Genomic DNA, 71434 nt, shown 5'->3' on the forward strand with positions numbered 1-71434 from the left:
GCTGAGGTCCAGTCTAGTGAGAAGTTGCCCAGCGAGTACGCCGTGATTCCCTTCGAAAGCTTCACCCTGCACAGGTCAGTCAAGTGACCTTTGACCTTATTTATTTAAAAGGCCTTAAAATTAGACCCCTGAGCTTTACACTGTCCACATTACCTGGCCATGAAAACCTCTTGACCCTACACATAACCATATTGAGGTACAGTATAAATGCAGTGCTACTCAGGATGGTTGTTTTCCAGGGTGTACCAGCTCGAGATGGGGCTGACCCGTCACCCAGAGGAGAGGCCTGTGAGGAAGGACCGGAGAGACGAGCTGACAGGCACGCTGGAGACAGCCCTGCAGGTCCTCAACGGACCCCAGAGACACGGGGAGCGCCACCGACGCTCCTATTCACCATTGGACTTCATAGAGGGTGAGCGTGTTGGGCCCAGTCAAGTGTACTTTGCCCTCCTATTGTCAAATTGTTTACAAGTATGAAATCCTCTCAGATCTCCAGAGGGTCATGAAGACAATTTGCGATTGGTTAAATTATTTGTACTTGCTGATGTCTGTCTGTCTGTCTGTCTGTCTGTCTGTCTGTCTGTCTGTCTGTCTGTCTGTCCGTCCGTCCGTCCCTCTCTCTCTCTCTCTCTCTCTCTCTCTCTGTCCGTCCGTCCGTCCGTCTGTCTGTGTATGTCTGTCTGTCCATCCATCCGTCCCTAACAGGGCTAACCCGTACAGAGCGTGACAAGGGGACAGTGTATGAGCTGATGTTTAAGGGCGAGGGGCCGCAGGACTTCCGACAGTTGGTGTTCTTCAGACCTTTCGGCCCGGTGGTCAGGGTGAAGAATGAGAGGGTGGACACACGCCACATGCTCATCAATATCATAGTTCCACTGTCCAGGAGGGCTGACACATTCAGACAGTTCATCAACAACTTCAGGTAGGAACAAAAAGAAACGATATGGCCCGCAATCTCAGGCGGTTTGGGAAGTAAAAATAACCCTTTAGGTTGTATGTACAGAGTTTTTTCTCCCAGCACCAACAATTGTAATGTCAGGTGTTTATGACCATTAGTAAACATATTTTTGCTCATGTTGAGCAGACCTAGGTATTACCAAACATATTTTATTTTCTGCTGGTGGCAGGACGATGTATAACAGCTAGTCTCAGGAATCCCAGACCTATGGCAACAGCACTAGTATGTATGTATGCTGGAACATTGGTAACATTGTAGGACACAGCCCATCTGTCTAGGGCAGGGGTGTCAAACTCATTCCACGGAGGGCCTAGTGTCTGCAGGTTTTAGTTTTTTCCTTTCAATTAAGACCTAGACAACCAGGTGAGGGGAGTTCCTTACTAATTAGTGACCTTAATTCATCAATCAAGTACCGGGGTGGAGCGAAAACCAACAGACACTCAGCTCTCTGTGGAATAAGTTTGACACCTTTGGTCTAGGGAGACTATAACCACCATCTTGCTGTTTCAGAAAGGTGTGCGTCCAGCAGGAAGGGAAGACCCACCTCACTGTGGTCTACTTTGGCAGGGACCAGATTGACGAGGTTAAAGCCATCATGGATCAGACATCCAGGTAATAAACTCTTCTCAGCTTTACAATGTTTGCAAGTAATAACAAGTTCATAACTATAGCAAGCCTACTCCATCAAATAGGGCTCAAAGGTATGAAAATATTCATCTCAAGTTTCAGCTCCACGGTGTACAGTAAGTACAACAGCATATTGCCTTCTATTGAATGCATTGTTCTTCCTCTGGAATTCCTAATTGGGGATGTGTCTGTGCTGCATTGCGGTCGTTGGTGGATAGCAGACAGTGTAGATATAACTCCAGTGTGATATACAGTAACTGTTAATGTTCTTTAATCAGCACATCATTTCAAGCGTTAGGAACCAGGGGAGTCCTGCAGAGCCTCTCTGTTGCTAGGAGACTGTAAGGAGAGAAATTAGAATAATCTCCTGATTGTAGCAGATCCATACAGATACAGGATAACCAACAGGAAGGGAATGAAAAGAGCAGCAGTTGTTTGACCACAGACAGGGCTTATTGTATGTGAATATGTGGAAGTGTATTTAAGTTAAACCACACATATTTAGATTTGATCACTCCAAATGTCCATATTTTCTTATGATCCACTCAAATGAGGAAACCATGTTTCTAGCCACAACTGTGTTTGTTTAGATTTGACCTTAGGGTTGATGACCTCCAGTTGGCATGATGACCGTTTCTCATTAAATACTGATTTAGATTACCTCAGCAAAACTTTCCCTCCCTCAGGGAGACCCAATTCCGGAACTTCACGCTGATCCAACTGAACGAGGAGTTCTCTCGTGGGCGGGGCTTAGAAGTGGGCGCACGGGCCTGGAGACGGAGCCACAACGTGCTGCTCTTCTTCTGCGACGTCGACATCCACTTCACCCTAGACTTTCTCACTTCCTGCAGACTCAATGCAGAGCCTGGTGAGGAGCGGGAGGTCCTAACTATCTATCAATATGTCGGTGTGTCAGTGTGTCTGTCTGCCAATGGAAGTGGAAGTTCTAATGGAAGATGCATGCCTTTGTTTTTCTGACTTTAGGTAAGAAAGTGTTCTACCCAGTGCTCTTCAGTCAGTACAATCCATCGCTTATCGACAATAACCAGAGTCCCTTCCCTTCTATTCAACAACAACTGGTGAGTCCCCCTTGCCGGCACACCTGTGTGTGGAAATAGGACAAATATATTATACATGACATTGTGTTTTTTTTATGATTCTTTTACTTTGTGTCTTTCTGCAACAGGTGATAAGGAAGGACACTGGATTCTGGAGAGATTTTGGGTTTGGCATGACATGCCAGTATAGGTCTGATTTCATCAACATAGGTAATGAAATTATATGTTTCTTCATTGATTGACTGACTGACTGATTGTTCATTTGATTGATTGATTGATTGATTGATTTTGTCAATTTATATCTCTGATCTGCACAGGTGGGTTTGACCGGAACACCAAAGGCTGGGGTTTGGAGGATGTTCACCTGTACAGAAAGTACCTGCACAGCAAGCTGATGGTGATTCGCTCTCCCTCCCGTAGCCTCTTCCACCTGTGGCATGAGAAGCAGTGTGCGGATGAGCTGCCGCCAGACAAGTATAAGATGTGTATGCAGACCAAGGCCATGAGCGAGGCCTCTCACGGCCACCTGGGGGAGCTGTTCTTCACACAGGAGATCCAGGAGCATCTGCAGAGGCAGAAACTACTGAATGACTCAAGTCGCTTGAGGTAGAGGTTGCCCCATAACCACAGTTCTAAGATCAGACTACCCTACCCCTTTTCATAGCCTTAACCATTAGGAGGTTGAACTATATCTGACCCTGGACCTGTGGTCATGGTTATGAAATCAGAACCTCTGGAGAGGAGAGACATCCTCTGGGTTTTTTTGAGAGAACAATGTCCTCATCATCCTACAGACTCAACTTAGGGACTGGGGAGGGCATGTAGAGGGATGAGACATTAACTTTTTAATACCAAGATTGGAACTTGATTTAATTGAAATATGGATGTGATGTTATGTACTCATTGTACATCATCTTTGCCATTTTGCTGTCTGACGATGGCCTAATGATCTGATGAGTCTGTCCTATGAGCATTTGGTTGAAAATACTTTGTAAAGATGTCTTTCAACTTCTTGTGCTCACTGGGTGAAACCAAGGAGGGCAGAATATCCTTACCCCCTTTGTTGTATTGAGACTGCCAACCTGCTATGGACTCAACTCAATGAAAATAATATTTTTGTATAAATGAAGGGAAGGATGTTTTTGTATAATACTGTATTTGAATATGTATTAGAATAATACAGGATCATAATTATTTAAAGGTTTTAGTTATATGAATTGATATATGAATTCAGAGAAGAGAAACAGACTGTTAGTGGTTAAGCATTTTCATATTAGGCCTACTCTACATTCCTTCATTTCAAGCTGTTGACCACATTTGGGTACCTAAGCACAGTGGGTTCCCAAACATGATGCATTATGACCCACCTAATAGATAAAACCATGTTTGTAGCCACAACCCAAGCTTTACAAACCAAGAGGAACTGTCCGGGACCTAACCAACCAACGGACTTGGAGCCCATGTCCTGGATAGAAGGATCAAGTAGCCTAATTAAAAGAATGCTGATTGCATGCACTATCATAGCGTTTTATATGATTTGGGAGTAGATTAGCAATTGCATGTATGTCAATATTTGTGGTATTTCTTGTCTTGCATTGCAACATTGGGAGAGTCAATATTTCGAAACCATCTCTCTCTCTCTTCCTTCCTCCTTCCCCTATATCTCTCTCTTTCTCTCTCTCTCTGTGTGTGTGTGTGTGTGTGTGTGTGTGTGTGTGTGTGTGTGTGTGTGTGTGTGTGTGTCTGTGTGTGTGAGAGAGAGAGCAGTCTATAGGTCTACAACTGGCACTATTTCATGGTCAGGCATGTTTTGGCACAGAACAGAAGAAAGACTTTGGTGGAACCTGTGGGAACCTCTATGAAAATGCAGGGGCGCAACTTTGGTTTTAGAAGTGGGGGGGGGGGGTATTTTAAAAAATTTGACACTCCAAACAGCCTACCCGGTCGCTCGGAGGCGTCCGCATGGTCCTAAAGCACACCGTACCTCAATTTGTATCACATTCCAGTGGCAATTTTAGCATATAAATCTTGGTGGGGCAAACAAGCAAAAAAATAAGTGGGATGCATGCCAGCAAAGCCACTACAAAACACAACACAACACTAAACAATACATGAATTGCACTATAAAAGTGACAAACAGTGCCCACAAACTGTTAGGGCCTACATCAAGCTGTCTCAACAGCAGAGTCCCAACAGCAGTCCACTGCTACTCCTGGCTATCAGCGGAGTCTCATTTACTGCCTTAAAAAAACAAAACATAGCTGATATCAAATCAAATCAAATCAAATTGTATTGGCCACATGCGCCGAATACAACAGGTGCAGACATTACAGTGAAATGCTTACTTACAGCCCTTAACCAACAGTGCATTTATTTTTAACAAAAAAGTTTAAAATATATTTATAAAAATTAAAAAAACAACTACAAAAGAAGTGTTGAGAAAAAAAGAGCAGAAGTAAAATAAAATAACAGTAGGGAGGCTATATATACAGGGGGGTACCGGTGCAGAGTCAATGTGCGGGGGCACCGGCTAGTTGAGGTAGTTGAGGTAATATGTACATGTGGGCAGAGTTAAAGTGACTATGCATAAATAATTAACAGAGTAGCAGCAGCATAAAAGGATGGGGTGGGAGGGCAGTGCAAATAGTCCGGGTAGCCATGATTAGCTGTTCAGGAGTCTTATGGCTTGGGGGTAGAAGCTGTTGAGAAGTCTTTTGGACCTAGACTTGGCACTCCGGTACCGCTTGCCGTGCGGTAGCAGAGAGAACAGTCTATGACTAGGGTGGCTGGAGTCTTTGACAATTTTGAGGGCTTTCCTCTGACACCGCCTGGTATAGAGGTCCTGGATGGCAGGAAGCTTGGCCCCAGTGATGTACTGGGCCGTACGCACTACCCTCTGTAGTGCCTTGCGGTCGGAGGCCAAGCAGTTGCCATACCAGGCGGTGATGCAACCAGTCAGGATGCTCTCGATGGTGCAGCTGTATAATTTTTTGAGGATCTGAGGACCCATGCCAAATCTTTTCAGTCTCCTGAGGGGGAATAGGCTTTGTCGTGCCCTCTTCACGACTGTCTTGGTGTGTTTGGACCATGATAGTTCGTTGGTGATGTGGACACCAAGGAACTTGAAGCTCTCAACCTGTTCCACTACAGCCCCGTCAATGAGAATGGGGGCGTGCTCAGTCCTCTTTTTTTTCCTGTAGTCCACAATCATCTCCTTTGTCTTGGTCACGTTGAGGGAGAGGTTGTTGTCCTGGCACCACACGGCCAGGTCTCTGACCTCCTCCCTATAGGCTGTCTCATCGTTGTCGGTGATCAGGCCTACCACTGTTGTGTCGTCGGCAAACTTAATGATGGTGTTGGAGTCGTGCCTGGCCATGCAGTCATGGGTGAACAGGGAGTATAGGAGGGGACTGAGCACGCACCCCTGAGGGGCCCCCGTGTTGAGGATCAGTGTGGCAGATGTGTTGTTACCTACCCTTACCACTTGGGGGCGGCCTGTCAGGAAGTCCAGGTTCCAGTTGCAGAGGGAGGTGTTTAGTCCCAGGATCCTTAGCTTAGTGATGAGCTTTGAGGGCACTATGGCGTTGAATGCTGAGCTGTAGTCAATGAATAGCATTCTCACGTAGGTGTTCCTCTTGTCCAGGTGGGAAAGGGCAGTGTGGAGTGCAATAGAGATTGCATCATCTGTGGATCTGTTGGGGCGGTATGCAAATTGGGGTGGGTCTAGGGTTTCTGGGATAATGCTGTTGATGTGAGCCATGACCAGCCTTTCAAAGCACTTCATGGCTACAGACGTCAGTGCTACGGGTCGGTAGTCATTTAGGCAGGTTATCTTAGAGTCCTTGGGCACGGGGACTATGGTGGTCTGCTTGAAACATGTTGGTATTACAGACTCAGTCAGGGACATGTTGAAAATGTCAGTGAAGACACTTGCCAGTTGGTCAGCACATGCTCGGAGTACACGTCCTGGTAATCCGTCTGGCCCTGCGGCCTTGTGAATATTGACCTGCTTAAAAGTCTTACTCACATCGGCTACGGAGAGCGCGATCACATAGTCATCCGGAACAGCTGGTGCTCTCATGCATGCTTCAGTGTTGCTTGCCTCGAAGCGAGCATAGAAGTGGTTTAGCTCGTCTGGAAGTCTTGTGTCACTGGGCAGCTCGCGGCTGTGCTTCCCTTTGTAGTCTGTAATAGTTTTCAAGCCCTGCCACATCCGACGAGTGTCAGAGCCAGTGTAGTACGATTCAATCTTAGTCCTGTATTGACTCTTTGATATGGCTGACTTGCTTAAACAAATGTGGTTTCTACTGAAAATTGAGATGCACAAACTATGGCATAAGGGGACGACGAGCGGATAAGAGGCAAACCATAATTTCGATTAAGACATTAATGAGCGAGCTAGGATGGACGTAGTCAATATAACTATTTGTTCAGCACTTTTGAAATGTACAGCGACAGAATTCAGAACATGGGCCGTTCTTACAGTATTCTCCCTGTACACCAAGTCAGAACCGTAGGATAAATAAAGGGGGCATATAAGCAGACAACGAAAGCTCTTACAATATTCGATGATTACGTTTCTCTAAAACAGGCTATAGGCTACATGTGCACCACCAAGTCAGAAGAGTAGGCGAAATTAAGAGGGGGAAAAGGGACCAAATTATTAGGGCTACTAACAGCTTATTACAAAACATACACTTAGTATTACTTTCTTAGCTACAGTATACATATCTCCCTGGCATATTACATCATTTATTCAGCAGCATACAAGACATTATTGGACTCACCTTGTTGTGCTGTGCTCACTTGAACAGGAAGGTGGCGCAGCGGTCCTTCGTGGGCAAATTTTGTCATCAAAGTCTGGCATTCTCTGGATTTATGGTACTTTCAAGAAACTGGGAACTCTGAAAAAAACAAGGTTGAATCATAATGACGTCAGTGATCTTCAGATCGGAGATCTAGAAAGAGGCCAGAGTTCCCGACTTGCAATTCCGAGTTGGATGACCGTTGAAAACGTATTTTCCCAGTCAGAGCTAGTTTCTTTCAGAGTTCCCAGTTGTCTTGAACTCACTGAAGTCAGATTTCCCAGTTCTGAGTTTACAGTTGTTTTGAGCACAGCAGAAGTCATGCTGGATTGACAACAATGTTGAAAGTTTATCCTTTTAAGCTTGGAAAAGAGACCCTTAAACCCAGACTTGGAACCACAAACCCACTCCACTGAATAGCAGGCTAGTGATCACTTTGCAATGCTTGCAGTTAGCCACTAATTCCTTCCAAACCACTCATTGTTGAATTTGCGATTTCCAACTTGTTGTGTAATGTTTATGTCCAATGGCCGATGAGCACCAATACGTTTTATATATGATTTCTCTTCATTATTTCTCTTCATATGACAAGGATTAAAAAGCATTTGCCAGTAGATTGTCGACTTGATTCATGATGATGACTGCTAGCTTGCTAGCTAAGATTTTGAAAGTATGATGTTGACATGATCAGTCCAATCAAAGCTACTGTAGATATAATGTGATTTCACGTCATTTTATCTGTGGCCAATGACCTTGAGCCTTCTTGGATGGGCACTTCTAATGTAACTCTATGGCATCACCCAAGGGGGTTGAATTTTTTTGCGCTACCCTTAGATTTGGCGGTGACATAGTGTCCCCATGAGTGACAGAACACTGAGCCAATGACGACACAACTAGAGAACATTACCCAATCATGGCGCAACTAGAGAACATTACCAACCCCTACGCTCCGTATTTTCCGCTGGCTGCCCCACCACCACAGAAAGCACTGAGCTAGGCTGAAACACCTGCATTTTGGAGCTGCCTTACTCAAGAAAGCAAAAAAGAGACCAAGTTTGTATGCAGCTTTATTAACTCAATGATAAACATTTTTAAATGACATTGTTTGCAAACTGATATGTGACACGTATTAATGTCAAAATAACACCCCCCACCAAAAAAAGAAGAATGAGGGGTCGCCACTGTCACATTCCAATTATAAAACTGGTGGGGACAAAAATGCAATTTCAATGAAAGTTGCGCCCCTGTAAAAAGGTATGGGAAAATGTACACCTCTGTTATCATCATCCTTCTAGTAAGAATTGGTCAACATAATCAGAGTAAATTAATTGATAATGTTGGGTGCTGTTCCATTTAACACTTTTCCCACATTCTAGCCGTGGAGTTTCCAATAATAGCAACAGTGACGTTACCTCAACTTTGCATAGCAAAAGGGGAGGGGATGGAGCGAGTCGAGCATCGGGCGACTGCTGTCGTTTTCCCCTTGCAAGCACACGATAGGCTCTTCACCTGAGCCCACCGCCCTACCATTATCACAACTGGAGGCCTGCCTGTGTTATTTCCGGAGCATCGTACCGGACGGGCCAGAAGATTATCAGCGTATTTCGCTGAAGAATCCGTTTATTATGAAGTTGGGCTGTGCCAATTTTAAAGGGTAAGGGATTGAAAACGTAAAGGTTTTAGGAATAGTTGATAAACTAGACAGCAGTGGCGGCTCCTGAAAAAATTCTCAGGAGGGGCAATTTTTCTGATGATTTAGGTGACCTACACACATTTAAAAAAAGATATGTCCAGCAACAACATGAAGACAGGGGCAGCATATAAGTCAATACCAGAAGCATTTATTGACTGATCTCAAAAGTGTTGGCTTACCAGGGTTGGTGGAGCCCTCAGTTTCATCTTTGCCTCGCAAAGCTAACTCAAACACTCCGCAAAACTTCACACACTGGATTAGCCGGCTGAGGATGTGGCGGTTCTTGCTAATGTCGTAGTAAATATATTTGTTATAGTGAATATGGAATATGATATGTTGAGTAAAATGTTGTGCTAAGATCTATTTAGGTCAGGAGCTGGTTATAAGTTCTGTTCCTATCCAATAACAATGGACAAAAGGGTCCTATCTTGTCAGCCTTGTCAGCAGGTGGCCAAGGACAACACCCACGCCATAGGCCTCTCAGTTCTTCCAACTCACGAGTTCTTGCTCTGAGGACACACACACACACAAACACACACACACACACATCATCACTGTTAAACACACACACACACACACACACATCATCACTGTTAAACACACACACACACACACACACACACAAAAATCCCCTCTCTTAGGCTGAACATTTGAAGACAGAGAACCCGACTCAGAGCCAATGCAACAGTGACAGTAGCCTGGAGGTGACCTCGCCCAACTCATCAGGACCAATCAGAAGATCAGAACTACTAGATTGAACCTACTTCATTTATTGCATAAAATGTCTGCACACAATGTTTCGGGGCTCTCTTCAGATAATAATAATAATAATAATAATAATATGCCATTTAGCAGACGCTTTTATCCAAAGCGACTTACAGTCATGCGTGCATACATTTTTGTGTATGGGTGGTCCCGGGGATCGAACCCACTACCTTGGCGTTACAAGCACCATGCTCTACCAGCTGAGCTACAGAAAGTGGATACTCATGGATGCGCATTGCAATTGTAAAATGTCAACACAATTGGAGACACCACGTCATTTTTGGAGACATGTTATTGACAGTAAACTATTGTAGATGCGACTGCTAACTAAATAAAACATTTTAGCTGGCTAGCTAATCATCTTAGCTAAATGTGGGGCAAACAATTCAGTTATTTACCGTTAATTTGAGGGATTGGGGTGAAAGAAATCGAGTTACATAGTGATACTTTACGATATACTGTATTGACAATATCGCAATATTTTAGCGCTAGTTGGCTGTACCTGCACCAAAACACCATTATTGTTCCTTCATAGCTTGTTCTCAATCTTTTCACATTGGGAGCCAATTTGTTTTCAGCACTTTTATTTCCATGACTGATCAAAACTCGTTCTCATGGCTTTCTGATCCCTCTGCAACAGACATATGGTGCGCAATAAAATCACAGTATCGAATCGCAATACGTATAGAATCATGAGACTCGCAATGCTGATGCATATATCTTATCGTGAGGTTCCTGGCAATTCCCAGCCCAAGTTCATTTGCCACAACAAATCTCTTCGCTAGCAAACGCGATGTCTTCTCCAAAACGGCAATGTGTCTCCAGCAATGTTTACTTTTTTGACGTTCTATGGCATCTCCACTTTCCAAGCATATATGACCACATGTAATATTTTGGTAAGTGATGCAAATAGTGAACTATGTAGGGCCAGGATGTAAAATATATGTAGCTGCAGCAATTTCTCTTATCTGATATGGTAAGTAATGGGGCTTAATTTATAGCTCCCTAAGAGTTTGACGAACGGGTCCGTGAACGCGATTCCAGATATATTTACCTCTGAATAAACTGCCTTTATTACACCATATCCACCCTGTCCAAAGTCTCTACTTGGTCTCAGTTGGTTCTCCAGTAAACTTGTGATTATCAACACTAACCTCATCGTTGTGGCGGCGGACAGCTAGCCTGTATCCCTCGTCATCCAGTTGAGTGAGTGGCAATGTCTTTTTTCGTTCGTACCAATTTTTGGAAAATCCTCGGGTGTAGGACTTTCCGCCTTTAGTAGAAACCTGTTGAATTATTAAATTTGGTCTGGGAGGTCCTAATTGTTTCGTTGCCAATTTATCTTCATTTGTTCGCCGACAAAAAGGAACTTCTTTCAAACAATCCACTCTTTTCTCAGTTACGTTCATGGTTACATAACGTATGACGAAAGCGCGTAAGTGCAAGCCCACAGACACCCATTGAGATTGTATTGAAGGCTCTGAAATTTGAAAAAAATAGATTTTACATGGGAGTCTATGACAGACTTCTGGGCGATTTTCAACCTGACTGAAATCGCCCCAAAAGGGGGGGGAGCCATTTGAAGCACGACTTTAGCCTGATTCGACATTTAGTGGCAGTGTGGCACTGTGGCAGATCAGACGTATAGATTACAACACTGATAACTACTGTTGCCGTGATATAATTGATTAGAAAAAAAATCCCTTCCTTTTCCCGTTTGGCAGTGCGTCGCCCATATCGCCCTATTGAACAGGCCGCCCCTGCTAGACAGTATACTGTTTCCCCTGGGTTCAAACAAACCGTTTTTTTTGGGTTTTAGGCTTAGTGTAGGCTAACACCTACAATATTAAAAACGATGTTTTTAATTGTTTTCTACAAATAGCCAGGCATGTTCGACCAATAGGCTGTCTCTCATCTCGCCGAAAGAAAGCCGACAGCAGCCGAACGCTCGGGAGTTTACGGATTTGTCAAAGACAGAATTCCTGAGACGCAACATGTTTAAGACTGGCAGAACCCCACTCGTCCTTCTCGACGTTACCTGCCTTATCCTCGGTATGTAGCCTACGTACCATACTGTTGTTGTTGGCAGTGTCAAGGCCTATAGTTCCCTTTTCTGTGAGAAGTTATTCTGCACTAGCCCACTGCAGCCTAAACACCAGTCCTACTGAGGTATCTCTTTATTACAGCTCTATTGCAAATATGCTTTGCTTAGGTGCATGGGTAACTAACAATCAGTGTCTATGTCTGTGAATGAATGGGTGTCCTATTCCGCTGCTGATCCATTCCAGTGATCATCCACTAGAGATAGGCTACACTGCTGTGGTCAATATCACTGTTATAATAGCATACAAGACAACACACAGTAAGACTGTATAATATAATAACCAGGAGTTTTTCCTTACCATGTCTTGACCAGGTAATAACTTTGTGCTCTAGTTTTAGCTAGGCTATAACTTAGCTTATAACCTTACATAGCATGCATAGGAAAACGCCTGAGCAGAGTCCCCACTTCCGTTTTTCAGGGGAAACAAAAGTTATGTTGAAAATACTGTATACCTGAAAAAAAAGAAACATCCACTTTCATAACCTATAGCCTATATTGTATGAGATCATTCAGACCCGCAAGGTTTATTTGAATATAGCCTTCTGGTTGTGTATTAAACAAGAGAGTCAGAGGGGTAGATCTTGGGTTCAGTTATTACATTTGACCAGAACATGATCATGCCATTATCAGTAGTTTTCCCCCCTGGGTTTATACACTGAGTGTACAAAACATTAGGAACAGCTATGTCATGCTCTTTTCATTGACATAGATTGACCAGGTGAATCCAGGTGAAAGATATGATCCCTTATTGATGTCACTGATTTGAGTGTGTCAAGAACTGCAACGCTGCTGGGTTTTTCACACTCAAAAGTTTCCAGTGTGTATCATAAATGGTCCACCATCCAAAGGACATCCAGCCAACTTGACACAACTGTTGGAAGTATTGGAGTCAACATGGGCCAGCATCCCTGTGGAATGCTTTCGACACCTTGTAGAGTCGATGCCCCGAGGAATTGAGCCTGTTCTAAGGTCAAAAGGCTGTGCAAAATAAAAATTGGGGGGAAGGTGTTCCTAATGTTTTGTACACTCAGTGTCTGTCTAAAGTGTATATGAGTGATTCTCAAATTGGGGTACATTTTTGTGTCCCTCGACTGCAAAGATGGAGTCTTCAGGGGTGGACTTAGTGATTTGGAGGCCTCAGGCAGAAGCCTACCTTTCATCAAGGATACTCATGTGTATCCTACCACGGAGGAGTTTCGAAATCTTCCACACCCCCTTTGAATCAGCTTTTGTTTTGTCAGAGGATAAAAACATGCACACATTTAAAAATAATATGCTACTTATTTTTGTAATCTATAAAATGTATTGTATTCCACCATGACATAGTTCCTGTGCATTGTTTCACATGATATGATTGCAAGTGTGACTTTCATTTAAATTAAACTGCAGCAATGAAGCGCTTTCAGAGCGGGACAGAGAAAATAAAAAAAAAGAAGATTTTAACAGAAAAATGACCTACAGTGGCTTCAGAAAGTATTCACACCCCTTGACTTTTTCCACATTTTGTTGTGTTACAACCTGAATTTGAAATTGATTAAATTGAGATGATGTGTCACTGGCCTACACACAACACCCCATAATGTCAAAGTGGAATTATGTTTATAGACATTTTTACAAATTAATTAAAAATGAAAAGCTGAAATGTCTTGAATCAATAAGTATTCAACCCCTTTGTTATGGGTTCAGGAGTAAAAATATGCTTAACAAGTCACATAATAAGTTGCATGGACTCACTCTGTGTGCAATAATAGTGTTTAACATGACTTTTGAATGACTACCTCATCTCTGTACCCCACACATACAATTATCTGTAAGGTCCCTCAGTCGAGCAGTGAATTTCAAACACAGATTCAACCACAAAGACCAAGGTTTTCCATCGCCTTGCAAAGAAGGCCACCGATTGGTAGATGGGTAAAAAAAAAGGAGAGATTGAATATCCCTTTGAGCAAGGTGAAGTTATTAATTACATTTTGGATTGTGTCAATACAACCAGTCACTACAAATATACAGGCGTCCTTCCTAACTCAGTTGCCAAAGAGGAAGGAAACCGCTCAGGGATTTCACCATGAGGCCAATGGTGACTTTAAAACAGTTACAGAGTTTAATGGCTGTGATAGGAGAAAACTGAAGATGGATCAACAACATTGTAGTTACTCCACAATACTAACCTAATTAACAGAGTGAAAAGAAGGAATCCTGTACAGAATACAAATATTCCAAAACATGCATCCTGTTTGCAATAAGGCACTAAAGTTAAACTGCTTAAAATGTGGCAAAGAAGTTAACTTTATGTTCTGAATACAAAGCGTTATGTTATGTTTTGGGGCAAATCCAACACAACACATCATTGAGTACCACTCTTCATATTTTCAAGCATGGTGGTGGCTGCATCATGTTATGGGTATGCTTGTCATCGGCAAGGACTAGGGAGTTTTTTAATGATAAAAATTAATGGAATAGAGCTAAGCACATGCAAAATCCTAAAGAAAATCTGGTTCAGTCTGCTTTCCAACAGACACTGGGAGAGAAATTCACCTTTCAGCAGAACAATAACCTAAAACACAAGGCCAAATATACACTGGAGTTGCTTACCAAGACGACATTGAATGTTCCTGAGTAGCCTAGTTACAGCTTTGACTTAAATCAGCTTGACAATCTATGGCAAGACTTGAAAATGTCTGTCTAGCAATGATCAACAACCAACTTGACAGAGCTTGAAGAATTCTAAAAATAACAATGTGCAAAATTGTACAATCCAGGTGTACTTACCTAATCAAGATATATTAGTGTTTTATTTTTCATTATGGTAATTTTTTCTCTCTCACTTTGACATGACAGACTATGTTGTGTAGATCATTGTCAAAAAATGACAATTAAATCCAGCGTAGCGTCTGTGGGCCTCAAGCGGGAAAATTATTAATTATTATTTGTAATTATGTCCAGCTCACGAAGCCCCTTAATGATGTGTGGCCTGAGGCAAATGGTAAGTCCGCAACTGGTCTTGATCTAAACTCGGTTTGGATATGGGTCTTGATACTCTGGGTAAGGGTCTTGGTCGCATTTAATGATTTTTCGACAAGACCATCGTTTTTGTAGTCTCTGTACTCATGTTGTCAACACTGAGTACTGTGTCTTGACAAGACTTGTCAGAGTTATGTGACTAAGTAGTTGTGAGACAACACAAACATTTCTTATTTTTATGATGTTTTAAGATAGTTGACCTGGGTCTGGTCTGGTCTTGTTCTTTTCACAGAGTTCTGGTTTTGATTCCATCTCTGCTCAATGACATAAACAAACGTATTTTTCTCATACTATAGTAGTGTTATACTGTCATTCATTACACAAAATCACAAAATCCTGCACCATCTTTAGTTACACAAAAAGAATGAGCAAAAACAAGAAACAACTCAAACCTCTAAAAAACAGTGTTTTGGTGATTACCCTTTGGCCAAATCCCTATATTTCAGATCATGATCCTAAGAATAAGGCTAAACTGATCCTAAATATGTGTCTACGTGCAACGTGGAGCACTTTTAAAACCCTTGGAGCAATGTTCTATGCTGGAATTATTCTGGAATTTTTTTCACCCTTTGTGATCAATTAGAAGCAGTCAGAATGTTTAACAAAGATGGCATATGGTGTCCATACTCCCCAACATAACAGGACAAGCTCTAATCAAAGACCTGTGACTGCTAGTTATCTCATTTTGGCTGGAATCTGCTGACGTAGTGGAATGTGCCTTACTGGCCAGAATCAGGACAGAGGGTGGAATGGATAGCTAATTAAAGCACTCCTATTCACGTACACTCTAATGCTTAGAACAATGAATGGTTGTGTAACCTGCTTGATTCAAACAGGAAATGAAGTGAAGTTACTGTATCTTTGAAGAGAGGAAGTGGGTTGAATAGAAGGATATATTAAGAAACAGCAAACCTACTTTGAACTTACAAAATACTTGAAGTTTAAATACTGTTAAACTTCGAAGCTGATGAACACTAACACTGTGAATTGGAAACAGTGGGCCGTACTAGTGTATGTAGCCTTCTGCGCTGTACAAATTAATGATACAAGAGAGACAGAAAGAGATATCAAGATATCAAGACATGGAATTCTACTGCCACTCTTTTGAACTTTTTTTTCAGCATTTGCTTTCACTGTCTGCATTCACTACTCCTGGGCCACAGCAGCACCCCCACAAACTATTCTATATTTTTCTGTTAGTGTGGTTGAGAATGCCAGGCTTCTGACATTGGTTACCAATGGGTAATATCCCATTGGTATCACATTGGATAGTTATGCCTAGATTTCCATATTTCTCTTGGTAAAGGCCTAATGTTGTGGACAGTGAATTCGCTCTGTCGTAGCCGGCCGCGACCGGGAGACACATGTGGCGGCGCACAATTGGCCCAGCGTCGTCCAGGGTAGGGGAGGGAATGGCCGGCAGGGGATGTAGCTCAGTTGGTAGAGCATGGCGTTTGCAACGCCAGGGTTGTGGGTTTGATAAAATAATATATGTGCTAACTGTAAGTCGCTCTGGATAAGAGCGTCTGCTAAATGACTAAAATGTAAATGTAATGAATTAAAGGGCGAGATAGAAATCATATGAGAGCAGAGCAGTGTGAGAAAGTGATCCTATCTGTTAGAGGTCAGTTAGACTGTGTGCCTGAGTGAGTCTGACTGACATTATTACAGTGCCAGAAGCATTTAGACATCCATGCCAACATCTCCATGACAACTCTGTCAAATCATGTTATCATTAGTTAGGTCAGCTAACCTCAACTGAAACATCCCGCGCTGACTCATCGACTGGCTAGCCTGGGTGCCAGCCAGTCTATTTCACCGAAGTTAGGCACGGCTCTCGTTCATTTTAGAAACAGCTGTTCTGTGATTTTCCTATGGTTTTTGGCCAGTTATGGTGGTTGATGTGCTGTCCACTCACATCCCGGACTCTATTAGTTATTTAGAAGACTCTACCTTGGATATTGTTTTGTATCAGGTTTTGCCTAGCAAGTTCATTTCTCCTGTGACTTTTGAAAAAAAAAAGTTTGGTCAAAAGCTCGTTGTAAAGAATTACGAAACATAGTTTGAATAAGGAGACTATTGCTGATTATCTCTCTCTTTCTTTGTCTCTCTCTCTCTCCAGTTGGACTTCCCTTTGCGATCCTCACCCCTCAGCACAATCCCTTCAAAAGGGGTTTCTTCTGTAATGATGAGTCCATCAGATACCCCCTGAAAGAGGACACCATATCCTATCAGTTACTGGGGGGAGTCATGATTCCTTTCACACTGATTGTGGTAAGACATTACCTCTGCCCTGTTCTCAGATATTCTCTTAAAAATATCGGCATTTGTGTTTTAAAGGTTTGTGGTAAAACTACAATTATATGAGACAATATGTTAATATATTCAATTGACCTCAGTTAAAGATCACTTTCTTGCTTTTACAGGTGGTCAGTGGTGAGTGCTTTGGCGTCTATATGACTCGTCTCAAGACCAAATCATCCTTGGGGACTAACTACGTGGCGTGCGTTTATAAAGCAGTGGCCAGCTTCCTATTCGGGGCTGCTGCTAGCCAATCACTGACGGACATTGCCAAGTACTCGATTGGTCGACTGCGGCCCCACTTCCTGGCTGTGTGTAAGCCTGTGTGGGACCGCATCAACTGCAAGGCCGGAGGCTACATCGAGAACTTCACCTGTACCGGGGACAAGAACATGGTGGATGAGGCCAGGTACAGTAAGGGCTCCTCGGGTTACATCTCAAAGCCTGGGATACATCCCAAGAGAAGGCATTGCTGCAAAATCATAACTGCAAAACTCTTAACTGGGAAATGCGAGCTCAAATGGTGTTTGCGATGCTGTAGCTTCCCCTAATCTATTTTGTCTTTTTTTTTTTTTTAACAGGCTTTCCTTCTTTTCTGGTCACTCATCTTTCTCTATGTACTGTATGCTGTTCCTTGCAGTAAGTATAGTAGATCATTGTTACATACGTACAGGGAGGCTACAACAGTTCCTTCGTCCCTGAGCAATAGTTCCCTTTCATGATGTTGATGGTGTCCTTCTGCCCTCTCTTGTAGCTGTACGTCCAGGCCAGACTGCAGACAGAGTGGGCCAGGCTCCTCAGACCCACCATCCAGTTCTTCCTGATCGCAGCGTCCGTCTATGTGGGGCTGTCGCGCGTCTCCGACTACAAACACCACTGGAGTGACGTACTTACTGGCCTCCTGCAGGGGGCGATAGTCGCAATACTCACGGTGGGTAGCTAGCTATAGGCTATGGTTTAATACAGCAATGAACAGGCTAACACCAGGGGCACTGGCACAAGCCCAGCCAATTAAGATAAAAACATAAAGTAAATGTATAGGCACTGAAGTTCATTACTCACATTGACACAGGTACTGTAGCTAGTTATAATAGTGGGCACATGATGTTACTGCATTCAACAGTGCTACATCATTTCCTATCCAAGCAAATGCTGCAATGTCCTGTTTGGCAAGGCAATGACAAGTTGGCTGATGCAGAAACAGACTGGCACCCAGGCTGAGAGAATGTCCATTTGTTCCTTCGCTAACAAACCATGTATTCCCTTTCCCTTTCTCATTCCCTTAGAGACAACATCACATACATTCATGGTTATATCACTGTAAGTTGTTTTCTCAGTTTCAGTCTCCATTGTATAAAGAAAAATAATGTCCTCTGCTCTACCAACACAGGTGTTCTATGCATCTGACTTCTTCAAGAGGCCTGTTGATCCAGTAGAGATACAAGAGGAGACATCCCAAACCAGTCTCCAGGACAACCCAGATAATGAGAACCACTATGGAAGCACAGACTGAAGCTCTGGCCACAATCTTGCCAATCTCAGAGCCAATGATCTTGCAAAGGCTTTAGCTCAGTGAGATAACACTGACTTCTTTGGTTGGGTGTGTTGAGCTAATGATCCGTGGATTGGGTTTCTGGTCTTTGTGTGCAGTTATGCTGTGAGGTCTGAATTTGTTGGAGCTGTTGTGTTTGAAGCTTTTGTTTGAAATGAATGAAATCTCAGTTGTTACAGTAAGCAGAGTGTCCATGTGTGCAGCCTGGCCAATAATAAGTCTTACACCTGTGAACGTAATATTGCCAAGGACTGACTGTCCCAAAGCTTAAATGAAAGCCAGGAGCCTTTCGGAAATCTGAAATGACGTACTATGTACTGTATATATTTTTTTTATATTGCCTTAGCCAGATTGTTGCTGCTACTTGCTCAAAGCTCCCTGCAAAGTCCTAACAAATGTGTCCAAGACTGTATCTGTGATCTGAGATATTCAGAAAACAAAAGGCTAGTTATAAAGAAAGATGGCATTCCATTTGTACGAGGAAAAGTGCTGTGTCTGAGACACATTTTGTAAACTGTAGAAATATGTGCATTGTTTTTGTGAGATCATGAGAGACAGAAACTACCCATACAGAAAGGCCAAACCCATACCTGTCAAATAGCCTGGGAAGGATGCTTTTGTTATTTATTCAACCTTTAATTAACCAGGATGTCCCATTGACATAAAGGGTGTCTTTTTGAAATGAGAGTTAAGTGGGGCCTCCGAGCCGCAGAGGCCCAGGACACAAGGCAGGGTGAGGTCTAAACGCAAGGAACATATTCCTAATGACTCCTCAAAAGCCACAATACAGACTAGAGGCATAGGCTACTCACCACAAGTCTGGAAATATTTGTGTTCTGTCTCACTCTCAGTTGTTCAACCCTTTTCCCAATGTGGGTGGGTCCTCACCTGTCAGCCACACACATATAAACTATGGGCATGCAAATGAAAACAAAATCACATTAAAATCAAACACATTCTTATGTAACTTGCACCATAATTCACCTTAGTTCTATAACTAACAACTGCTGTCGGTGCTTAGTTGCTGTCCGGTAAAAACGTATTTTACGTAAATTACCGCTCAAGCAGTGAGGTACTACCATTTTTACTATCTGTGTAAGCTATAGGCTTTCAGTATGGCCTGCTCTCTGCAACTATTACCTGTAGAGTACTCAGAGAAGGACATTATAACATGGATTGGATACCAGCATGATCCCCTGCTAGGGATCTGTTTTAACAATGTCTTAATGCCATGTCTAATTACAGAGCGTTATAAGGTTGAGGGATTTCTCCTTTTGGTCTCTCCTTTACCCCGTACATGACTTTCAAGTCCCATTACTAGGGCCAGGAGTTTTTCCTGATCCTGGGATCTGACCAGGAAATTATAGGACATAATGGTGGCCCAGATTTTCTCCATTGTGATTTTGGTCCGAAAAGAGATCACTTCTATGTTGTGTGAAAGTAGGAGCCGTTTGCTACCTTCCAGCCTACCAGACATGTTCTATTCCTCTGTGAATCAATATATGATGTTTTAAAGGACAGCCTCTCTCACGAAGGTAGAGCTTTATACTAAAGATGAATGGGTGACCTATCCAGAGAATGACAATTTACAAAGAGATGATTTTCATAATATTGAAAGGACATTATTTAAAAAATCTGATTCAATGTTGTCATGAGACTACAAAGGTAAACATACTGCATGTAAAATCTAAGATATTGAATAGACGGAAACGTCATGTTCATCGTGTGATGTTCATGTGAAATGATCACATGACAAATACATTTATGTTCATGTTACTTTTGCATTTGGAAACCGACTATAAAAGCTGGTATAGTTTAGTTGATTTAATAAAGGGTCAAAACAGCTGATCTCATGCCTCAGCGCATGCCTGAGAAAGATCTTTAGGATAAAATACTACACTATATCTCTACTAGATGAACCAGTTAAGTTTTAAGTGTTCCATATATTACATGGTATAACATATTTATTACATGGTTAAGAAAGTATGCGTGAAATGTGTAAAGTGGTATAAATCTGCGGTTTTTAATACCATAAACACAAGGCTGCAGTCTGTCTGGACTAATTGAAATTCCAGGTGCGGGGTACTAAATGCAAAGAAACATTGCATGTATAGATTCATGTTTTTTTTTAACCAGTACATTTCTACTGACTTTTTGGAGGGAAATGTTGGACTCACTCATGGTAAAATTGTGATGAGTTTTTTTTATATATATACACACAGCATCACCTAAATACGAAATGCAACTATGTCTGACACCTGGATGCCTATTTTGTTTTTTTCCTTTATCACACGTTGTTCTGACCCAGATAATAGTGGTACACACGGCTGGGAACGAGACTATTTTGACCCAGACAATAGTCCTCTTTGACAGAAGCCCCATTCAAACTGTCACATGTTGCTCTCTTCCTCTTGCCAAGCAATGAGTGATGCTTTGGGTGATGCACACTACAACAGAAGTGTTCAAATGAATCAACTAGGGAAATTCTCTAAAATACACTAATGTTTAGAACAGTTTTAAATAAATTTAAAAAACTACCAGACATTTCTCATGTTTGTTATATAGATGATATTGCCTACACTCCTGAAGTAAAGTCAACCAGAAGATCAACTACATGTTGATACAACAGTAGCTAAGATGGGGAGAAGTCTGTCCATAATAAAGCTCGGCTCTGCCTTCTTAACACTAACAACAAGGCAGGACCTAGTTTTGTCGCACCTGGACTACAGTTCAGTCGTGTGGTCAAGTGCCACAAAGAGGGACTTTGTTGGCTCAGAACAGGGCAGCACGGCTGGCCTTTAAATGTACACCGAGAGCTAACATTAATATGCACGTCAATCTCTCATGGCTCAAAGTGGAGGAGAGATTGTCAAGAAGTGTTGTATAAACTACTAGCACACAGCTCGGACACCCATGCATACCCGACAAGACATGCCACCAGAGGTCTCTTCACGATCCCCAAGTCCAGAACAGACTATGGGAGGCACACAGTACTACATAGAGCCATATTCCACATCAGGTAACTGATCAAAGCAGATTTAAAAAACAGATAAAGATACACCTTATGGAACAGCGGGGACTGTGGACACACACATACGCTAGCACACGCACATTGTAATATTGTTGTATAGTGGTATCATACAGGTGTAATGTTACACGTACTGTTTTGTGTAATGTAAGTGCCTTAATGTGTTTGGACCCCAGGAAGAGTAGCTGCTGCCTTGGCAACAGATAATGGGGCACCCTAATAAATACAAAACTACAACCTAGTACAGCTACTTGTTTTTTTTAGCTAACATTCCACTCCTGTCATTTACCAATTGACAGGAGTTGCACTGGCAAGGAGTGGAACGTTAGCCAGGCTAGCTACCACCATCTGGTGGAGAAAAGTAGCATAGCAGTAGGTGGTTATAGAGAGGCAAATAGATGACAGATTCCATGTTCAAGAGTAAATCTGTATCTTATTCCAATTTAGGGATTATGAACAACCCCTCAGTCTCATTTGGAACGCAAGAGCAAATAAGAATATAATTCTGACAATCATGTGCCGTCTAGGACTTACCATGTTGAATGAATCCAAACGAAAGAAGAGCCGTATTGGTCCACATTAATGTGCCAAGAGCTGTACTAGATATGGGAAACGTGATAGCAAGCGTTTTACAGTAAATGTGGATACCTTTATTGCCATTGTATTAAACAAGTAACACCCACCATTCCTGCTTTACAGAAACGTTTACTCATGAGCCCTGACAGGAACTACCCAACAGACATTGCAGCAACGGTATTTAAATATACATTTATTTGAATCAAATCTGAAATGCGCCATGCTTGACTGAAAGTGCTGCATTTTTCCTTGAGGGGCAAAAATGACAATCCATGTCCTGTTAATCAATATATTTTGAAACCACGTTTTTATTCTGACAAGATGGAAGTGAATTTCATGAACGAAGTTAAGAAACTGTATTTAGGGTAGTTTGACTATATAAAGATCCACAGTGGTGAAACATTACTGCATTAGAACATAATACAGGAATTCAAGTGATAATTTATACCCTTCCAAGTGGAAAATCTGCTGGACCTGCACACCTTACCATAAAGTCACATTTCACCACAGCTCTCTAGGGTTGTAAAATGTTATTTATTCTTAGGAGAAATCTGTACATGGAGGTTCTGGCCTTCAGTAGTTCACATATAATATTAGGACAATGGGGACCGAGACAGGTAGCACACTGAAGGACCAGGAGCAGTTTCACACATTACTCAAAGCTGGCCAGGAAGGTCAACACAATCTCCTTCAGTTTGGCATCAGATGTCGGTGAGATCATGCCATCGGTCCTGGAAAGACAAGGGTGTCCCATCAGTTCAGATGAAGTGTATATCAACGTATGTTAACATTTTAACGTCAACCACTGTCAACTTAAAACTCAGATCAGACTGGTAGTACTCCGGTGGTCCCATGTCTGTTACCTGATGGTGGTGAGCAGGTCCTGGTGCTGGCTGAGGACGTGCCCAAGGAAGGCCTTCTCAAACTTGGTGATCTTGGAAGGGTCCAGCTTGTCCAAGTAACCTCTGACACCGGCGTAGATGACAGTCACCTGCTCCTCAATGGCCATTGGGCCTAGGGGAGGGAGAGAAAGTTTTATTTTGTGGGCCTTGCTGACAACAAGATGTCAAACTTTATTAGCACACTGGTGGCGACACTCACAGTACTGTCCCTGCTTGAGCAGCTCGGTGAGACGGACGCCCCTGTTGAGCAGCTGCTGGGTGGCAGCGTCCAGGTCAGAGCCGAACTGGGCGAAGGCAGCCACCTCACGGTACTGGGCCAGCTCCAGCTTCATGGTACCGGCCACCTACACAGACAGGACCACAATTACATCATGGATTTAGGAGACGGATTCAAGTGGGGGAAAAAAATAAATACTGTGGGCTAAATGGTGAAATGCACTGCAAGGAAGTTTATCTGCATTTATCCGATGACAGTCTCCTTCAGAGCCACAGTCCGTACCTGCTTCATGGCCTTGGTCTGGGCAGCGGATCCAACTCTGGACACAGACAGACCCACGTTGATGGCTGGGCGGATACCTTTGTAGAACAACTCAGTCTCCAAGAAGATCTGCCGGGGAGAGAGCACAACTCGGTTTAGGGATTACATTAATCTTTGACATGTTGACTGGAAATTAGGCAAGTGAGGCCCTTCAATGAAATGACCCCACCTGTCCATCAGTGATTGAGATGACGTTGGTGGGGATGTAGGCAGACACGTCTCCGGCCTGGGTCTCAATGACGGGCAGAGCGGTCAGGGAGCCGCCGCCAAAGTTGTCGTGCATCTTGGCGGCCCTCTCCAGCAGACGGGAGTGCAGGTAGAACACATCACCGGGGTAAGCCTCACGACCGGGGGGACGACGCAGCAGCAGGGACATCTGACGGTAGGCTACAGCCTGGAGAGTAGGGAGGGGAGAGAGTACAGCTGTTGAACATGGATGAATTTACTGTGTGAGCCCAGTTCCATTCTTTTTTCCTCCATGAAGTAACGTCACACTCGAGACTCCACTCAGCCCTGACTTCCCCTTCTCACCTGCTTGGACAAATCATCATAGATGATGAGGCCGTGCTTGCCATTGTCTCTGAAGAACTCTCCCATGGAGCAGCCAGAGTAGGGGGCCAAGTACTGCAGGGGAGCAGCATCAGAGGCTGTAGCAGAAACCACAATGGTGTACTTCATAGCATCAGCATCAGTCAACCTCTTCACCAGCTGGGCCACAGTGGATCTCTTCTGGCCAATGGCAACGTAGATACAGTAAAGCTTCTTCTTCTCATCTTTGCCTTCGTTGAAACGTCGCTGGTTGATGATGGTGTCAATGGCAATAGCGGTTTTGCTGTTAGATTGGAAAAGAGGGTATTTGTATTAGATTACAGTGCTGGTATATTTGGGCTCTGGAGTGTCTGGGGAATAAATTTGAAAAGAGACAGAAGTTGAATGGAAAGACCATATTCTCAAGGTCCAGTTAGCCCGACTAAAGGAATAGAGCTATTTTCTAAGATGGATCTGGCCATCTGTGTTTACCCAGTCTGTCTGTCACCGATGATCAGCTCACGCTGGCCACGGCCAATGGGCACCAGGCTGTCCACGGCCTTGATGCCAGTCTGCATAGGTTCCTTCACAGAGATACGGGGGATGATGCCAGGGGCCTTCAGACCCACACGCCTACGGATGCTAGATCCAAGAGGACCCTGAGGGATAGGGAAGGGTTAATGTCATTCTGATCAGACCTGATATGCCCAGGCTGTTGTCAACCTCTAGTCACAACCCAAGGACACTGCCTAGATCTGAAAGGATCAGATGGGTGATCCTTTTTCTTGTGTGGTGAAAGACAGTTCCATTTCACATTAATTCATAAAATGGACAATAAAGTCAAATTCTATTAATAACTAGCAATTCACTTTAAATTTTTTTATAACAAATCAGCCCTCACCTTTCCATCGATGGCATTGCCCAAAGCATCCACCACGCGACCCAGCAGCTCCTCACCAACTGGCACGTCCACGATGGCACCAGTCCTCTTCACGATGTCGCCCTCTTTGATCAGCTTGTCATTACCGAACACCACAACACCAACATTGTCAGGCTCCAAGTTCAGAGACATACCCTAGAAGACGATAGAACACATTGTTCAAATTATGCTGATTGACGACAGTGGTTAGGTTGAACAGAACAAGCGCTTCCACTGCAACATGGTTCAGTTAAAGATTCTTAAACTGTCTAGATCTGCACCTTGAGCCCAGAGGAGAACTCCACCATCTCCTCAGCCTGAACATTCCTGAGACCGTACACTCTGGCAATACCATCACCGATGGAGAGCACACGGCCAGTCTCCTCCAGAGCAGCACTGGTGTCAGCACCCAGGATCTTCTCCTCCAAGATTGAGGACACCTCAGCCGTGCCTGGTAGGAAGAATCCGCTCATCAAAACAGGAAGTCAACATATCTCCTTGGTTTTGTTAGTATAATATAGCCATAGAGGAATCCCTTTTATACATTTGTACAGGGGGAAATGGTAGCAGCAATTTTATTGTGTTTTCAAATGTCATTACATCCTGATGTCCCCTGCTCATTACAAGAGGTACATTGTGGAAAAACAGGATTTCTGACCCAAATAGTAAGTGTCAATAACTAAAGGTCATTCGTTGAGTCAGTCATTGAGCCCCCATTCTCTCTACGCACCAGTCTTTGCAGCAAGACATGGTCTATGTGTGTGGAGGTGATTCACTCCTACGCTGGTGGCGGCGGCAACATTCTTGGCCACCTAGAATGAATGAGAGCATGATCAGTTATTGTTCAAGACCAGTGTTACTGTATGATGCAATGGTAAATAAATCGCACGATGTATATTGGAATCGCTAGCTGCGTTACAATGAACTGAAATCAAAACATGACATATGCCCCAAAGCATTAGCCCAAGTGATGTTAGCTAGCTAGGTTGTCCGCAAGATGTCCTCTTTCTTTTGACAGCTGGCCTTTGAATAATCCAAAACCAGTTATGCCACACCTACAAACACATATTTCAAAGCAAATAACTACACTGCAGTTAGCTAAATATAATTTAAGAAATGTATGGTGTATACAAGACAGAGCATTCTGTATGTAAACGATCCTGACCTTCACAGAGCTTAGCTAGCTATCGGATAGCATGCTAAACTACCTAACTAGCACAGCCATTTTATGGGACCGCAGTGTAGTTCAAGCGCGCATTAGCGCATTGAAAGGGCAAAACTAGATGAAATGTGCAATGAACGAGTTATAAAATCCAGCGATGTAACGTCATCAAATAAATATCAAGACAGTAGGTCGAGTGGAATGCGTTGCCTTACTGGGACATAACGTTCTAGACGAGCATGTGAAGGTGGCGGCCTGTAGGCCTACCCTTCATACACCCACTACATTGACATTTTAATTCGTGCACTGCAAATTGTCTTCTATTCCACAACCAAATAAATACTCACAAATCCAGCCTGTCTGGGCAGGCTTCTGGCCAGAGCCGCTGCAACTCGCACGGATAACATCTCTAATGGGCGAATGTGACTTGTCCTCCACCACCTGCAAAGACCAACTAGTTGTACTTAGAGGGTGTCCTACGTATGCGAATGACCTAAAAAGAATCCGTTCTTCTTCTTTTTATGTCATCCGTGATGACAGCCTATCATTTCAAAGGATTACTGCCATCTACTGCAGCGGAGTTCACTTTTCAGCTGCTATGTATGAGTGGTACAATAGCGCTCTCTATCGATCATAGTGGGCCTGAAAAACATTTATTGGTGATTTGGCACAACCTATGGCCATGTGTGGTACTTCATATTTCCTAAACGTAATAATACCGAGCCATCGACGCTTTGTCAACGAAGCAGTTGCCTGCCAGCCCAGTGCTAGAACTGCTTGAATGTAGGTTGGAACGGATCATCTGCATGGGCTATTTCTCTCATCAACCCAGCGGCAAGACAAGGATCCAATAATGGTTTTAGTGCATGTCGGATATCTGGTTCTTCCTGTATTTGGCTCAGTAAGAAATAGAGGTATTTATATATATTTATCTTTAACAATTACGTGTGCCCTGTTCATCTTAATATCACCGAAGCTGCTCGCTAACCTAGTCGGAAAATCTCTTTTAGAATCCATTCCAACACTAGTAAGCGACTGTGTTGTTGTCCAGCGCTGAGCCAACTACCTAGCTGGCTACCAAACAGCTGTTCCGTTCTATATAAAGCTAATGATAGCTAGCTAGGACAAAACAGTATGTTTGCCATACAAGGCTATTATGTTCTCATTCGCTTCAATTAGCTAACGTTACATTTTATTAACAATTGCAAGACCATACTACACATTTTGGTAGTATGGGCCTGATCTTATATACAAATATATTGCCTTTTCAGGTAGCTGTTGATAGCTAACTAACGTTAGCTAGCTAATTTCTAACTAGGACGCGCGTTGACCGATGCTATTTAGCTAACTAACGCTAGCTAGCTACCGTTAAACGTTTCGCAATTTTTTGATATTATATATTGTAGCTAGTCAGCTCTATTTCAATACATACTTATAAGCATACCCATTGACATTAATGGAAGGGGTGAAATGTCAGACAACAGAGAGGAATGCGTGAAACCTGTTTAAACTTGTTTGAAGGTTAGTTAGCTGGCAAAATGCTATCTCGGTCTCTTTGTAGGGAGAATCTATTTAATCCCAGGATGATGTCATTTGAAGATAATCTTTACTGTTTGCCAAGAGGATTTCACGACTAATTCAATTAGCTAGCTAGCTAAATAATGTTAGCTATATCGCAACTACTGGCTAACAAACAGGCTAAATTGTCATATTTAAAAATGTCAGGAAGATCTTTAAACACGTAGCTAAATTAGCTAGTTATGTAGGTTGTTTTTCAAATCTTCAAAATGAGCTATTGACCCAACCTGGTCTGAGATTTCGTATTATTCTGTATTCACAATAAATCAGAGACATATATTTACTATGATATGTTATGTATGGTGTGGATGTCCATCGCCCAATTCGTATGATATGTTACAAATTACAATTCGTATTATGTTAAGAATTAGCAAGACGTACAATATGTTACGAATTATAGCTAGCTGGCTAACGTTAGCTAGGCTAGGGGTTAGGGTTGAGTTTAGTAGTTAGGTTAAGGGTTAGCTAACATGCTAAGTAGTTGCAAAGTAGCTAGTAATTAGTTGAAAAGTTGCTAAAGTTATCTGGAATGAGATTCGAACTCGCAACCTTTGGGTTGTTTGACATTCACGTTATACGGCCACCTGACCAACCACCCTACTTTAGATTTTGCCTTAAGTAACCATCTGTCTTATGTAACCATACCAAACGTAACATATCATACTAATTTAAGTGTCCCAGATGTACCTTTACTATGTTACGTCTAGTCTATGAGACCAGGCTGATCCACCAGGTGATTTTAGACAGTCATTTTCCATTGATTCAGTACCAAAACATACAGTTGCATAAACCATCTAGGCTACAGTGTAGCGTATTAAGTTCATAGAGTGGCATCATTTATTTCACATTGTGCTTTTATTTCTGTTCTTATTTCCTGTTTCATAGTTTCGAGGCTGGCTCTACATTCTGCATTTATCAGATCTTTGTCGTCCCTCCCATTGTGTAGCTAATGATCATCTGCTGCTGTGTGGTGTGGCGTGGCCTCTGCCTGTTCTCTGCATTTAGCTGTATTGAATCCCTTCTTCATTTCCTCTTTCCATCAGAAGACAACATTGGTGTATATATATATATTTTTTAAACAATGTATAATTCAACCATAGAGTATATGTGGAAAAACTAAAACAAATAACTAACACCTATAGGATAACTTGTTGTGTCTTTGTCAAGTTGTTGTAGAGTTAACCCATTTTAGCTCTTATAGAGAATCAAATGAATGTCATTGTGTACCTCCCATCCAGTCTTGATAATGACAACATAGCCTACTGTAAATCCCTGTAAAGTGGATACATTTAGCATGGATTCTATTTCTGCACTGCTTTACTGAACACCAGAATTTGGTTCATTTCCTTATTTTCTCCATGGAAGGTGCATTGTACAAATTTAGCTAAGTAATAGTATCTAATGCTCCAATTGGCATTTTTTACATGTAAAGCATATGCACTGTCATATTTCATTGAATATGATCACACACACAATTATAATTATCCTCATGTGGTCATCTGAGTGATTTCAAAATAGACAACACATCAAAATTGTATAAATACTGGTACACTTCACCTCTTCCCGACAACCTGTCATAACCGCCTCCATTTGTGTAACCCTTTTGTTCTTCTTGAAAATTAAAATCTATGAAACACACTGAATTATCAGGCCTTTTGCTCACTAAAGCTGAAACCAAATCATAATGCTATAAGTAGTAGTAGATACTCTCACTGGTTGTTCATCACTTCCCAATGATCCTCCCCACTAACAAAAAGTACAAAATGCTATCCATTTCACAGGGATGCTTATCTCCTGCACTGCTACAGTAAATCTTCTAGTAGAGTAATAACGTCTTTTTATTGTTTGGTTGTGGTCTCTCTTTACCTTTTTGTTCTGGTAATGGTACTTTCAATGCATGGTCACATTATGATTCATATTATTTTGTTTTTTACATTGAATAGTAAATTCCAATGTAATCTTTCTGTAGTAAAGATGTACCCTGCTGTACTGTGCTGTAGCCAACCACATCTGCTCATTAGATGCTGCTTTTGTTCTTATTAACCCTATATGGAGCATGGTGGGCCTTGCCTTCAGTCAATGTTGTTTATTTTTGTTGCATGGTATTTATATTATTATCATTATTACAAAAACACAAATTCCACAAACTAATATTTTTCAATAAAGAATATAGTATTTTTCCTAACCTTCAGTGTGCTTCTTGCTGATTTCCATTTATTGTCTTTAGACCTCCCCTCGTCCCTACCTGCCCCCCTCCACCCCACCCACCTCCTCTCCTGCTGTGACGAAGATAGACGATTTCAAGGCTTTTATCATCACAAGGCCTGAATGAGTCTATCCCCTGTCATTCATAGTGATTGTACCACTGAGACAATTGAAAGTGCAGTGTGCCACTGTTGATCCTAAGCCTTGGATCAAATGCTACTCTATTAGGATTTAACCATTCTGATTAATTAGTGACTGGTTATGAGCTGAATGTGACATAAAAAATAACCCACCCCAATCAGATGTTTCTGAAAGATTACAGAGCCTTGACTATTTTACAAAGCATTTTGTAGCACTGCACCTTCAAGTCTACTCCAACTTAATGACCCAAAATGCAATGTAGACGTTGGCCTATTTCTCAATTGTAGGGCTTTCACCTGTTTTCATCTGAATGTGTTATCCACTCTTCCACCAACACTTTAGCATGTTCTTCATTTTAGAAAAGTTGAAGGTGACTTTCACAAAGGCCTAGATGTAGGTCTGTCCCACAGTGTTTGTGCTGAGCTGCATATAGCTCAGTGGATAGATTTAGTTTACATTTGTTTGATGTTCTTTTTCCAGGACTTCTCTTGCTGCTCGAGTCCAAAATACATTTTACCGCAATGGAAAACATGTCACTGACTACGAAATCTCCTCATATAAATTGTGTTCTCCCCTTTCAAACATATTTTGTCATATTGCCATCAATGTAGCCTAGGCCTTCAATTAAATTGCAATCCATTCCTATCAATAATCAATGTTATTTCCATTAGAATTGTCAGCCCTATTAGGTATGGAAACCTAGACAGTGTACTGTAACTGTAGTGCACTGTACTAGTATCTGATTCTCACCCTCAAGCCTCAACAGCAACATGTTCTCTTCAGCTGCCAAATATCTGTGGTTGGAAGAGGGGAAAAAGTACTGCCAAGCTATTTTCCCCTGCACCAAGGAATCTACACATGGGAAAGCTTTGGGTAGCACTGTGTGTCTGAGTGAGACTAAGAGATAGATACAGGCCTAGGCAGTATTTAAATCGATTTTGATTTCTGGAAGGAGATAGACAAAAATGTTGTAGGCTTTATGTAGCCTAGGCCTTGGCATTTGCTGTTAGAGATTTCTGGGTAGTGATAGATCAACAGACACATCATTGATGTTGTGCTATATAATGTTACCCACAGTTCAGCAGGTGAAAAAGTTAGAAAAAGGACTCACTCACAGCAATGCTATCACATTGTTAAAATCCTCAGTGACTATGAAGGATTAACAGTTTTAGTGTCATTAGAAGAAGGGGGAAAAAAACATCTTAGGAACAGATGTTATGTATTTTGTCCTATTGTGGATCAATGATGTCATTCATCAGAATGTCACACTGTAGATCTTGAAGTTGCAGAACACTTCTGGCAGCACTTCTATCAAAGGGATTCAAGGTCATCCAGCTATAACAGAACACTTCTATCAAAGGGATTCAAGGTCATTCAGATATATTACAGAACACTTCTGGCAGCGCTTCTATCAAAGAGATTCAAGGTCATCCAGATATATTACAGAACACTTCTGGCAGCACTTCTATCAAAGGGATTCAAGGTCATTCAGATATATAACCGAACACTTCTATCAAAGGGATTCAAGGTCATTCAGATATATTACAGAACAATTCTGGCAGCACTTCTATCAAAGGGATTCAAGGTCATTCAGATATATTACCGGTACACATGGTTAATTAATTAATTTGAAAAGCTTTGTTACACAATTTAAATGCACAGTCCTGGGCGTGTACATTGCCGAAGAGTCAGATGCCCAGAGGTGAGAATCCAACCAGAGGGTCAAATGTGACATGATGCCATAAAAGACCATTCATGTTTGGAAATATTAACATTTTCCATGCAGGATTGAATGTGTTACTTCACCATATCTCCCTATCCCCTGATGTAAGTTTCACCATAGGTAAGAGTTAGGGCTTCTGTTAAGATCCTCCTACAGAAACACAATTACATCACAGAATCACACACACACCATGTCTAATACACAATCAATTCTAACCTACCGTTTCTCTCTCTCAGGTGTCTGACTCCCTCTCATTGTTTCCACAGGATCCCACTTTAACCGGCAGCAACATAGCCATGCTACCTCTTGCCGGCACTTCCAGCTAGGCCCCCAGGCCCAGCTACCCATTGACTTCCCAATGCCCCACCCAGGTCAGCCCCAGTCGGGCATCAACCCCCACCTGGCTCCCCCTGGCCACCAGCATTCTCCCCAGCTCCACCCGCCACTCAACCCCCTACCCCCCGCGCCCCAGTTCCAGGACCTCTCTGTCCACCCTTTCCTACCTCCGGCCTTACACCAGCAGTACCTCCTCCAGCAGCAGATTCTAGAGGCCCAGCACCGGCGCATCATGCCACCTTCCAGGTATGGGAACCTGGTTTCACTCCCATAGTAACTAGGGTACCTCCATAAGCTATAGAAAAGTCAAGGTTTGTACGAACAACTGCTGTATAGTTTGAGGCTAATTATATTAATGTGCCCCTGGTAAAGGGGTAGTTCACCCCAAAGTTTAGCATGTGTTTTCACACCTCAAAAGTGCTTTCAAATTGAGTCCAAATTTCCATTGTTATTTAACCAGGCAAGTCAAGAACAAATTATTATTTACAATGACTGCCTACCCCAGCCAAACCCGGACAATGCTGGGCCAATTGTGCGCCGCCCTATGGGACTCCCAATCACAGCCAATTGTGATATAGCCTGGAATTGAACCAGGGTCTGTAGTGACGCCACTAGCACTGAGAGGCAGTACCTTAGACCTTCGCCACTCGGGAGCCCATTGGATCTGTAGATCCACACAACATCTGGCATGGAATATCATGTGTACAGAAACCTTATTTGGTTGTCCTCTGTCAGCAGACACCAGCCCCACAGACTGCGCCCGGGTTACGAGTTTGCTCCTGCCCTCCACGTCCCCCCACAGCCTGCGGCCCAGCAGCCTCGCTACCTGGCCGAAGGCACAGACTGGTAAGACGCCAGCTTGCACTCATACAATAATGTGGCTTCATAGTTAAAGGGATACTTCAGGATTCTGGCAAAGATGCCCTTTATCTACTTCCCCAAAGTCAGATGAACTTGTGGATACCATTTGTATGTCTTTGTCATCCAGTATAAAGGAAGTTAGAGGTAGCATGCTAGCAGATACCCATAGACTTCCAGTCATTGCGCTAACTCTAGTTAGCATTGGCTTGCGAAACTACCTCTAACTTCCTTCATACTGGACACAGAGACATACAAATGGTATTCACAAGTTCATTTGACTCTGGGGAAGTAGATAAAGGGCCTCATTGCCAACATCCTGAAGTATCAATTTAAGTCTAATACATTACTCCTGGACTGTGGAAATCTTAATTTTCTAATTTGAGTCACCCGCTCCCACAGGCATGATGTAATCCAAGGACAATCATGTTAATGATTGTTGTTGGGTCTGTGTTTAACTGGTTCCTCTCTCATCTCTCCTTCTGTGTTGTGTGGTTGGTCAGGGATTTGAGTGTGGACACAGGGCTGCCTCCTCCTCAGTACCACGTCCGCCCGCTGCCCCAGCACTACCTGACATCTCCCAGGATGCATCACTTCCCCAGGAACAACGCCTCCACTCATGTGGTGAGATCATCACAACTATTTTGCCATAATATTTAAATTAACAGAATATACATTTACAATTAAAGCGATGTTTCATGATCTGTGCACTGATGGCGTCCATATTTGTTGTACCACCTGGAGTGTTTGATTTGGTCTTAACACCATAGATCATTGTAGAGACCGGGTTCAGGGATGGCTGGCATCTGTATGAAATTCAAATATGTTTTCTAAGAGATGAGTTGAGGAGAATGTATCCAGTCTCTCTGTATTTTCTCTCCAGGTTGTCCATGAGATCAGAAACTACCCGTATCCTCAGTTACACCTGCTGGCTCTGCAGGGCCTCAACCCCTCCCGCCACGCATCCGCTGTGAGAGAGAGCTACGAGGTACTGTCATCCCAGTCACACGGCCAACTCCAATCAACCCTGTCACACTGTCACCCCGACACACACACACACACACTCTCTGGTAATCACACGGCTGTCCTCACGCATCCGTCCCTGCCTCTCTGTGACCAATGCTGTGGACAGCCTCATGTGGGACTGCTCTTCTCTTTTCCGCTAGTTCTGTTCTCCAGATGCTTCTGAATCGAAAAGCTATTGTTTTATTTTGCTTTGTTCATTTGTCGTTTTTATCAGACTGAAATAAGAGCCAGTATTAATGAAGTGTCTTGACCTAAAATAACCCTTGAAATCCTACATTGCTGAAGTAGAGACAAATGCTTGTTCCAGATGTTTCACGGTCTTTCCCCATGTGTTGCCTGTAGGAGCTACTGCAGCTGGAGGACAGGCTGGGCAGTGTGAACCGAGGGGCCATCCAGACCACTATTGAAAGGTTTACCTACCCTCACAAATACCAGAAGGTAAGAATATGCCCTCAGGTCGTTTCAGTAACTGATGTACTGAGGCAGAAAATGTAATAAAGCACCATAGAGTAGAATGACATGGATGAACATTGCCGTCTCATTTTAGGTCATTGTTAGCCACATAATCTATCCAAAGAATCCTGTCTCCTTTCAGTCCAAACAGACTTGTTATTGACACAACAGTCAGATGGTCTGGAGTGTACCCAATTTAAGACCACGGATGACTGCTGTTGCAGGTGAAAGGACAAATTATTATAAAGCTGTTGAGTCTTGTGAATATTATTTTAATATACTGAAGGAATCATAGGCATGGATGATATCTTAGTGATCCAATGAGACTGGAACCTGAAGCACACTTTTTAATTGTGTCAGCAGTATATGCAGTATATATAAGGGAAATGGTACTAAACAGGGTTTGTCAGTGCATCCCTAGTCATATATCTGAACTACAGTACAGTGAGGGAAAAAAGTATTTGATCCCCTGCTGATTTTGTACGTTTGCCCACTGACAAAGACATGATCAGTCTATAATTTTAATGGTAGGTTTATTTGAACAGTGAGAGACAGAATAACAACAAAAAAATCCAGAAAAACGCATGTCGAAAATGTTATAAATTGATTTGCATTTTAATGAGGGAAATAAGTATTTGACCCCTCTGCAAAACATGACTTAGTACTTGGTGGCAAAACCCTTGTTGGCAATCACAGAGGTCAGACGTTTCTTGTAGTTGGCCACCAGGTTTGCACACATCTCAGGAGGGATTTTGTCCCACTCCTCTTTGCAGATCTTCTCCAAGTCATTAAAGTTTCGAGCCTGACGTTTGGCAACTCGAACCTTGAGCTCCCTCCACAGATTTTCTATGGGATTAAGGTCTGGAGACTGGCTAGGCCACTCCAGGACCTTAATGTGCTTCTTCTTGAGCCACTCCTTTGTTGCCTTGGCCGTGTGTTTTGGGTCATTGTCATGCTGGAATACCCATCCACGACCCATTTTCAATGCCCTGGCTGAGGGAAGGAGGTTCTCACCCAAGATTTGACGGTACATGGCGCCGTCCATCGTCCCTTTGATGCAGTGAAGTTGTCCTGTCCCCTTAGCAGAAAAACACCCCCAAAGCATAATGTTTCCACCTCCATGTTTGACGGTGGGGATGGTGTTCTTGGGGTCATAGGCAGCATTCCTCCTCCTCCTCCAAACACGGCGAGTTGAGTTGATGCCAAAGAGCTCGATTTTGGTCTCATCTGACCACAACACTTTCACCCAGTACTCCTCTGAATCATTCAAATGTTCATTGGCAAACTTCAGACGGGCCTGTGTATGTGCTTTCTTGAGCAGGGGGACCTTGTGGGCGCTGCAGGATTTCAGTCCTTCACGGCGTAGTGTGTTACCAATTGTTTTCTAGGTGACTATGGTCCCAGCTGCCTTGAGATCATTGACAAGATCCTCCCGTGTAGTTCTGGGCTGATTCCTCACCGTTCTCATGATCATTGCAACTCCACGAGGTGAGATCTTGCATGGAGCCCCAGGCCGAGGGAGTTTGACAGTTATTTTGTGTTTCTTCCATTTGCGAATAATCGCACCAACTGTTGTCACCTTCTCACCAAGCTGCTTGGCGATGGTCTTGTAGCCCATTCCAGCCTTGTGTAGGTCTACAATCTTGTCCCTGACATCCTTGGAGAGCTCTTTGGTCTTGGCCATGGTGGAGAGTTTGGAATCTGATTGATTGATTGCTTCTGTGGACAGGTGACTTTTATACAGGTAACAAACTGAGATTAGGAGCACTCCTTTTAAGAGTGTGCTCCTAATCTCAGCTCGTTACCTGCATAAAAGACACCTGGGAGCCAGAAATCTTTCTGATTGAGAGGGGGGTCAAATACTTATTTCCCTCATTTAAAATGCAAATCAATGTATAACATTTTTGACATGCGTTTTTCTGGATTTTGTTGTTGTTATTCTGTCTCTCACTGTTCACATAAACCTACCATTAAAATTATAGACTGATCATTTCTTTGTCAGTGGGCAAACGTACAAAATCAGCAGGGGATCAAATACTTTTTTCCCTCACTGTATGTGGACATCAAGCATCTTTCTCTTTTCATGTGAACTATCAAAACTTTGCGAATGAAATTGAGTTACAATTGAAAATATGTACAGTACCAGTCAAAAGTTTGGACACACCTACTCATTCAAGGGTTTTTCTTTATTTTTACTATTTTCTACATTGTAGAATAATATTGAAGACATCAAAACTATGAAATAACACATATGGAATCATGTATTAACCAACAAGTCTTAAACAAATCAAAATATATTTTATATTTGAGATTCTTCAAAGTAGCCACTCTTTGCCTTGATGACAGCATTTCACACTCTTGGCATTCTCTCAACCAGCTTCATGAGGAATGCTTTTACAACAGTCTTGAAGGAGTTCCCACATATGCTGAGCACTTGTTGGCTGTTTTTCCTTCACTCTGCTGTCCAACTCATCCCAAACCATCTCAATTGCAGCACTACATCACTCTCCTTCTTGGTGAAATAGCCCTTACACAGCCTGGAGTTCTGTTTTGGGTCATTGTCCTGTTGGAAAACAAATTATAGTCTCACTAAGCGCAAACCAGATGGGATGGCGTATCACTGCAGAATGCTGTGGTAGCCATGCTGGTTAAGTGTGCCTTGAATTCTAAAGAAATCACTGACAGTGTCACCAGCAAAGCACCATCACACCTCCTCCTCCATGCTTCACGGTGGGAACCACACATCCAGAGATCATCCGTTCACCTACTCTGCATCTCACAAAGACACGGCGGTTGGAACCAAAAATCTCACATTTGGACTCGTCAGACCAAAGGACAGATTTCCACTGGTCAATGGCCATTGCTCGTGTTTCTTGGCCCAAGCAAGTCTCTTCTTCTTATTGGTGTCCTTTAGTAGTGGTTTCTTTGCAGCAATTCGACCATGAAGGCCTGTTTCACGCAGTCTTCTCTGAACAGTTGATGTTGAAATGTGTCTGTTACTTGAACTCTGTGAAGCATTTATTTGGGCTGCAATCTGAGGTGCAGTTAGCCTAACTCTAATGAACTTATCCACTGCAGCAGAGGTAACTCTGGGTCTTCCTTTCCTGTGGCGGTCCTCATGAGAGCCAGTTTCATCATAGCGCTTGATGGTTTTTGCAACTGCACTTGAAGAAACTTTAAAAGTTCTTGAAATTTTCTGGATTGACAGACCATGTGTTAAAGGGGAATGGAAACACTAGGATTTAGAACGCCAGCTAACTGTAACTGTAAATCACCATATTGGCATTGTTGCGTCACTGGCAGGAGAGAAAATGTTGGAACTCCCAAAAATGGCTGAATTTACTGAGTAGCTCCGAGTCTGAGAATAAGTTTATTACCGATAATGAAATAATGTTAGAGAGCCAATAAACCTACTGAAGCCGTTCATGTTTGAGCCGATCGTTGCACCTGATCACAGTTTGTTCTCGTAGCATTAACAACACAGATATACCGCCTGAAACACCTCAGCTAGAGGGTCTGCGTAGCGGTGACACAAACTGGTGTGAGTCCGGATGCTGCCAGATAATGACTAGAGTATGAGTGTGTGTGTTGTAGAGAGATGGTGGCGATACAGCACAAAATCCCAACGGATGGTGGCTGTATTGCATCCAGTCTGAGGTTCCTGTCAGTCTGTCTGGATGGCGATGTATTTATTGGACGTGTCACTAATCCCTATGAAGGACTTCCTGGCAGAAGAGGTTACTCGACCAGTCAGCAGCCGATATGCCAGTTAAATAATTGCAGACATTTTCCTTGATTATAAATTCTTTAAGGTTAATATCAGTAGTGGGTGGGTGCGAAATATATATAGGCAGTATCCTATAACGCTGTTTATCATCATCATCAGTGTTTGGCGCGATGGTAACACATTTACCTTTTGGTTAGACGACCGGAGTTCGAATCGCAGACAGCATAATGATTCATGAAATCTCATTCTAACCATTATAAATACATTATGATTTAGTTTCGGTATCAGACTAACTTTTCTTATGATTTTGTTTGCAGAGCATATAGGCTGGCAGTTTATCGCCAGTTCACCCTATGGGAACAAAGGATAATTGGACGAGATGGACGGCGTCTCATCCCTGTGTGTGTCGTTTCTTCCATAAGGCGCACATACCCAGAAGCAAAGGCATTTACGTAGGGTTTGAGTTTGAATAGAAGAACCAGTTCATTTAGTAAATCTAGCCTGCTGTAATTTTTTTTCAAGACATAGACCTAATGCCTGTATCTTATGTAAAAAGAGTATTACTTAGCTTGTCTACTATAACAACAGGTTCAAGCGTAACCAGAAACTTGCTTTGAAGATAAAACTACTTTCAACGCGCACTAACCCTGTGTCCCTGTCGCTAGAGAAGTGACTTCAACTAGCTTTGGCTGCCATCTATTGGAAAGGAATGGTAGACTTTTATAATATATGCCATTTAGCAGATGCCTTTATCCAAAGAGAACTGGGTACATGGTAGTGGAAACAGATCATAGAAACAGGATTACAATTTTGATATCATGGATGGACAGTCCTTTCATCTATAGCTGTCTATGAATTTGAGAGTGGTTACATTTCTCCAGCCCCATCCCTCAGGTTTTTACCAAAAGAGGAGCAGGAAGACACTTTGTTATTGTTTGCCACTTTAAGAAGTTAAGATGCAGATTAAATACACACCAAATATGTTACAGATACTATAAAAATGTCTCATCACTCAGACAGTTAGTGAATACACAGCATCCTGCACAGAAAATAATCAATCAAATGTATTTTACAAAAGCCCTTTTTACATCAAAATAATAACCACAGTGGTTATAGAGGGTGCAACAGTTCAACACCTCTGGAGCAAATGTCAGTTGGCTTTTCATGGCTTGAGAGAGAGTCGAAACAGCAGGACCGGGACAAGGCAGCACATCCGTTGAAACGGGTAAAAAAATAGTGAAGACATTAAAACTATGAAATAACACATGGAAAAACAATTCCCCTACGATTCCCTTTATGGATGTGTCTATCTTTGAATTCGCTGTTGAATGGCCTGCTCCTTCTCCATTTTCAAAACACCAGCCCGCTCCCCCAAAGTGATTGATAGTATATCTTGGCTCGCACTGTGATGATTGTGATTCTGAGCTCTCAGGTTCATACAGCGAGTTATGGTCTTCACTGATCTCACTCTTCGTCAGCTCCATCTGTGGCATATAGGGGCAGGACTCGGTTGTATACTGATGGTCGTGAGCGCAGTCTAGCTGGGCCCCGAGCTCTTTAGTGATGGTCCCGGTGGACCTCTTCTCCACTGCAGCACAGGAACACTCTGGTACCCAGGGGTCAGTTTGGCATGCTGTACTAACAGTTCTTTCCTGTTGGTAGAAAACAATTAAGGCATCTATTAGGCTATAGTTATATTCAAGAACCACTGCATATACTGTATATTGTCCATTTTATATCCAAAATGGCCTCAGGGATGACAGATTGTGTCTTGAAATAAATAATAGCCTTAGAAATAGCATGGATTTACATGTACCTCCTCTGCCTCCTGCAGTCTCCTCCAGGATGAAAACCTTTTCAGGGATGAAGATGTCATCCTGAAAACAAACAAACGTTTTGTTAAGACAACTGAACCCAAATATATTAGTTGGCATTAACAAGCTACCTGTCTTGTATGCTTTGTCAACACACACACAGCAAATACAGGGACATGTTTTTCAGCAAACATTAGCTATGTCAACTTCAGTCTAGCTAAATGAGGTGGCGCTAACAAAACATTACAAAAACAAAATAAAATCCATATTATTATTATTATTATTATTATTATTATAAAATCAGTCAACAAAATCTGAGGCGGAAGCTAGCTACAGTAACTACCTAACAACAGGGGACACGGAGAAACTGTTGCAATTTTAGTTGCAGTTGAATTGCTTGCTAACGTTCTTTGCTGGGGATGTTACACAAAACACTTCAGACGCAATTAGCTAGTTAACTTCAACTGGAGTTGCAACAAAGTTGTCCAGTGTCTAATGCTAGCCTAGTCAACAACAGTCATGACCGGTTAACGTTACCTCAGGCTCCATTGCAATGACTCGCGTCGCCTCCTCCGTTCAGTCTTGCTTTTGCTTGACTCCGAAGTCAGTGATGTTGATGATGGTCGGCCGGTAACCTACACCAGGGTTCTTCAATTCCGGTCCTGGAGGGCCGAAACACTTCTGTTTTATATTTCTACCTGGTAGTTAATTGCACTCACCTGGTGTCCCAGGTCTGAATTAGCCCCTGATTAGAAGGAGAGGATGAAAAACAGAGGTGTTTCGGCCCTCCAGGACCGGAATTGAAGAACCCTGCCCTACACCATGGAGTCCATGGAGAATAAGAGCACTTCCTCCCAGCTGCCCACTGCACTGAGGCTAGGAAACACTATCACCACCGATAAATCTACAATAATCGAGAATTTCAACAAGCATTTTGCTACGGCTGGCCATGCTTTCCACCTGGCTACCACTACCCCGGCCACCAGCTCTGCACCCTCCGCTGCAACTTGCCCATGCCCCCCCCCGCTTCTCCTTCACACAAATCCAGACAGCTGATGTTCTGAAAGAGCTGCAAAATCTGGACCCCTACAAATCATCTGGGCTAGACAATCTGGACCCTTTCTTTCTAAAACTAGCCGCCGAAATTGTCGCAACCCCTATTACTAGCCTGTTCAACCTCTCTTTCGTAACGTCTGAGATCCCCAGAGATTGGAAAGCTGCCGCGGTCATCCCCCTCTTCAAAGGGGGTGACACTCTAGATCCAAACTGTTACAGACCTATATCCATCCTGCCCTTCAAAAGTTTTTGAAAGCCAAGTTAACAAACAGATCACCGACCATTTCGAATCCCACCGTACCTTCTCCGCTATGCAATCCGGTTTCCGAGCTGGTCATGGGTGCACTTCAGCCACGCTCAAGGTCCTAAACGATATTATAACCGCGATCGATAATAGACAGTACTGTGCAGCCGTTTTCATTGACCTGGCCAAGGCTTTCGACTCTGTCAACCACCGCATTCTTATTGGCAGAGTAAATAGCCTTGGTTTCTCAAATGACTGCCTCGCCTGGTTCACCAACTACTTCTCAGATAGAGTTCAATGTGTCAAATCGGAGGGCCTGTTGTCTGGACCTATGGCAGTCTCTATGGGGGTGCCACAGGGTTCAATTCTTGGGCCGACTCTTTTCTCTGTGTATATCAATGATGTCGCTCTTGCTGCTGGTGACTCTCAGATCCACCTCTACGCAGACGACACCATTTTGTATACATCTGGCCCTTCATTGGACACTGTGTTAACAAACCTCCAAACGAGCTTGAATGCCATACAACACTCCTTCAGTAGCCTCCAACTGCTCTTCAACACTAGTAAAACTAAATGCATGCTCTTCAACCGAACACTGCTCGCACCCACCCACCCGACTAGAATCACTACTCTCGACGGGTCTGACCTAGAGTATGTGGACAACTACAAATACCTAGGTGTCTGGTTAGACTGTAAACTCTCCTTCCAGACTCACATTAAGAATCTCCAATCCAAAGTTAAATCTAGAATCGGTTTCCTATTTCGCAACAAAGCCTCCTTCACTCATGCTGCCAAACATGCCCTCGTAAAACTGACTATCCTACCGATCTTTGACTTCAGCGATGTCATTTACAAAATAGCCTCCAACACTCTACTCAGCAAATTGGATGTAGTCTATCACAGTGCCATCCGTTTTGTCTCCAAAGCCCCATATACTACCCACCACTGTGACCTGTACGCTCTTGTTGGCTGGTCCTCACTACATATTCGTCGCCAAACCCACTGGCTCCAGGCCATCTATAAATCACTGCTAGGCAAATCCCCGCCTTATCTTAGCTCATTGGTCACCATAGCAACACCCACCCGTAGTATGCGCTCCAGCAGGTATATCTCACTGGTCATCCCCAAAGCCAACACCTCCTTTGGCCACCATTCCTTCCAGTTCTCTGCTGCCAATGACTGGAACAAATTGCAAAAATCTCTGAAGCTGGAGACACTTATCTCCCTCACTAACTTTAAGCATCAGTTGTCAGAGCACCTTACCGATCACTGCACCTGTACACATATATTGTTATTTATTTTGCTCATTTGTACCCCAGTATCTCTATTTGCACATCATCTCTTGCACATCTATCATTCCAGTGTTAATACTAATTGTAATTATTTTGCACTATAGCCTATTTATTGCCTTACCTCCATAACTTGCTACATTTGCACACACTGTATATATATTTTTCTGTTGTATTTTTGACTTTGTTTTGTTTTACCCCATATGTAACTCTGTGTTGTTGTTTTTATCGCACTGCTTTGCTTTATCTTGGCCAGGTCGCAGTTGTAAATGAGAACTTGTTCTCAACTGGCTTACCTGGTTAAATAAAGTTGAAATAAATAAAATAAAATAAACACCATAACCCTCGAAATTTCAAATGGAGGCGCAAGCAGATGCCTTCATTGTAGGCCTATGACTCCTTTCCATTCGGAAACTCCCGGTTGCCGCATCGAAAGTGCCTGAAATCGCGAAGTCTGCCTCCGCAAAGTGCTGTCTGCAGATCCTGCTAGCTCGAGCTGGCACGTCTGTCCTCTTCAGGACATGGAGACACTTTTTCAAAAGTTGTGGGTCCTTCGGCAGCCGATGGTAGCTTATCGATGGAATTTTTTTTGCCGCCAATTCATACAGCCAGGCGCTATACAGTTCATGTTTGATTTACTACTTCTTGTCCGCACCTAACCTCACTGTCTTCGAGTCACTCTCTGCGCGAAAACTCAATGCCACAGACAATTAGATGATTCCTGCCTGTGACGCACTGGCGTCAGTCGTTACTATGGCAATTTAAAATGACGCTGACCATAGCTCAAATAAACCTTGTCGACGATCAAAATACTAAATATAAAAAATATATATATATATTAAATGCACATGTTTAGTATTAGTGGATTGAATACATCTCTTTGCTTAGATTTACTTCCTAAAGTGTTTCCATTTCCCTTTAGAGTAATGATGGACTGTCGTTTCTCTTTGCTTATTTGAGCTGTTCTTGCCATAAAATGGATTTGGTCTTTTACCAAATGGGGCTATCTTCTGTATACCCCCCTACCTTGTCACAACACAACTGATTGGCTCAAACACATTAAGAAGGAAAGAAATTCCACAAATGAACTTTTAAGAAGGCACACCTGTTAATTGAAATGCATTCCAGGTGACTACCTCATGAAGCTGGTTGAGAGAATACCAAGAGTGTGTAAAGCTGTCATCAAGGCAAAGGGTGGCTACTTTGAAGAATCTCAATTATAAAATATATTTTGATTTGTTTAACACTTTTTTGGTTACTACATATGTGTTATTTCATAGTTTTGATGTCTTCACTATTATTCTACAATGTAGAAAATAGTAAAAATAAAGAAAAACCCTTGAATGAGTAGGTGTGTCCTAACATTTGACTGGTACTAGCTTTTGGTAATTACATGTTGTTGTATATTTTATTTTCTAGAGGATACCTCAGGACCTTAAGCTAGGGCTGGAGGATGAGGAACTGGATACAGATGAGAAGTGTACCATCTGTCTATCAATGCTGGAGGATGGAGAGGATGTCAGGTGGGTCTAGTCACAATGCTAAAGACAATGTTATTATCATGGAATATTCGGTGCCAACACAGACTACAGTTTGCAGATCTCTGTATCTATGGTAATTCATATTAACACTCTTCATCCTCTTCCTCCGCCACCAGGAGATTACCCTGCATGCACCTCTTCCACCAGGCGTGTGTGGACCAATGGCTGGCCACCAGTAGGAAATGCCCCATATGCAGGGTGGACATTGAGACCCAGCTGACACCAGACAGCTGATGCCTCCTCTCCCTGCCCCCATCTTGTAATACCCCACCTCATCCCTAGGGGGAGCTCTGCCAAACGTCCCCCTTCCCATCTGCATCACTTGTGAGCCTGCCTTCTGAGCCAGCCGAAGAAGACAATGAACGGGAGGAATTAACAAAGCACACTGATCCAAACAATAGAGAAACAAAAGAGGCCGATGGATGGATGGATGGATGAAGAAGAGAGGCAGAAGGGTGGCAGAATGTATGGACAGATGTGCAGGGGCTTGATGAGTCTCCATCGGGTTGTGCACCGTAGCATTAGCTTCTCCATACACCTACTCAGAGATGAGATCCTCCATCAAACACCCCTAGCGTGTGTATGTATTGTGTTGTTGGGTTTGTATATAGGCCTATTCTCTACCGCTGATGTGGACTGGTCTCACTCCCTCTGATGAAACCCAAACGCTGAGCTCTAGCTACAGCACATCTGTGCGAAACATGACAAGATATGAACTCAGCAGGGGGATGTTTCTTGAAATGAGCTCTGTGGCCTAATGCATATGGTGTTATGGAGTGTAGTAGTCTTGTTATTGAAAAAATAAATAAAAAAGGGGGGAAATACTCCTCTTTAACAGGCAGCCTTTAGGCAATGAGGAAGTGCTAGCTATGTACAAAGGCCAATCAATCGGTGGGTTTCCGGTACAGTAGATCTCTGCTATCACAGTGGATGCTAGAGATGCTAACCAGGCATGGCTTCAGTGGTTTGTATTGTGCTGTAGTGGGGCCTCTATACCCTAGAACTGAGGCCCCAGATATGCATGCTGTATGGCAGGCTTGGGCTGTCTTGTGATTGTGGAGCAGTAGGATGTCTGCGCAGGTTGACGTTTATTGTCATGAGTCTTGTCCTGGAGGCAGAACTCAGCGATTTCCGCTAGATGGACCAGCTGCAAAGTCAGAATTGGCTATATTGTGAAAATTTATTAAAACAAAAAATAGCTTTTTGGTCTTAATTTAAGGTTAGGGTTAGCAGTGTGGTTAGGTTTAAAATCAGATTAAATGGATTTGTGGCTGTGCCAGCTAGTGACCACTCTGCAGAGCTGCCTCCAGGGCAAGTTTCATGATGAAAAAGAAAAAAAAATGCAATGTCTGCAGTATCTCTGCATGTGAACCATAAACAGTATGACTCTCTCCCTCATCCATGGAGCAGGATTAAGTTTCCCTTAGATGCTGATCTTAGGTCAGTGTTGCGTCTCCCCTCCTAATGATTAAGATTATAATTGGTGGAGGGGAATGCTGATTCTAGAACTGTGCCTATGGGCAACTTCTACTCACAGCCTCATCCATAGCACGATCTTTAAGGCTGGCATGGGCTAGAGGATGCCGTGTCTGTGTATTGTCTTTAGAGTGAATACAATGTAATTATTTTCTAACATATACCAGTACCTTATTGCCTACAGAACAAGCACGTGATTTATACAGTACATAGCAAACAACCTCCATTGTGTTTCGGTTCCCTTTTTTTCAATCTCAGTTGCTCCCGTTTTTCGATACAGGAATACAGCTGGTGTTCCGGGGAGTTATCCAACTAGTAAGCCTTTGTTCTGTGTTCTAGAATGTGTAAGATGGGCCCCCATGATGGTAGTCGTATGGTATTGCTAGAACAACTGTAAACTATTCAGTGATGGAAGCCGTTTTCCCTATATCGTGCATGAATCATGTTGGTGTAGTTCACTTGAAAGAGGGTTAAAGGGAGAAAAAGCCATTTGTTTAAAAATACCAAACAATTATTCTTAGTATTTGGATTTATTTGATTTGTTTTTAGTCCTTTCTTCATTTTGATTTTCTTTCTATCAATTTGTTTTGAGCACTCATGCCAAGTCCTCGTCCATTTTTTACAATTTTGAAGAAATTGCTGCAATGCTGCAGAAAACATTTATTGTTGCAATAATCTAGTTTTGTTTTGTAAATGCACTATATGGGGATGCCTGAAATAGATTTGGTGGTGTGGGGTCTCCTTGTTCTAGCTTAGCTTGTGTTCGGTTACACGTATCTTCATGCTTCCTTGTGTACTCTTGGAGGTTGACTTGACTGTGTGTTGCGTTTTTTATTTTCCTTTGTCCAAACCCTCCATCCAAAAAAACTACAGACAGACAAGGAAGGTTGCTACTTCACATAGGATGCTGTGAGTTGAAATGCCTTAAGTATTTAACAATCTTTTGTGGAGGCATATTTAATGTATTTTTTCCTCATGATTCCGCAATTGAATCAATCTATTTATTTAGAAATAACACAAAATGTTGCAGGGGAAAATACCTCATTATGCATAGGTTGGTGGGGATGCTTTGCATGCAAGTTGTGTTTTTCAGAAGAAGAAAAATAGTCATTTGGAAGGGTGACTAGATGTTATGGGTGCTGTCTATAGCCAACGTGGTGCTGTTTATCTTGATTCCATTCCATTCAATGTAATTTAGAAGATTCCCACACTCTGCTTTAATCTAGTGGACAGACTGACTAGGTGCAAATGTTTTAGCATGTAAACCTCCGTCATTGCACTCCTAGCATGGCTAAACCCCTCGCTGGCATAGAGGAAACATGATACTTTTATTTTTCATATTTATCCCTGATCATTACCCGTTTCCCAGTTTGTTTTCATTTTGTTTTGTTTGACCTCGTTTGTATATGTCACCATATTATATCTGGATATTCGGTGTCTCCATTCAGTGTACGTTTCTCTGTCCAGCTATGTTAACTCTTCCCATATGAATTAATAACTGCATTATTGGGTACTTTGTATTGCTGGCAAATGCTGTGTTTGTGTGGTTAGGTTTGGGAGGTGGCTAACATGATAAACTTGAGCTATTGATCTTATGTTTTCCTGATGTGATACTCTAGGCAGTAGTTTTATACCTGGGTATAATAAGCCAACCACCTGTTTTCTGTGTGCGTTTTCTTAATAATAATAACAATGTATTAATCCTACATATATCTAATTGGAATGAAGCTGACTGGTCTTATTTTCATTTTTCCTGCTGTCACTGGCCTGACCCCATGTCTACTTCTTGGTCAGGTCACATGGTCAGGGAAAAACTCCTGGCCTTACGGTTGTCACTAGTTACCACAGCCACAAAGTCAAATTGGCTATATCGTAAAAATTCATGAAAACAAAAATTTGCTTTTTGGTCTTAATTTAAGGTTAGGCATAAGGTTAGCAGTGTGGTCCGGGTTAGGGTTAGAATCACATTTTAAAAAATAAATTGTAGAAACTGAAAAAAAGTATCCGCACACTTCCAGTCAGATGCACATTTATTTTTATTATAGCTGAGCTTTCGGTCAGTCGACCTTCATCAGAGCATGAGAAATTGTAGAAGTAGGCAAAGTTTCTGACTTTGGATGTGGTAAATAGTGACAACCTGGCCTTACCTCTGTCCTCCACAGACTGTATACTGGGTTGTTACTGCAGAGGAAAACTGGACAGTAGCCATAGTATAATAACTCAAGCTGGTGAAGGGGAATGAACAGTAGAATCCTAAAGCACAAGCTTTCTAATGCATGTATCCTTCTCAGGTTTTCATATGTGTACATGGGCGTAGCTGTAGACATGTTTAATATGAGGCTGTACCTTCTTGAATATTACAGATATGTTTCTTTGCTGCTGATAAACTGTTGATTAAACTAACCTGCCAGTGATTTAAAGGGAAGTGGCCATCTTTGTACAACACACTGCTGTTTTGCTGTAACCTCGCAATGTTTTATGAGCTGGAGTATTTTATAGACACTAGAAATATGTATCAATAATATGAAAAGCAATAGCTACATTATAAGGAAGAATAACATGGATCAGTGAATGTTGTGGAAAATCTTTAGATTCACTTTTGGTGGATTTTGTACTGTATTTATTACTAATGATGATGCAAGAAGTTGCATAGCTTAACCCAAACTGTTCTGTCTCCTCTTTTATTTATTGTCTGATTGTATATGATCTTTTTCTATGTGTTTTTCAAATAAACTCCCTAAAATGCTGAAAAGACCTGGTTAAGGATTATTACATTTTTCTAGTAAATAACTTAACACAAGAACTGGTACTAAACGTTTATAAACACATAAAGCAATGATAAAATCATATATATATCTTAATAAGCACTGGCAATTAGCACTGGCAGTTAGGCTAGATGGACAGACAGGGCCTGTACATGTAAAAAGTGGTGTTTCCAGTCCAGCATGAGTGAATTCAATTACATATGAATACGCTTCCAAGTATAATTTGTTTCTACATAGTAACCTTCACCTCCGTTTATGTTCTTCACATAAAGTTGAATATTCAAACATACAAAAATGTTTTCAGATTGAAAAGTATGTTGCTGTTTTATTAATTTTGTAGCAAATTTCCTGCTATTCTACACATTTTGCCATGAGGCTGAGAGAACATTCAGCAGTTTTAAAGCTAATTTCCCATATATATATACAGTGGGGAGAACAAGTATTTCATACACTGCCGATTTTGCAGGTTTTCCTACTTACAAAGCATGTAGAGGTCTCTAATTTTTATCATAGGTACACTTCAACTGTAAGAGTGTCAGGGCGTGCTGTAGGTGTAGTGGTGGAATCAAACGCAGGACTCAGAACGATAATCCAAAGACTTGTATTAAAGCCAAAACCAAGGCAAAAGGACAACTGGCCCGAAGGCGAAAATACGCACGAAGGCGAAATAGTAACAGCGCACAAACAGGTGCGAAAATACTCCAGCGCAGTGGAGAGAAGCTCAACCGAGCGAAACACACGACTGACGAAAATCAATTACACACAACACTAGACAAACACAACGAGAAACTTATAGGACACTGATTACGCCCAAACTAGAAACAGGTGTGAAAACAAACAGACAAAAGCAAACGAACATGAAACATACAACGGTGGCAGCTAGAATTCCGGAGACGACGAACGCCGAAGCCTGCCCGAACAAGGGAGAGAGGCAGCCTCGGCCGAAACCGTGACAGTACCCCCCCCTTGACGCGCGGCTCCAGACGTGCGCCGACTCCGGCCTCGGGGACGACCAGGAGGACGCGGAGCAGGGCGCGTCGGATGCCCCCGATGGAATTCCGTCAGGAGCGACGGGTCCAAAATGTCTCTCCTCGGCACCCAGCACCGCTCCTCCGGACCGTACCCCTCCCACTCCACTAGATACTGGAGACCCCCCATCCGACGTCTCGAATCCAAGATGGACCTCACGGAGTACGCCGGTGCCCCCTCGATGTCCAACGGGGGCGGAGGAGTCTCCAAGATCTCATTTTCTTGGAGTGGGCCCGCTACCACCGGCCTGAGAAGGGACACATGGAACGAGGGGTTAATACACTTATACTCCACAGGTAGCTGTAATCTATAACATACCTCGTTCAACCTTCTCAGGACTTTAAATGGCCCTACAAACCGCCGACCCAGTTTCCGACAGGGCAGGCGGAGGGGCAGGTTTCTGGTAGAGAGCCAGACTCGATCACCAGGTGCGTACACCGGTCCCTCACTGCGGTGGAGATCAGCGCTCACCTTCTGACGTCGGACGGCCCGCTGCAGGTGGACGTGTGCAGCGTTCCACGTCTCCTCCGAGCGCCGCGCCCACTCATCCACCGCAGGAGCCTCGATCTGGCTCTGCTGCCAGGGTGCCAGAACCGGCTGGTAACCCAACACACATTGAAATGGAGTTAGGTTAGTGGAGGAATGGCGTAGGGAATTCTGGGCCATCTCGGCCCAGGGAACGTACCTTGACCACTCCTCTGGCCGGTCCTGGCAGTATGTTCTGAGAAACCTACCCACATCCTGGTTTACGCGTTCCACCTGCCCATTACTCTCCGGGTGGTACCCCGAGGTGAGGCTCACCGAGACCCCCAACCGCTCCATAAACGCTCTCCAGACTCTGGAGGTGAATTGGGGACCCCGATCAGCCACAATGTCCTCGGGTACCCCGTAGTGCCGGAACACATGGGTGAACAGTGCCTCGGCAGTTTGTAGGGCAGTAGGAAGACCCGGCATGGGGAGCAAACGACAGGCCTTAGAGAACCGGTCCACAACGACCAGGATAGTAGTATTCCCTTGGGAGAGGGGAAGGTCTGTTCCCAAGGGAATTCCCCATGGTCGTTGTGGAACGGGCAGGGGTAGCAACTTACCCCTAGGCAGATGTCTAGGCGCCTTACACTGGGCGCACACCGAGCAGGAGGAAACATAAACCCTCACATCCCTTGCCAACGTGGGCCACCAGTACTTGGCACTAAGACAGTGCACTGTCCGGCCGATACCCGGATGTCCAGAGGAGGGTGACGTGTGAGCCCAATAGATCAATCGATCCCGAACCTCGAGCGGAACGTACTTCTGACCCTCCGGGCACTGTGGTGGACTAGGGTCGGTGCGTAACGCCCGCTCGAGTTCAGTATCGACCTCCCACACTACCGGTGCCACCAGACACGACTCAGGCAGTATGGGAGTGGGCTCCACGGACCTCTCCTCCGTGTCATACCGCCGAGACAGCGCATCTGCCTTGCCATTCTGTGACCCAGGGATGTACGTGATTTTAAAAGTAAACCTGGTCAAGAACATACTCCATCTTGCCTGGTGAGGGTTTAGCCTCCTCGCCGCCCGGATGTACTCCAGGTTACGGTGGTCCGTCAAAATGAGGAAAGGGTGTTGAGCCCCCTCAAGCCAGTGCCTCCACACCTTTAGAGCCTGTACCACGGCTAACAGCTCCCTGTCCCCTACGTCATAGTTCCGCTCCGCCGGACTGAGCTTCTTAGAATAAAAAGCACAGGGGCGGAGTTTAGGTGGCGCGCCAGACCGTTGTGAAAGCACGGCTCCTAAACCGGCCTCTGACGCGTCCACCTCTACCTGGAACGGCAAAGAGGGATCCGGATGCGCCAGCACCGGGGCCGAGGTAAACAGGTCCTTCAGCCTCCCAAACGCCCTGTCCGCCTCGGCCGACCACTGCAGACGCACCGGACCCCCCTTCAACAGAGACGTGATGGGAGCTGCCACCTGTCCAAAACCTCGGATAAACCTCCTGTAGTAATTTGCAAACCCCAAAAACTGCTGCACCTCTTTCACAGTGGTTGGTGTTTGCCAATTACGCACGGCCGACACCCGGTCTACCTCCATCTTCACCCCTGACGCAGACAACTGATAACCCAAAAAGGAGACCGACTCCTGTAAAAACAGACACTTCTCTGCCTTCACATACAGGTCGTGCTCCACCAGCCTCCGCAACACTCTACGCACCAGGGCCACATGCTCGACACGGGTAGGCGAGTACACGAGAATGTCATCAATGTACACAACCACCCCCTGCCCCTGCATGTCCCTGAAGATCTCATCCACGAATGATTGGAAAACTGACGGAGCGTTCATCAACCCGTATGGCATGACCAGATACTCGTAATGGCCCGAGGTAGTACTAAAGGCTGTCTTCCATTCATCACCCTCCCTGATGCGCACCAAGTTGTACGCGCTCCTGAGATCTAATTTCGTGAAGAAACGCGCCCCATGCAACGACTCAGTCATGGTCGCAATCAGCGGGAGTGGATAACTGTACTTCACCGTAATCTGATTGAGACCACGGTAATCGATGCACGGGCGCAACCCACCATCCTTTTTCTTCACAAAAAAGAAACTCGAGGACGCAGGGGAAGTGGAAGGCCGTATGTATCCTTGTCTCAGAGACTCGTCTATGTAAATCTCCATAGCTTTCTTCTCCTCCTGAGACAGAGGATACACATGGCTCCGTGGGAGCGCAGCTCCTGCCTGGAGGTCTATCGCACAATCTCCCTGCCTATGGGGTGGCAACCGCGTCGCCCTCGCCTTACTAAACGCAATAGCCAAATCCCCATACTCAGGGGGAACGTGCAATGCGGGCACCTGGTTTGGACTCTCCACCGAGGTAGCCCCTACGGAAACGCCCAAACATCTACCCACACACTGAGCAGACCACTCCATCAGAGCCCTCTCCTGCCACGAAATAGCTGGGTTATGGGTACTCAACCAGGGCATGCCCAGCACCACCGGATACGCAGGAGAGTCAATCAGGAACAGCTGAATCATCTCCTGATGACCCCCCTGCGCACACATCCTAAGTGGCGCCGTGACCTCCCTGATTAAGCCCGTACCCAACGGACGGCTATCTAGGGCATGAACGGGGAAAGGAACATCAACAGGAATAAGGGGAATCCCTAACGCTAAACAAAACTTCTTATCAATAAAATTCCCAGCCGCGCCTGAATCTACCAGCGCCTTATGCTGGGAATGAGGTGCTACCTGTGGAAAACGCACAGGCATACAAAAATGGGCAACAGTGAGCTCTGGGTGAGTGGGGCGCCTACTCACCTGGAGGGAATCCCCAGTGCGGAACCTGTCGTCATCTCCCCTAGGAGGCCATCCCCAGCACCTAGCCGCGGTGTGTCCTCCCCGACCACAGTTGGTGCAGTGGATGGACCCCCTAGCCTGCCGACTCCTCCTCTCTCTAGCGCCAGCGCCCCCGAGCTCCATGGGACACGGCTCGGAGGCGCTGGAGGGTGAAATGGACGGACCCTCCGCAGGACGTCCGCGGGTAGCCAGTAGGTTATCCAGCCTGATGGACATGTCGACCAGCTGGTCGAAAGAGAGGCTGGTGTCCCTACAAGCCAGCTCCCGACGGACGTCCTCTCGTAGGCTACATCTGTATAGATCGACGAGGGCCCGATCATTCCACCCTGCATCTGCCGCTAGAGTACGGAATTCGAGCGCGAATTCCTGGGCACTCCTCCTCCCCTGCCGGAGGAAGACCAGACGCTCCCCCGCCGCTTTCCCCTCCGGGGGATGGTCAAACACCGCCCTGAAGCGGCGGGAGAACTCGTCGTAGGTAATAGTCGTGGCGTCGATCTTCCTCCACTCCGCGTTGGCCCACTCCAACGCCTTCCCGGCCAGGCAGGAGATCAGGGCGGACACGCTCTCATGCCCCGAAGGTGCCGGGTGCACGGTGGCCAGGTATAGCTCCACCTGGAGGAGGAATCCCTGACACCCAGCCGCGGTTCCGTCGTAGGCCCTCGGGAGAGAGAGTCGGACTCCTCGAGGTTCCGGCGCTGGAATGGGCGGACTGGCCGATGGTGCTGGCAGGGAGGGAGGCGGTGGAGGCGTACCCCAGCCTCGGAGGGTGGTGATCACCTCCTGCAGGGCGGTCCCCATCTGCAGGATTTGGTCCTGTTGTTCCCGAACCTGGGCCTCCAGTCTCGTCTGTCCTGCTTCGGCTCCTGCTGATTCCATAGTTGGTGTGTAATTCTGTCAGGGCGTGCTGTAGGTGTAGTGGTGGAATCAAACGCAGGACTCAGAACGATAATCCAAAGACTTGTATTAAAGCCAAAACCAAGGCAAAAGGACAACTGGCCCGAAGGCGAAAATACGCACGAAGGCGAAATAGTAACAGCGCACAAACAGGTGCGAAAATACTCCAGCGCAGTGGAGAGAAGCTCAACCGAGCGAAACACACGACTGACGAAAATCAATTACACACAACACTAGACAAACACAACGAGAAACTTATAGGACACTGATTACGCCCAAACTAGAAACAGGTGTGAAAACAAACAGACAAAAGCAAACGAACATGAAACATACAACGGTGGCAGCTAGAATTCCGGAGACGACGAACGCCGAAGCCTGCCCGAACAAGGGAGAGAGGCAGCCTCGGCCGAAACCGTGACAAAGAGACGGAATCTAAAACAAAAATCCAGAAAATCACACTGTATGATTTTTAAGTAATTAATTTGCATTTTATTGCATGACATAAGTATTTGATACATCAGAAAAGCAGAACTTAATATTTGGTACAGAAACCTTTGTTAGGTCTTGACCAGGTTTGCACACACTGCAGCAGGGATTTTGGCCCACTCCTCCATACAGACCTTCTCCAGATCCTTCAGGTTTCGGGGCTGTAGCTGGGCAATACAGACTTTCAGCTCCCTCCAAAGATGTTCTATTGGGTTCAGGTCTGGAGACTGGCTAGGCCACTCCAGGACCTTGAGATGCTTCTTATGGAGCCACTCCTTAGTTGCCCTGGCTGTGTGTTTCAGGTCGTTGTCATGCTGGAAGACCCAGTCACAACCCATCTTCAATGCTCTTACTGAGGGAATGAGGCTGTTGGCCAAGATCTCGCGATACATGGCCCCATCCATCCTCCCCTCAATACGGTGCAGTCGTCCTGTCCCCTTTGCAGAAAAGCATCCCCAAAGAATGATGTTTCCACCTCCATGCTTCACGGTTGGGATGGTGTTCTTGGGGTTGTACTCATCCTTCTTCTTCCTCCAAACACGGCGAGTGGAGTTTAGACCAAAAAGCTCTATTTTTGTCTCATCAGACCACATGACCTTCTCCCATTCCTCCTCTGGATCATCCAGATGGTCATTGGCAAACTTCAGACGGGCCTGGACATGCGCTGGCTTGAGCAGAGGGACCTTGCGTGCGCTGCAGGATTTTAATCCATGACGGCGTGGTGTGTTACTAATGGTTTTCTTTGAGACTGTGGTCCCAGCTCTCTTCAGGTCATTGACCAGGTCCTGCCGTGTAGTTCTGGGCTGATCCCTCACCTTCCTCATGATCATTGATGCCCCACGAGGTGAGATCTTGCATGGAGCCCCAGACCGAGGGTGATTGACCGTCAACTTCTTCCATTTTCTAATAATTGCGCCAACAGTTGTTGCCTTCTCACCAAGCTGCTTGCCTATTGTCCTGTAGCCCATCCCAGCCTTGTGCAGGTCTACAATTTTATCCCTGATGTCCTTACACAGCTCTCTGGTCTTGACCATTGTGGAGAGGTTGGAGTCTGTTTGATTGAGTGTGTGGACAGGTGTCTTTTATACAGGTAACGAGTTCAAACAGGTGCAGTTAATACAGGTAATGAGTGGAGAACAGGAGGGCTTCTTAAAGAAAAACTAACAGGTCTGTGAGAGCCGGAATTCTTACTGGTTGGTAGGTGATCAAATACTTATGTCATGCAATAAAATGCAAATTAATTACTTAAAAATCATACAATGTGATTTTCTAGATTTTTGTTTTAGATTCCGTCTCTCACAGTTGAAGTGTACCTATGATAAAAATTACAGACCTCTACATGTTTTGTAAGTAGGAAAACCTGCAAAATCGGCAGTGTATCAAATACTTGTTCTCCCCACTGTTTATATACATATATAATTTTTTATCATAGCTTATGACATGTCATATGCTTGTTCCACAACTCCTACTTTAAGGGCATGCCTTCCGGAATCCCCGTTGGAGCCATACAGTTGAAGTCGGAAATGTACATACACTTAGGTTGGAGTCATTAAAACTCGTTTTTTAACCACTTCACACATTTCTTGTTAACAAACTATAGCCTTTAAACAGCTTGGAAAATTATGTCATGGCTTTAGAAGCTTCTGATAGGCTAATTGACATCATTTGAGTCAATTGGAGTTGTACCTGTGGATGTATTTCAAGGCCTACCTTCAAACTCAGTGCCTCTTTGCTTGACATCATGGGAAAATCAAAAGAAATCAGCCAAGACCTCAGAAAAAAAATTGGAGACCTCCACAAGTCTGGTCCATCCTTCGTAGCAATTTCCAAACGCCTGAAGGTACCATGTTCATCTGTACAAACAATAGTACGCAAGTATAAACACCATGGGACCACGCAGCCGCCATACCGCTCAGGAAGGAGACGCGTTCTATCTCCTAGAGATGAAAGTACTTTGGTGCGAAAAGTGCAAATCAATCCCAGAACAACAGCAAAGGACCTTGTGAAGATGCTGGAGGAAACAGGTACCAAAGTATCTATATCCACAGTAAAACGAGTCCTATATCGACACAACCTGAAAGGCCGCTCAGCAAGGAAGAAGCCACTGCTCCAAAACCGCCATAGAAAAGCCAGACTACGGTTTTCAACTGCACATGGGGACAAATAATCTAGTTTTGTTTTGTAAATGCACTATATGGGGATGCCTGAAATAGATTTGGTGGTGTGGCGTCTCCTTGTTCTAGCTTAGCTTGTGTTAGGTTACACGTATCTTCATGCTTCCTTGTGTACTCTTGGAGGTTGACTTGACTGTACCAAAGTACAGTCAAAGTATCTATATCCACAGTAAAACGAGTCCTATATCGACACAACCTGAAAGGCCACTCAGCAAGGAAGAAGCCACTGCTCCAAAACCGCCATAAAAAAGCCAGACTACGGTTTGCAACTGCACATGGGGACAAAGATCGTACTTTTTGGAGAAATATCCTCTGGTCTGATGAAACAAAAATAGAACTGTTTGGCCATAATGACCATCGTTAAGTTTGGAGGAAAAAGAGGGTTGCTTGCAAGCCGAAGAACACCATCCCAACCGTGAAGCACGGGGGTGGCAGCATCATGCTGTGGGGGTGCTTTGCTGCAGGATGGACTGGTGCACTTCACAAAATAGATGGCATCATGAGGAAGGAAAATTATGTGGATATATTGAAGCAACATCTCAAGACATCAGTCAGGAAGTTAAAGCTTGGTCGCAAATGGGACTTCCAAATGGACAATGACCCCAAGCATACTTCCAAAGTTGTGGCAAAATGGCTTAAGGACAACAAAGTCAAGGTATTGGAGTGGCCATCACAAAGCCCTGACCTCAATCCTATAGAAAAGTTGTGGGCAGAACTGAAAAAGCGCGTGCAAGCAAGGAGGCCTACAAACCTGATTCAGTTACACCAGCTCTGTCAGGAGGAATGGGCCAAAATTCATCCAACTTATTGTGGGAAGCTTGTGGAAGGCTACCCGAAACATTTGACCCAAGTTAACTATTTAAAGGCAATGCTACCAAATACTAATTGAGTGTATGTAAACTTCTGACCCACTGGGAATGTGATGAAAGAAATAAAAGCTTAAATAAATCATTCTCTCTACTATTATTCTGACATTTCACATTCTTAAAATAAAGTGGTGATCCTAACTGACCTAAGACAGGGAATTTAAACTAGGATTAAATGTTAGGAATTGTGAAAAACTGAGTTTAAATGTATTTGGCTAAGATGTATGTAAACTTCAGACTTCAACTGTATATGGTGATTCAAATCGAAGGCTTGATGAGGAGATGATTAGTTGAATGAAGTGTGTGAGTGCTATGGCAAAAACTAAAATGTGCACCCCTATGGGTCCCCAGGACCAGGATTGAGAAACACTGTGCTAGAGGGATCTGGGTATCACATTGGAAGAAAGGCAGGTATGAACAGGAACAGAAACAGAAGCATGATGACATGAGTCTAGACATGATGAGAGTCCATTTTGAGTAAAATAGCTTCTGTCCTTGATCCCCAGAAGTTTTCACTCACTTGTTTCCCAGTTCCTTCTCTGTCACCACAACCTCCAGGACATGCCAGAAGGCCTCACCCATCCCCTTCGCAGGTTGACGTCTGTTGTCATGAATCTTGTCCTGGAGGCCGAACTGAGCGATTTCCGCTAGATAGGCCAGCTGCAAAGGCAAAATTGGATATATCATAACAATTCTCAAAAACAAACATTTACTTTTTGGTCTTAATTTCAAATTAGGGTTAGGCATTAGTGGTTAGGCATTAGTGTTAGCAGTGTGGGTTAGGTTTAGGTTTAAAATCTGATTTTATGACTTTGTGTCTGTGCCAGCTTGTGACCACTCTGCAGAGCTGCCTCCAGGGCAAGTTTCACGACAATAAATGCCAACCTACTCCCCTTCTTGCTTACTGTGCCCCACGGGCTACGCAGATGCCAGCTATGTCACCCATATGCTTGGAAGACAACTCAAATGCATCTGTGGCTCCACTAAAAAGAGACAACCACAAGAGATAAGTCGATATTACCCCTGCCTTCTTTGATATCTGTAAAAGAAGGCACTGTATGGACTTAACTTTCCTGAAATTAATGACTTGCTAAAAACAGATCAAGAGAAAAAGGTAGAATGCCAGAGCACTTGAAAGAGAAGAGAGTATTCTTTAGCGGCACCAATAACAAGAGAATGGCTTGAAGTATACCAAAGAAACCTATTTTTCTTTGAAGTATTCTCCAGCACAAACTACTTTGAACATCCCTTCTTTCCTTCCAGCACGATCCACACATTATCCTAGGTGTCTGCATCATCTGTGTTAGCTGTTGTAGTGGCAATTTCTTATTCTGGAGAAAGAATAAAAAATACAGCCTCGTATAAATTCCAACTTTATTTATTCAGAACATCAGTGCCTGCCATGTAAAAAAAGTAAGAAATGGATCTACAACCCCTAACCTAGATGTTAGGTGTGAGGATTGATAGGAAAAGTAAACTGACCTGGTAGACTACATTCATTTATATGGTGATATTAATTTAAATGGTATCAATTAATCTAATATAGTGGCCATCCACTTATCATTGTCACGACTTCCTCCGAAGCTGCCTCCTCTCCTTGTTCGGGCAGGCTTCGGCATTCGTCATCACCGGCCTTCTAGCCACTGCCGCTCCTCATCTCATCATTCCATTTGTTTTGTCTTGTTTATTACACACACCTGGTTCATATCCCCTCATCAGTACCTGTATAAGTGTTCCCTCTGCCCCCTTGTCTTTGTGTGTGATTGTTTAGCTCTGTGAAGCACCTTGTATTTTGTTTCGCCGGGATATTTCACCCGTGTGCCTTGTTGTTTCCCAGTGCGCACTGGAGTGTTTGACGCATTGCTGCATACCGCTGTGTTTTCGGAATAAACCCTTTTATTCTGTGATTTACCTTCCTGCGCCTGACTCCTTCAAAATCACTCACCACAATCATAGAACAAACTTCTATTTCTCTGGAGTTTTCTTGGCTCAATAGTCTACATCAGGGTCAGAGACTAACTCGTTGGTCATGTCAGAGACCATATACAGTCAATGAACTAAGCAGACCAAACCCAGCTGCTAATGCACTGGTGCCAATGGGAGAGCCACCCTGTTAAAAAAAGTAAGACAATTCTTGTTCAATGGTAAACGGTCTGAGTGGTTGTGGATATAGATACTTTTGTACCTGTTTCCTCCAGCATCTTCACAAGGTCCTTTGCTGTTGTTCTGGGATTGATTTGCACTTTTCACACCAAAGTATGTTCATCTCTAGGAGACAGAACACGTCTCCTTCCTGAGCGGTATGACGGCTGTGTGTTACCATGGTGTTTATACTTGCGTACTATTGTTTGAACAGATGAACGTGGTACCTTCAGGCGTTTGGAAATTGCTCCCAAGGATGAACCAGACTTGTGGAGGTCTACCATTTTTTTCTGAGGTCTTGGCTGATTTATTTTGATTTTCCCAAGATGTCAAGCAAAGAGGCACTGAGTTTGAAGGTAGGCCTTGAAATACATCCACAGGTGCACCTCCAATTGACTCAAATAATGTAAATTAGCCTGTCAGAAGCTTCTAAAGCCATGACATAATTTTCTGGAATTTTCCAAGCTGTTTAAAGGCACAGTCAACATAGTGTATGTAAACTTCTGACCCACTGGAATTGTGATACAGTGAATTATAAGTGAAATAATCTGTACGTAAACAATTGTTGGAAAAATTACTTGTGTCATGCACAAAGTAGATGTCCTAACCGACTTGCCAAAACTATAGTTTGTTAAAAAGAAATTTGTGGAGTGGTTGAAAAACGAGTTTTAATGACTCCAACCTAAGTGTATGTAAAATTCCGACTTCAACTGTAGGTATTCCTCTTGTCCAGATTGGATAGGGCAGTGTGCAGTGTGATGGCGATTGCATCGTCTGTGAATCTATTGGGGGCGGTAAGCAAATTGAAGTGGGTCTAGGGTGACAGGTAAGGTAGAGGTGATATGATCCTTGACTAGTCTCTCAAAGCACTTCATGATGACAGAAGTGCTTGCTACGGGGCGATAGTCATTTAGTTCAGTTACCTTTGCTTTCTTGGGTACATTTCATGTTGCATTCAGGTTAGTTGACAACCAAATCTAAATCAAAACTAGACATTGAACTGACATCTGTGCCCAGTGGGACATCTTCATTCATCCAAAATGTTTGGTCATTTCATCACTAGCCTACATCAGGGTCAGAGGTGAACTCATTGGTCTTGTCACTGAAGTCCAGGGTGTCATTGTTGGCACAGGCCAGCTCTCTCATGATCTGCCCGTCGTCTGCATTCTTGGCCAGCCAGTGGTCACATGGGCAAAGGAAATTCTGGTCCATGGTCTCATCTCTCACATCAATGTACTCCAGGTGCCAACCCGGGGCAGGACCTGAGAGAAACACAGGTTAGAATGGATTATCTGCTTGCCACTACACCAATCATCACCAATCAGCCACTTCAAGACTTAGTTTTGTTTTTCCCTTGCTGGAGATCCTGTGTACAGAACTGCAGTTGCCAATAAATAAATATATCATAATTGACAAAGATGCCACTGTTACACCGCCATCACCGTCATCACCGTTAGTGATGACACAAAGCGACATGAAAACCTGCTCCTTACCCTTGTTGTCGTGCCACACGCGGATCTTGGACAGCTGTCCCAGGCTGAGGTTGTCTGGGAAGCGGAACATGTCTTTCGACTTCCGCTCAAACTTGTTCCTGCTACCGGCCTCCTTCACTGTCCCCGTAATCCCCATACACTATCGGGAACACGTTGGCATCAGTGCCCACGCCTGGAACAAAGGGGAGATTAAAGATTAAAGGTAGAACTAGGGGGTGCCTGGTGGGTGCAGGAGTTTTTCCCATGTGGAGTTTTAACCCACCTCTGATGTCGCTTGTCTGGACCTGGATGATGTACAGTGGGGGAAAAAAGTATTTAGTCAGCCACCAATTGTGCAAGTTCCCCCACTTAAAAAGATGAGGAGACCCATGGGGCGGCGCGCACAATTGGCCCAGCGTCGTCCAGGGTAGGGGAGGGATTTGGCCGGCAGGGGATGTAGCTCAGTTGGTAGAGCATGGCGTTTGCAACGCCAGGGTTGTGGGTTCGATAAAATAATGTATGCACTAACTGTAAGTCGCTCTGGATAAGAGCGTCTGCTAAATGACTAAAATGTAAATGTAATGAGAGAGGCCTGTAATTTTCATCATAGGTACACGTCAACTATGACAGACAAATTGAGAAAAAAAATTCCAGAAAATCACATTGTAGGATTTTTTATGAATTTATTTGCAAATTATGGTGGAAAATAAGTATTTGGTCACCTACAAACAAGCAAGATTTCTGGCTCTCACAGACCTGTAACTTCTTCTTTAAGAGGTTCCTCTGTCCTCCACTCGTTACCTGTATTAATGGCACCTGTTTGAACTTGTTATCAGTATAAAAGACACCTGTCCACAACCTCAAACAGTCACACTCCAAACTCCACAATGGCCAAGACCAAAGAGCTGTCAAAGGAACCAGAAACAAAATTGTAGACCTGCACCAGGCTGGGAAGACTGAATCTGCAATAGGTAAGCAGCTTGGTTTGAAGAAATCAACTGTGGGAGCAATTATTATGAAATGGAATACATACAAGACCACTGATAATCTCCCTCGATCTGGGGCTCCACGCAAGATCTCACCCCGTGGGGTCAAAATGATCACAAGAACGGTGAGCAAAAATCCCAGAACCACATGGGGGGACCTAGTGAATGACCTGCAGAGAGCTGGGACCAAAGTAACAAAGCCTACCATCAGCAACACACTATGCCGCCAGAGACTCAAATCCTGCAGTGCCAGACGTGTCCCCCTGCTTAAGCCAGTACATGTCCAGGCCCGTCTGAAGTTTCCTAGAGTGCATTTGGATGATCCAGAAGAGGATTGGGAGAATGTCATATGGTCAGATGAAACCAAAATAGAACTTTTTGGTAAAAACTCAACTTGTCGTGTTTGGAGGACAAAGAATGCTGAGTTGCATCCAAAGAACACCATACCTACTGTGAAGCATGGGGGTGGAAACATCATGCATTGGGGCTGTTTTTCTGCAAAGGGACCAGGACGACTGATCCGTGTAAAGGAAAGAATGAATGGGGCCATGTATCGTGAGATTTTGAGTGAAAACCTCCTTCCATCAGCAAGGGCATTGAAGATGAAACATGGCTGGGTCTTTCAGCATGACAATGATCCCAAACACACCGCCCAGGCAACGAAGGAGTGGCTTCGTAAGAAGCATTTCAAGGTCCTGGAGTGGCCTAGCCAGTCTCCAGATCTCAACCCCATAGAAAATCTTTGGAGGGAGTTGAAAGTCCGTGTTGCCCAGCGACAGCCCCAAAACATCACTGCTCTAGAGGAGATCTGCATGGAGGAATGGGCCAAAATACCAGCAACAGTGTGTGAAAACCTTGTGAAGACTTACAGAAAACGTTTGACCTGTGTCATTGCCAACAAAGGGTATATAACAAAGTATTGAGTAACTTTTGTTATTGACCAAATACTTATTTTCCACCATAATTTGCAAATAAATTCATTAAAAATCCTACAATGTGATTTTCAGGATTTTTTTTTCTAATTTTGTCTGTCATAGTTGACGTGTACCTATGATGAAAATTACAGGCCTCTCTCATCTTTTTAAGTGGGAGAACTTGCACAATTGGTGGCTGACTAAATACTTTTTTTCCCCCCTGTAGGTGGTCCTCTCCACCTCGCCACCAATAGGACAAATATACCACCAAATTATTATTATTATCTCATCCACCACCGCTGCCAGCTCACAGATCTTAGTCCTTTTGGACCCTTTGGTGTTCGACAGCCAGTTCTCATAGGTAAACACAGGCTACACATCAGGATGTAGGGGACACAATATCCCATACATCCCAGACATTTACATTGATATTTTAGTCAATTAGTAGACTCTCAGAGCAACTTACAGTAACTGTTGTGAGATAAGGAGGCTGCAAATGAACACGTAAAGATACAGTATAAGTATGGTAAGTTTGAGTCCCAACCCTGTCAAGGAACCAGTCGGGGCGACTGCCAGAGCCGTCGATGCAAACCCTGATCTTCTTCAGAGAAGCGATGTCATCTATCTCCAGGTTAAATGTGCCGTCTTGATCTCTCTCAAACCTTGGGGGAGGGATACATGGCTGAAAACTCAAATTGCATCTGTAAGTCGCTCTGGATAAGAGCATCTGCTAAATGACTAAAATGTAAACACCATAGGCACTCTATTGAATGACAGTATGATGTCACCTGTCCTTGTTCTTGGACGGCAGCAGCATCTCCTCTATGCTCCCATTAGCTCCAAACACAGATGGGAAGATGTTGCTATGTGTCCTGGGTGTTGCTTGTGATGACCTTGGCAACATAGATGATCTGGAGGGGAAACACACGTCTATGTATCCTGTATTGAAGTCCCATTGAGATAGTAGAATCTCTTTCAAGGAAGTCCTCACCATGAAGGAGCATCACAAGCACAAGTATACAAATTGAAAGCACCTCTCAGTCATATAGTGGTATTTAGTGTCTTATTGCCCTAACAAACTCACCTTCCGGATTATGTTTGTGTCTAGTACGTTGAACAGTGTCCTGGTGAGACCATTGCCTCTGTCCTTGGCCAACAAGCATTTACATTGGAAGATGTACTTGATGCCTTTGGTCGGCACGGCAACCGACAGCTCATCCACCAACCAGCAGCTCTCTGGGGTGACTCCGTTATGACCCAGCTGTGGGAGAGAGAAAGCGAGAGAGTGAGAGTGAGAGGTAGACAATCACAAAAGCCGTTAAACTATTAAATTCATATATCAGCTTTATTCTTAGCTTAATCCTAACCCTACATGGGTAATGAACAGCTCATGTACTTCCTGCATGATAAGCCTAGTGAGTAGGGTCCCCATCCTCACCTCCACCCTCTTGATCTCTCCCACTTCAGTTCCATAACACTGGAAGTTCTAGATGGTCCCTGCAGAGAAGCTCTTCTTCCTCTGTCGTGGTAATTCTTCTAATCAAAACTGTATTAATAATTACTGCAGTAATGGAGCGTTAACGGTCACCAAATGGTGTAGAGTTAAGGCCCAAATAAGCAGGGTTGGGTTACAACTCTTTATAGTCTTTCTGAGTCCTCGTGACAAAGAACAGATTCGTGAAATTATACAAAGGTACATTATGCTCTCATGCAACATACAGCAAAATTTACATTTGGCCAAATATCTGTCTCTAGTCATTTACTACTTGTTTATACAGAAATACTAATGTTAACATATAACACTAGGTCCTTCCCTTAATTTATGAAGCCCAGTATTCATTAATAACCTGGAGGGAGGGTTCTCCTCACCCTGGCAGACAGACCAGCATTTCACACAGACACTAATCATGGAATGGAATGTGGTCTTATCACCAAGCCATCACTCAATCAGTTGCCAGCCCAAGCTTCAGTGGCTCCTCTCAGTTCACACAGACATTGTGAAAGTACTAATATAGGAATACATTCAAATATAAAAGTAATGTGATTAACATAATTATGTAATTCTACCACACCTCTCAGGTAGGTCCAGCCACGGAAAAGTGTAAACGGTATCCTTGGGACGTCCCAACTCTGACTTCACCCCATTGAAGTAAGAGTTAAGGTTAGGGTTAGGGTAAGGGTAGGGGTTACGGTTAGGGTTTAGGGTAGGGACGTCCTAAGGATTCCGGATAGCACTAACTGTCCAGTCACAGCCGCTCCGTCTCGATGTCGTTGGGTCCCTTTACATCCCGACTGTGAAACAACCTGAGATATACACTGGTACTGTACCTTGACGTAGTAGGTTCTCACAATGCGCTTGTCCTCCTTCTTCTTGGAGAGCCAACACTCACACAGGAACATACACCTCCTCTGTTTCCATGTCCACCACCTCTACCTGGTCCAGGTACCAGTCGGCTCCCATCCAGTCTGAGTTGTCGTGACGGATACGGATCTTAAACACCTGGCCAAGATCCACCACCTCGATGGAGAACTTATTCACCAGGGTTAGGGTTAGGATTAGGGTTAGAGGAAAGGGACCCATGTAGTAAAGTAAAATCAACCTGACTGCTCTTATTCACTATGATGGACTGAGAGGCTTTAGGGAATTCAGAAACAGACACACTTTACATGAATTAGTTAACCTCATGAAATTACACGGTTTTAGCACATACTGTACTGTCTTTGGTTTTAGTACTCCATGAAACTACACGGTAAACTACATTGTATCTTTGCAACTTCATGTAAAGTGTGACCAAATAATAACACACATACTGCCCCTCTTTCAAAGTTGTTGCTGTTGCTCTGACTTGCTGAGTTTGCATTCCCGTGTCTCCCAGGTCTCTGTAGATGGTGAGAAACACGATTTCGTCAGTCCCTCCTCCGTACATGTCACCCATTCTGACAACGCAGTGAACCGCCGGCACCGGCAGGATGGGGCCAGAGCCGCACAGACTCCTGGGTAGAGCAGACTGCAGGGGGGCTGGGGCAGCCTTCTCCTGCTGTTGTTCCCCACCTGAAACAGCCACTAACCTCATAAACAATTACTACCACTGGGTTGTCACCTGACCAGACGAGAAAGCCCCTGTGAAAATCGAGAACATGCCAGAAAATTCCGTCACCCTCCCACTGCTTTGGTAAACACCTGAGGGATGCGGCTGGTGAAATGTAACCACTCTCAAATTCATAGACAGAGCTATGGATGCAAGGACTGACCATCCATGATATAAACATTATAGTTTTAATGTTTTGAGACAATACAGTGTTTGTTTACAATTACTTCGTTTACAAACAATGGAGTGAAACAAGCTTATATTATGGGTTCTGATGGGGGTAAAACAGCTGAACAAGAGACATTTAGGTTATAATAAGAGTCAACAGGTAGATCATTCATTTATTATGACTCCCTGATGACATGACTCCCTGATGACTATTGACTACTATAAAAATATAATAATAATATGCCATTTAGCAGACGCTTTTATCCAAAGCGACTTACAGTCATGCGTGCATAAATTTTTGTGTATGGGTGGTCCCAGGGATCGAACCCACTACCTTGGCGTTACAAGCGCCGTGCTCTACCAGCTGAGCTACAGAGGACCACATTACCTCCTAAATCGTTACATCAACTTCCATGTAGTCCTGAGACAGATCCATAAAGACAGAAGTAAACTAATGCTAGGCACAAGCATGGGAGATGAAAATTATACTGTAAATGTCTCGTCCATTTTCTGGACAGAGTTGTGGCAGTAGCCTCGACAGACCGCTAGCGGTCGCTGTTGTTCCTGTCTCTCGAGGCTAAGTTGGCAGCTGGCATGAATGCTGTTTGGCTGAAATCTGTGATATATTTAAGCAATAAGGCACGAGGGGGTGTGGTATAGACGTCCAGACTACGGAAGAAAGATAGCGGAAGCGGACGATGAAGTGGATTCTGAATCTAATGGCGGTAGAATCAAGGAGAATTGTAGTATTGTCCAAAAGAATGGAAAACGGAGCAAAGTAGTATACAGTGATGAGAATGTCCCTTCGTATCTAGTAGGAGTACGGTTTGTTAATGAGGAGCAGCTGAGCAGAGTACCAATCTTGAGGAATCCATTTGAGATATCCAAACTGGTGGAGAGAGTGCTGGGTAAAGTGAAGGCTGTGAAGATTACGAGAGGCGGGCTTGTTTAGATTTTTTGTGCTTCTGCGGATCAGAAGGAACATGCGTTGCATCTCACCCGATTTGATACGTTTGAAATGTCGTGTGTGTCTCTTCGGGACAGGGCACCCCTCAAGGGGGTTAAATCTGGGGTCTAGTGGGAAGTCGATTTTGAAGAGATTAAAAATATATCTGGAGTGATTGATGCATGTCGGATGAATCGTCTGGTGATTGGTGAAAAAGTGAAGAGTCTATCTGTTCTTTTGTTTTTTGATATGGAGTCTCTCCCTACTCAAGTGCAGTTGGGGTATATAAACTACAGATTCAGAGCATTTATCCCAAGACCAATGTAGTGTGATCATTGTAAAGCTTTTGGTCATGTTTCAAGTGTTTGCAGAAGGGAGAAGCCGAGATGTCCAAGTTGTGGAAAATATCATATCATGTGTTTTAAAAGTGAGGAAAATGTGACATGTTGCAATTGTGGTGGGAACCATGAAGCTACATCTTTCGATTGCCAGACAAGAGTGAAAGAGAACGAGGTGGCCAAAGTCAGGGCTGTCCAGAGCATTTCATATGCAGCAGTTGTTAAAAGGGTTGAGGGTATGAATGGTGCTCCTGAAGAGTCCATGGTGGTGGATAGGCCTTCATTGCAGGCTGCAGGGGTTGCCTTTCACCAGCAGGACCCTTATATTTTAAAGGTTAAGAAGGTGGACTTTGTGGCCTTTATAGCTATGGTGATTAATGGCACTGCCAAGGTGGAGAGAAGGTCCAGGAAGATAGATATCATTGTGGATGCGGCGGAGTGGTTCCTGGGACTGAAAGATTTCTCGGCGGAGGAGTTACATGGAATATTGTCACAAGCCGTACCACCCTCTCAGGCCCTAGAGCCTCATAAGGGAGATATGGAGATTTTAAATAAGGAAGAAGTGGGAGTTTTGTTTTGTTTCTGTCAATGTACTATTTTTATTTGGGTAGATTAAGTTAGGTTACCTATCACATATGGATTTTATTTTTACCTTATTTTGGTTTTTCAACCAAAATACACGACAATACACCTTTTTGGGTTGTAGTCCGCCATAACACCCACAGAAGAAGAAAAGGTGTGGTATATGGCCAATATACCACGTCTAAGGGCTGTTCTTATGCACAACGCGGAGTGCCTGGATACAGCCCTTAGCCGTGGTATATTGGCCATATACCACAAACCCCCGAGGTGCCTTATTGCTACTATTTATTTAACTAGGCAAGTCAGTTAAGAACAAATTCTTATTTACAATGATGGCCTACACTGGCCAAACCCGGACAATGCTGGGGCAATTGTGCGCCGCCCTATGAGACTCCCAATCACAGCTGGTTGTGATACAGCCTGGAATCGAACCAGGGGGTCTGTAGTAATAATAATAATTTGCCATTTAGCAGACGCTTTTATCCAAAGCAATTTACAGTCATGTGTGCATACATTTTTACATATGGGTGGTCCCAGGGATCGAACACACTACCCTGACGTTACAAGTGCCATGCGCTACCAATTGAGCTACTTGACACCTCAAGCACTGAGATGCAGTGCCTTAGACCACTGCGCCACTCGGGAGCCCACAACTGGCTACAAATGTAATTAGATCAGTAAAAATAAATGTTTTGTCATACCCGTGGTATACGGTCTCATATACCACGGCTTTCAGCCAATCAGCATTCAGGGATCAAACCACCCGGTTTATAACAGACCACATACCATGGGTATGACAAAACACTTATTGTTATATTGCTCGAATTACGTTGGTAGCCAGTTTATAATACAATACAACTTGTATTACAGTATATTCTACTTAGATTTAAGTATTAATTTAGTGACTTCAAGTGCTAGTGAAAGGAACACATATTGGCTGCTCTTGTGTCGCTACAGCATACCAGAGTGCTGCACCGGAATAAGTACGCACTGAATTTACTGCAACACATAACCCTTTTCCGGCCTCTATCGTGTCAACTTCGGCAAGAAGATGGTAAGCTCGGACGCAGTGTACCCTGAAAATCTGAAATCATCCGCTTTAATGAACGTTCACATGTATCATCTAAATTGTTGTTGTGAAGATGAAAGCAATGCATTTTCACAGACCCCAGTATTTGACGGTTTTGGTTTCATAATCGGTACAAACCCGATGAATTAACTAACGTAACAAGCACTTAACGTTAGTTACCGTGTGTCCCAAACGCTAACAAATAATGTTAAATCAGCCTCTCAAATTGGCTGCTATTATTTTTGGTCCCCATAAAGGAAACGATTTTGACAATAGCATTCATTAGCATGCCCATGTCATCCTGCAAAAAAGGGAAAGTAGCTAGTGTAGTTTTATCTGGTGGAAGCAGCTAGCATCATGTAACATTAGCCTTCTAGCATGTAGTTAAAGTATACAGCCATAGTATGTCATGTATTGTTTTGAATAACTGTCAATTCTAATTGGTCACCATAAATATGTTTTCACCTGTTTCACAGACGAAGGGAACGTCATCATTTGGTAAACGTCGCAACAAGACGCACGCCCTGTGTCGTCGGTGCGGCTCAAAGGCATACCACCTCCAGAAGTCCTCCTGCGGAAAGTGTGGTTACCCCGAAAAGCGCAAGAGAAAGTGTGAGTGCTGTTGACTTGGTAGATAGTTTTGTTGTTTTTGATCAGTCAGTGCAGTCCATTCATGTTACCAATAGGGACCATCATCAGTGACACTAGCTAGATGGGTGAATGCTGCAGGTAATCCTACCAGGGATCTTACCAGAGCACAACCTGTCAGAAGTTTCCAGTGATGCATATGTCCAACAAGCTGAAATATTCCGGATGTCCTTGCACGCAGAAGTTACTTTTTGCACTTCCAGACTTTTGTTTTGGTGGGGTTTGGTGAAGCTGACCTTGTTGTCACACTGATGTATGTGTCTGTATAGCAGTTTTGCTCTTAATCGATTCTAGCAAACATGCTCATCCTTTCGCTCTTGCAGATAATTGGAGTGCCAAGGCCAAGAGACGCAACACCACCGGGTCTGGTCGTATCAGACACCTGAGGGTTGTATACCGCAGATTCAGGTGAGTCCAACATCCTCCCTGCATTGAATTTCAGGGCTGGTTTGCATAATACATCATGTGCAAACAGAAGAAAAATGTTTCCTATGGAATACAAAGATGAGCTGTTCTTTAGGCAGGATTATGTATCTCCATTTCTCGCTTCTTTTTGTGTGTGTTGAATGTGAAATTGGTATTGTTTTTAACTGCAGATAAGCACTTGATTTGCCCCCCATTTCTGACCTGCGGAATCAGTTGAGACAAATGTTTTCTGTCCTTAATTGGCCCTATGTAATGTAACAGATGTGATATCCCTTGCTAGTTTTGCTAAAGTGGATTAGGTTGTTCTGCACAGATGCATTTCAGTGCTTGGTTGAACCCTCTCAGTTTTGTTGACGTTGAGATAATAGGCATGATTGTTCATATGATACACAATTGGAGTTGGTGACTTTTAGGTAAACTACTCATCAAATGTGTTTTTCTGCATTATGAATGATGTGTCACTGCAGTGAGTGACTTAAGTGCTTGCTGACAAAACATTTGACTTTTTGATATCGTGAATGCTAAATTGGAAGGCTTATTTCGCTTACCTGGCATGAGTAGATATTGTTGCTATGTATGTTGCTGGTGAAAGACCAGTCTCATATCACATACTCAGACCTAAGACTTGATGTTAGATTCATTTCAAATTTTGTCACGTGCACAAGTACAGTAAAATGCCTTCGTTGCAAGCTCTTTCCCAACAATGCACTAATCAATATCAGTAGTAAAAATATTATACTATAAAGCAAATAGAACAAAAACACACAAGAAATAGAAATAAGAACACGAGAATGTAAGTAAGCTATATACAGGGTCAGTGCCAATACCAGATGTACAATGTGCAGGGATACTGAATTGGTGAGTAGCTATCACATTGCTTGTATAATCCTCCTATGAGTAGTTTTAACCCATACAGAAGTTGAACGTTCCAGGTTATTTCCGATTTGGATATTATAGTCCCATGTAGCTCAGTTGGTAGATCATGGCGTTTGCAACGCCAGGGTTGTGGGTTCGATTCCCACGGGGGACCAGTATGGGACAAAAGTATGAAAATGTATGCACTCACTACTGTAAGTCGCTCTGGATAAGAGCGTCTGCTAAATGGCTAA

The 71434-nt window shown here is 43.7% G+C and overlaps 5 protein-coding genes across 6 annotated transcripts in view; 4 read left to right on the forward strand and 1 right to left on the reverse strand.

The window, feature by feature from the left end:
* The window catches only part of LOC311144216 (chondroitin sulfate N-acetylgalactosaminyltransferase 1-like), a gene marked incomplete at both ends in the record, with an annotated part of 3793 nt that extends 540 nt beyond the window's left edge, over nt 1–3253 (forward strand). The window contains 8 exons of the mRNA XM_084180224.1: nt 1–74; nt 240–412; nt 706–922; nt 1469–1570; nt 2272–2453; nt 2570–2664; nt 2772–2853; nt 2961–3253. The exon at nt 1–74 is cut by the window's left edge and continues 27 nt beyond it. Coding sequence (XP_084036350.1) covers nt 1–74; nt 240–412; nt 706–922; nt 1469–1570; nt 2272–2453; nt 2570–2664; nt 2772–2853; nt 2961–3253 — 1218 coding nt within the window. The remainder of the gene's footprint in view (nt 75–239; nt 413–705; nt 923–1468; nt 1571–2271; nt 2454–2569; nt 2665–2771; nt 2854–2960) is intronic.
* Nucleotides 3254–8973: 5720 nt separating this feature from the next.
* On the forward strand, nt 8974–21962 carry LOC311144588 (phospholipid phosphatase 1-like). The gene is made up of 7 exons (XM_084180622.1): nt 8974–9102; nt 11789–11958; nt 17154–17305; nt 17458–17741; nt 17914–17971; nt 18087–18263; nt 18723–21962. The coding sequence occupies exons 1-7, from the start codon at nt 9074–9076 to the stop codon at nt 18843–18845; spliced, it is 993 nt and encodes a 330-aa protein (XP_084036748.1). The 5' UTR covers nt 8974–9073; the 3' UTR covers nt 18846–21962.
* A 699-nt stretch (nt 21963–22661) lies between these two features.
* On the reverse strand, nt 22662–27075 carry LOC311144630 (ATP synthase subunit alpha, mitochondrial). Its single transcript, XM_084180677.1, has 11 exons — nt 26885–27075; nt 26106–26187; nt 25657–25826; nt 25358–25531; nt 24949–25115; nt 24460–24760; nt 24098–24322; nt 23890–23997; nt 23590–23734; nt 23352–23502; nt 22662–23219 (listed from the first exon to the last, which is right to left on the reverse strand). Exons 1-11 carry the CDS (start codon nt 26942–26944, stop codon nt 23141–23143), a joined length of 1662 nt encoding a protein of 553 aa, XP_084036803.1. The 5' UTR covers nt 26945–27075; the 3' UTR covers nt 22662–23140.
* A 5381-nt stretch (nt 27076–32456) lies between these two features.
* LOC311144631 (E3 ubiquitin-protein ligase ARK2C-like) lies at nt 32457–45854 on the forward strand. Of its 2 annotated transcripts, none has more exons than XM_084180678.1 (7): nt 32457–32766; nt 33256–33366; nt 33882–34002; nt 34262–34366; nt 34747–34842; nt 44407–44510; nt 44645–45854. In XM_084180678.1, exons 1-7 carry the CDS (start codon nt 32543–32545, stop codon nt 44760–44762), a joined length of 879 nt encoding a protein of 292 aa, XP_084036804.1. In that variant the 5' UTR covers nt 32457–32542; the 3' UTR covers nt 44763–45854. The 2 variants fall into 2 exon arrangements, with proteins under 2 accessions (XP_084036804.1, XP_084036805.1); XM_084180679.1 differs by having other exon boundaries at nt 32673–32766; nt 33259–33366.
* Nucleotides 45855–69151: 23297 nt separating this feature from the next.
* Nucleotides 69152–71434, forward strand: part of LOC311144509 (large ribosomal subunit protein eL37-like) — a 4762-nt gene continuing 2479 nt past the window's right edge. Inside the window, exons 1-3 of the mRNA XM_084180535.1 lie at nt 69152–69236; nt 69728–69863; nt 70223–70307. Coding sequence (XP_084036661.1) covers nt 69234–69236; nt 69728–69863; nt 70223–70307 — 224 coding nt within the window. The 5' untranslated portion in view covers nt 69152–69233. The remainder of the gene's footprint in view (nt 69237–69727; nt 69864–70222; nt 70308–71434) is intronic.

Source organism: Coregonus lavaretus (assembly GCF_964263955.1).
Source record: "Coregonus lavaretus genome assembly, chromosome: 17".
Lineage (NCBI taxonomy): Eukaryota > Metazoa > Chordata > Actinopteri > Salmoniformes > Salmonidae > Coregonus > Coregonus lavaretus.

Bases quoted from the DNA above. Each gene is read 5' to 3' on its own strand.
- LOC311144588 (XM_084180622.1), top strand. From the start codon at position 9,074: ATGAAGTTGGGCTGTGCCAATTTTAAAGG. The intron at 17,972-18,086 runs GTAAGTATAGTA...CCTCTCTTGTAG, and splicing joins ACTGTATGCTGTTCCTTGCA to CTGTACGTCCAGGCCAGACT. The intron at 18,264-18,722 runs GTGGGTAGCTAG...CTACCAACACAG, and splicing joins CGATAGTCGCAATACTCACG to GTGTTCTATGCATCTGACTT.
- LOC311144630 (XM_084180677.1), bottom strand. From the start codon at position 26,944: ATGTTATCCGTGCGAGTTGCAGCGGCTCTGGCCAGAAGCCTGCCCAGA. The intron at 25,532-25,656 runs GTGCAGATCTAG...ATCGTCTTCTAG, and splicing joins AGTTCTCCTCTGGGCTCAAG to GGTATGTCTCTGAACTTGGA. The intron at 24,323-24,459 runs GTGAGAAGGGGA...CCTACTCTCCAG, and splicing joins ATGATGATTTGTCCAAGCAG to GCTGTAGCCTACCGTCAGAT.
- LOC311144631 (XM_084180678.1), top strand. From the start codon at position 32,543: ATGCCCCACCCAGGTCAGCCCCAGTCGGGCATCAACCCCCACCTGGCT. The intron at 32,767-33,255 runs GTATGGGAACCT...GTCCTCTGTCAG, and splicing joins CGCATCATGCCACCTTCCAG to CAGACACCAGCCCCACAGAC. The intron at 44,511-44,644 runs GTGGGTCTAGTC...CTCCGCCACCAG, and splicing joins GAGGATGGAGAGGATGTCAG to GAGATTACCCTGCATGCACC.